We start from the raw sequence: 72,089 nt of genomic DNA on the forward strand, positions 1-72,089 counted from the left end.
CAATTTCAGAAAAAGAAAGTTGCTCCTCTAACAGCGAGGTATGCCACAGATAGTGAGAACACAGCTTCAGAACCTGACATGGGCACTAATGCTGCTAGACAACGCAGTGGAGGTTACAATAGTGTGGCAAGCACTGCATCCATATCTGAAGGCGACAGCAACTGACACATTTATTACTGTAAAAACTGCTGACACTAGAGTCGCTCCCCCTGACAGACTATATGACATAGTCCTTTTAATTGAAGGTGACATACAACGTACCATAAAAGGGATTTTTGGGGAAAATGTGCCCTCTACATATGACATTCTGTTAGCAGAGGCAGACTGACCCCCAGCTTTCGTTTTGGCCGCTCCCAGAGGGGAAGAGTTAATCCTCCCATCTATCGCGCACACAGTGCCAAAGGAGCAAGCTCAGAACTTTGCAGAAGAGTGGGCACAGGTGCTTGCTCCTGCTTTGTACCGTACTCAGGTTGGGTGGGATAAATTATCACCTAGCCATGAGATTCCGTTACGGTCTATGCCACAGCCACAACCCCAATATCCCATGCGCCGAAAAGCTTGATCTCACGTCGCGGAAAGCCTTGAACAATTGGAATATCAAGGTGTAATTGAAACATGTGTGTCACTGATGAATAATCCTCTTTTCAGTGTAACCAAACCTGATGGGTCGTACCACCTAGTTTTGGTTTATCGGCATTTGAACTCTCATTGTTGGACGTGCGCAGTACAAAACACCCACAGCTCTGCCCTTGTTGATAATCTCGTGAGAAAAACGTTTAAGACCACACTAGACATCTCCAATGGCTTTTATAGTCATAACCTGTCCTCTATTAGTAGTCAGTGGACAGCCTTTACTGCTGGCGGCAAAGAAAAACAGTTTAGAAGATTAGCCATGGGCTACAAAAACAGTCCAGGAGTCTTTGCTGCATGTGTAGTCTCTCTGTTAGAGAGCATTCACCCTGATGTGTACTCGTATGTTGATTATATTTATCTCACAGACGATGAATTGTGGCCGCATCTGAGTCGCGTTGACCGCATCATTGTCATGTTTGCGGACTTCGGTTACAAATTTAACTTTGCAAAATCACACATTGCAGTGTATACAGTGTTGTTTTTGGGCTATGAACTCAACAACGAAGGTCGGGGTTTAGCACCTCACTTCCTGGAGAAATGCGCATGTTTACATGCACCCACAACTCTGAAAAAACTACAATCTTTGCTGGGTTTTTTAAATTTCGGGCATACTTACATTCCCAATTAAGCCCAGTGTATGAAGCCGCTAGATGCCTTGGTACAGCCTACTTTTACCAAATCATGCTGGCTGCCAGAACATTCAGCTATATTGCACTCTTTGCAGGCTGATCTTCTTGCTTCTAAATACTTATTGACACGTGATAACCATACAAACCTCGTAATCAGAATTGTGCCTGGTGCAGTGGGTTTCACATACTTGAAATTTAATGAAGGGGACACGGTCCCTATTGCTTACAAGTCACACTTGTACACTTCGGCTAAAATTCGCTTTTCCACCGTCAAGAAGGTATTAACTGCAGTACAAATAACGATTCTGAAAGAGAGAGCGCCATCGCAAGGAGAAAGCATGTTGGTTGTCACACCGTATCCTGCCCTTGAGGCAGTGACGAAGGCCAGTGTACCAAATTCTAAAGCTTTGCATCCGCGTTGGATACAATGGGTCACTTCTTTGATGTCTCCGGATGTCATATTCATCTTTGATGCCTCACTGCAGACTCAGGAGTATTTGCAGTATGAATTTGTTCATTCAGCTCCTCTGTCCTTGCGCCCGCTTGAGGATTACCATTGTATCATTTACACTGACGGTTCGGCGCAACCGGCAACAGAATCTAAGCATGCTAATTCAGAGGCCTGCGCAATAGTGGCTGGTACCATTGTGAATGGAGAATTCAAGTCTGATGTTGTGCATATGCAGACATTGGGTGATTGTACCGCCCAGTTGGCAGAGCTACGTGCTCTGGTGCTTGCACTAGAGTTTGCTGATCCTTGAGTGACTACTCTTATTGTAAGTGACTCATACTACTGTGTTCAGTCTTTCAACGACAATTTATTCTTGTGGTCTCAAAATGAATATCGTGATTCCAAAAGGTAGTACAATCAAACATAAAATGCTTTGGGTTCGAGTCGCAGAACTTAAACAACGTCTGCCGCTCATGAGTGTAATTCATACTCTTGGTCACCAGCGCGTTGGGGTACACGTTATTGGCAACAGTTTAGCTGATGAAGCAGCAAGAACAGCAGTGGCAACATATCTGGTAGCAGCAGTTACAAGATCCAAAAGTAAGATTGATAATGACATCTTGGCAGCCATTGCTGCAACAGAGAAGGGTGATAATTACCCTCGAGATTTCCCTTCTAAATACTCTTATCATTTAAGTCCTGATAAAGTTCCCTATGTGAGAATTAATGACGTTGGTGACAGGTTGATTCCCAACGCGCACCGTAGACTTTATTTTGATAACAGCCGCTCACGAAGGTATGGCCTCAGCCCATGCAGGCATCTCAGCGACTGTCACTATCTTACTACAATGTTACTAGTGGCACGGATTATATAAACAGACTCGTGATTATGTCCTTACTTGTGACATTTGCCAGCAGATTAAACCTTCGACTGCTGCGCGTCCACCTCAAACACAGTTGTACATATCTAATAAACCACTTGGGTGTGTTTATTTGGATCACTGCGGTCCTTTCTCCTCTGATACCGCGTATAAGAACATCTTAGTTGCAGTGGATTCGTGCACACGTTTTCTATGGGTCTGGCCACAAAGGAGTGCTGATGCTTGAACTGTCATCAGGGATTTTGCATGTGGTACCCTCCATTCGGACTAGGGTCCGGCATTCGCCTCTAAGGCGTACAAGGATGCCTTGAGATCTTAGGGGGTCCAAGTCAACTTTTCGTCTCCATATCGGCCTGAGGGCAATTCTGTTGTGGAGCGAATGAACAGTGACTTAAAGCAATCCTTTACAGCTAGGCTTTTAGGTACTGCAGGAACTGGTTGGCCCATTTGTATAGCATTTAACGTGCACTTAATAATCTCCCTAGAAGGTCTCTGGGTGGGCGGGCCCCATACAAAATGCTCTTTGGCATAAAAATGTTTGTCCCGGACCTTGATGGTCTAGACATGGTGGCGTCGGCCGCACCCTTTGACGTAGATGATCACTCTGCTGTGTTACAGAATATACAAGAGGCTCGAGACAGTCTTGCAAAGGAACACTTGCCCTCCACAACTGATGCTACACTTCAGATTCCAGTAGCTGGCTGGCTACCTCGAGTTGGTGACCTGGTCCGTGAGAAGGTGGAGTTTGGCCATCTATTATCGTGCACCTGTTCCAGTGCTTGGCATACAGGGTACAAAAACAGTAATTTTACCTCCACTTCCTAGTCACAAGGATAACAGGTACATCTCCATTGACAATGTCAAACTACAACGAGTCGCCGATTCTTCTTAGTATAACTCCAGCGGTCTCTTGTCCAGCAATGCTGAGAAATTCTGTTTTGTCTCCGGCAAATACGAACAGGCCTGACATTGCCATCGCGATGCATACAGTTACTAATCCTTTATTGACTCCACCGGCTGGTGGTCCCCATGAAGATACTGAGTATGTCTATCCCACAGATGTGTCATTGCCTGGTGTGCAAACAAGTGCAGTTGACCAGTCACGTTATTCTTTTGACACTGACTCTACAACATCGAGTGCCAATCAAAAATTTCTATTATTGCTGTTTGGTTTAAAAGACATTTTTTAATTCCCCCTCGGACTTATATTTAGCTGGTGTTCATATTTATTTTTTTGTTCATGTCAATTGGATTTGTGGTTGTCTTTTTTCGTCTAGTGAATGGACATTATCTTACTGAAAGATCTGCAATTAGATTAATTGATGGAACTTTGGCACCCCACTCCTCATCACACATCATGAAGAGGGACCAGACTTTTGTTAATATTACTGCCTGGCCTGTGTTAGATGGGATTGTATGGGATGCTGTAAAATTTCAAATTCATGGCCCTACAGAGGTGATTAATGTCCCCAATGTACTTCCTGTTTCTATGGGGGATGTTGTGAAACAAAACATACGCTCTGACGATTGGGATTTGAAATATTATGCTGCTTTTGATGCTGAAGATTTGTACTCAGCGAATTATGGAGAGTTATTTTGCTACCAACACTATAGCAATCATTTCCTGCATAAAGCGATTACGTTTAGAAATGTCGTTAATTATACACAATGGGAACATTGTCCAGCTCCCATTGAAGACAGTTCCAAAACTCTAGTGAAAAAATGTACATATTTTACCGATATCAGTGTATCTAAACCTGAAATCTTTTATTTTAAAATGTCTGCAAAGTCAGCTTTCAAAGTTAGACTGACACATACTAAATTACTGTATTCGAAGTCCTTTATGGATGAATTAGCTATAGGGGGCTATGAGCTGTGGAAAGATATAATTGATCTTAAATCTGTTTGGGGTTCTAAAGCCTTGTAGGTGCAAGGCCCTGAGGCTTTGCATCGTGCGTGCCTTATCCCGAACCATATGTTATTTTTGAATTCTACTATTTTTCAGGCCTACTGCTTTGGATTGGCTACTTCTAAAAAGATGAATGCCCCTACTATTCCTGATCTGGGTGCTTATCCTTCCTGTGACAATCACACAGATCTGTCCATTGATGAATTGCAGTCACTAATTACTAATACATCCTTCAATATTTCCAACTTAGATCCCTACGGATGGTTAATATGGCAAAAAACTTCAGACTCATGTCAACATCATTTTCTGGGGCTAAGATCTGGCTACACACAGGTTAAGGTAGACCCCCGGTTTGAAACCTCCCATTCCACCTTGGCGTCAGTTAAGCTTCATTTGTCCAAATTAACTGACAATGTAGATTTTAATGATTTTGTTAAGGGCCCTGTGGTTGGCAGGTCCAAAAGATGGGTATATGCCACTTACAACAAAGTTTGGAAATTATCTAAAATTGAAGCTGCTTCTAGATTGAGAGCTATTGATCAAGCAAATTTGGAAAAAGTGCTTGCTGTCATTGATAATAGCATTAACACACTTTCTTCCAGAATTTACACGAGATAAATTGCTTCATCTGTTGTGGAAATTGTACAGGATGACATGTCTGTCCTATACCATGGTCAAAATCAAATGTGTTCTATAATGCAGTTTGCATGGACTTTACAAAGATTGAAGGCTGGGAAAGTTCCCTGGGACTACATGAATACATCATCTTTATTCCTGCCGTTTAATCTGACTGATAAACAACTGTTCATGTCCATGAAGGATGCAACATATTGAAAAGTTGGGACCTTTACCATTCTCTGTAGCCGAATCGAACTCAGCTGTGTGGCTTATCCATGGGTTAATCACACTACCTTTTCCATTGTTTAAGTTCAGTTTATGTATGAAACACTATGCCTTAGGCAGATATGAACGACTAGGTACAGCTTTTCTCCATGAAGTTTGGTCACTCCCATTTACATAAAGGTGCCTGAGAGAGGGTAAAGAGGTTTATTTAAAAGGAGAGGAGTGCACTTCCACACCTGATCACTCAGTAGTTTGAAGGAACATCCAATTGCATGGCGCTTGCAATGTGCACGCACCAAATTTAGCCTGCAGTTTGAACGGAAATCCTGTGCCAGCGATTACACCAACTTTCACGTTATTAGCTAACGGTGGCTATTTGCTTTTAAATAATGAGGCGTGTTGCGGGATGCTAACAGGGATTCTGTACATTGTAACTGTCTCCCAACGAGTAGTCTGTTGTAAGAATGTGCTTTTCCCACCCCGCATTGGAAGACTCGATGTATCCATCTGGCCTTCCATATCAACCTTGAAAGCAGAGTTCAACAAGATGAGCAGAATAAGGGCTCTGTTGTCTCAAAAAGAAGTCGCCCTAACTTCTTCTCGTGAAACATTTGTCCTTCACGTAGCTAACACCAGCATGCTCTTTTAAATACTGATCTCCCACTTCATTTCTGTGCTCTCATTCACACTATATTCAATGCCTCGTCAACAACTGGCTTGGCGCATTTTTTCAAAGTTGTGGGCTCCGGCCTTGTGAACTCGTTCCAAACAATATTTGGTGTGATACCGGCATTTTTTCATTCTATTTTTTCCAGCGTCTTCGGCTGGCTTCCGTTAATCCTCGCCTTGACTGCTGGTGTGCTGCTGTTGGTTTGTTTGCTCCGCAATGGCTGCACGATCTGGGTCACACGACTGCCTGCCACGGCTGCTCCTACTGCACAACCGGATGCTTGAATACTATGGAACACTACCTCTGGCCACTTTGACGGAATGACGACATCCCTTGGGGCCAATTGTAAAAGGAACTCAATGTCAGCGTGACATCCAAGGCTCAGAAATGACTCTTTCAATATGAAAACTATTCATTCCACATCATGAATAATCTGGCACTTTCATACAATTTTGCTGTAAATTACATCGCTGATAAAAAACGATTTAGGCTTAAGGAAGATCACTTTTCCTATTTTTCCCCCCCTTTTTTTATAAGCTACCTCGTGAAAATTGCTTGGTCTCTTTCACATTACAGTTTTTTGCCTCATGAAAACCATGCGGTATTCCCTCTCTCCTCTCCCATTTTTATCCAGCCAACCAACAGAGGCAATCCAAGAAGTGTTAATTTATGAACACTCCTAATGTGATTAAACATGTGGCTTTTTTGAAAAAGAACAAGCACTAGTTTTTTTTGCCAATAGACAACTCGAATGAACTTTATTGTTTCAAAAATTCTAACATTTTTCAGCCTCCTTCCTTAATTGTGAGAAAAGCGACATCCTCAATATTCGGTAGAGAATTTTTAGCTCCATTTGATTAGTTTAGTCCCGTTTCACCGTTTTTTTAGTACATTAGTGTGGATAACGGAGACATTCCAGGAAGTGAGTATACTTTGGGTAAAACACTCCCGAGATGGACAAAACAGCAGCCATCTTGTAAAAGAACGTGCACCAGCTCTTTCTTGTTTTGACACGCCGCTTCCGGCAACACGCTTTTGAAAACCTCAGTACCAAGCAGGTGCTAAACAGAGCAGCACGGCGGTAGGCTGAGGTGAGGAGAAACCTTCCAAAATGTAAGTACGACCAGCCTAAGTCTTTAAAGAAGGCACCGAATGAGACTCCCCCCTCTTTTTCAACAAACGCTACAATAACATGACATTATCGTCAATTACTGATTTCTAAATGCTTTCCACCTCACCCACAGTGATTGGTATAAGGCGCCCCCCCTTCCCCGATGCGAGCTTAAGAAGTAGGATAATCATTCCAAACAAAGTATGGATTCAATTTCTGTTACGTAAATGTATTACAAGTAACGAGTTGTTTTTCCTTACTATATGATTATTAACATCACATTACCACTGGCCTTTGTAGTATAGCAAAGGTGTTGGCATGTCTATATACCCACTCGTATATGCTACCACATTGCGAGAAGACCGAACATTTACAAAGCGGTCGATTCAGATGGCGATCATCATGCGCGTACAATAACGATGAGCTCCCATGAAAGTATGTGTATGAACGTGTGTGTTGGCAATTTTTAAACTAAAAAGCGAGTATATTTCGCACATTGCGAACTCGTCTCTCACAAATTTGTTGGCCTAATAAACCCAGCATTTAGCTACAGAAAAATATATCACGCTCTTTTTCAAAGGAATCAGTAGAAATACAAATGTGTGAGTGCATGTGCTGGTTTTTTGATCAATAAGCCAGTCAATTCCGTACAATGCGGACTATTTGGTTATGGCAACAGAAAAATATATCACCCTTTTTTTCCAGCCAATATACTTCCACAGTATGGAGATGTGTTTACATGAACGACCCTCGGGTTGTTTTATTTTCATTTATGCTTTTATCTTTTCAGATACCAAAGAAGCGCTATTTCTAATTAACAAAGGTCAATGTACCTTTCATCGCCTTCCACAATTTTTGAAGGTCTTGAATTCAAGCAAATAGGCATACAATTCAATTATTTTTCGAGTGCAGTAGGGACATATTTAGGTCCTGATGAGTAAAGCAGTGGGGACTGCTTATGAAACATGTTGACCTAGTAGGGAGTATTTAATTGATATACACCCCCTAAGTAACCCCATTTTTAACATTCTCAGCTAGGGAATTGAATAAAAATTTGTTTTTTCCACTAGCCAGAGGATTTTTTATTTTTGTATTCACTCACTAACCCTACCACACTCACTATTACTTAACACATAGCCTACACATAGTTAATTCCTTCACCTAACAGTGCTCCCACATATTTATTGGTCGTAGCACGCCCCACCCCGTAGAGGGACGGGAAGACCCCTATGATGAAGCATGACACCATGGGATTCATAGTGTGTGAGGGGTATTTTAAAAACACTTAGTGCTTTTCATGACATTTCATGAGGCACTGCTTTATTATTCACAATTCAAAAAGTAATAAAATATATAAAAATAATTTCTATATCACTATAGGGTAGAACCACATTGTTTATAAAAAGCTTGACAGGAGGAAGGTTCTACCGATAATCCTCTTTACTCCCTCTCTTTGTTAATTTTCTTCTCCACTTTGAGCGTAGCCTATGGATTGTCCTTCCAGTTCTCATACTTTACTGGCATGCAACCTGTTTTCCATTGCCTAGATTGTTCATTTGAATGGGCTCTGGATTTGTGCCTGTCAAACACGGTGTCTCCTGCCCCGGATTATGATCGATTGATGAGTCCCTTAGTGGCTCATGAGTTGGACTGTTCTGGTATCGGGATTATGGCCTGTGCAGATGCGTACGGAATCCTAGGAAATTTGGATATATATGCAGCAGCCCATGACTTTCTGGCGCGAAGTTATCTCGAAGAACATGCAAGTTCTCCTCTGATGGTGCTAGAGGCTCCGATTATCAAAGAAAATTTATGCTCATTTACTTTATTAGATTGGATGGCTGAATCATTTACTGAAGATTACAATGACTTACTCTTGAAGGCTGTTGCAACATACTGTGCCTATACGTTGATGGATTAAATTGGCAGTTGTCCATCTTCCACACGTCCTAACTCAATTTTTTTTTACCTTTTATTTTTTTACTCCTGAATGGGCTGTATACCGCCCCTGATTGATCTTTTTGTTTTTTCATTTTTTCCTCACAGAAACTTTCGAACCTTTCACTACCAATTATCCGGATTGGCAAATTATGAACTTGGTTCGGACTCATTCGAACTTGAACTCTGCATTCCTACATTGCTTACCTATTTTGTTCGTGGTCCGATCAAGGGAGGGTGTAGTGAAGACAGGGTTTTGACACATTGCCATGTTAGCATAAGTGTTTTAGATGTTAACGCCATCTTGCCACTTTGCTGCTTTTGCACACAACACTACAGGTAGCTGTTATTATAAGTAAAACTGCTTGCTTGCTTTTTCTTCACATGAGAACGGTCTGTTTTTCACATCCCTAGACTTGCACTGCAACCTTAGTCTGAACACTGTGTGCAGAAACTGTCAAGGTCAAATAACAATGTATGCTGTTGAATTCAGGTTGATCGGCCCACGCTCTAGACTAGGCCTGGGCGAAAATTAAGTTCCGTTCGCGGAAATTGCGATAATTTGACATTTTCACGTTCCGCGGAGAGCGCGAAAATGTCAAAAATTCCGGTTTCCGCAGCTTGGCGATAATTTGTTTCTTGCTCGCGCTGTAAAATAATACATTCTCGCGCGCACGCGATCGCCTTACCTGAATCCCTGCGTTCGCCGACAAGTTTTCTTGATCCAGTCGCGTTCTCCATGAGATGTTGAATTGTTTTTAGCCATTTGCGCTGTCTCGCGACAGTTCGCGCCCGCAGTGACGTCATGCGTCGCGCGATCACGTCTTTCTTCTCACGATCATGCACCGCGAGACAACTCAAAACAAGATGGCCACGCCCGCAAGCAACCACTTGGGTAAGTTGGCGACCCGCAACCATGCAGAAAATCTCGCGAACATGCCGGTAAAAAACTTCCGCATCTTCGCGATATTTCTGCTTGTTTGCGATAATTTTAAACATTTTCGTGATAATTTGCAAAAGTTAATGTCGCAAATTCCGCCCACCCCTACTCTAGACACAAAAAGCACACAGCTGTAAATATCTAAAATTTGGGTGCCTTTAATATTGCATTGCATGCATGATGCTGGCACGCTTGTTGAAAACCTTTCCAGACACAGAGAGCAGGGCGGATCCTGTGATGTGATTCACCTAAGCTGATCTTGGAGGTATGGGGTTCCTCATTCAAACCCAGAGACCTTCTATTATTATTATAAAACGAGCTTATTAGCCAGGGGAGGGTGGTACACAAGGTATTATAAGACCTGTTTCCACTATCATTATAATATGATATCTCCTTTTGTTTTTTATGGAATTGTAGCAATGCTGATGGTTTTATTTCTAATCATTTATTTGCTTATGTTAGCCAAAATACTGCATCTTAGAGCACGTAGTTAAAAATAAACATTTTTAAACTTTTCCGTGTCTCTGATTACTCACGTTGTGGACTGATATGAGAATAACAACGAAAAGGTGTTCTTGATTCCCACCATTCCTGAGAGTATTCTAAGTCGCTTGTTCTGGGTTGTCTAATCATTGGAAGCTTCGCTATAGTACAGAGAACGAATGAGACACTGATGCTAGTCGGATAGGGGTTCTATGTACTGTGGTGAGTTTTATGGTACACCACAATTCACTGAGGTCCTGGTTTCCTGCGCATAGTTCTGTGCATGAGCAGAATCCCCGCAACACTGGCCAAGTTGGATACCAACCTTTGTGAGGGGAAATACTGATGCACAAGATTTCTCACAGGAGAAGTCATTCTGGTTTAAAGGAAATCTATTATGGAGAGGTGCTTGGCCAGTAATAAATCCCACAATCCTGTCAGGTCAAACACACAGTTTCAATAATTTAAACCTGGGCTCAAACCCTCATAGCTATGACACAGAGCAGACAGGCGTAACTTAGGAAAAAGTGTGAAGTAATCAGCCACACTAAAACAGTCAAAAATTCAAACCAAAACAAGCAAAATCCCACAACCAATTTCAAAAAATGTACTGCTAGCATAATGACAAAAACTCAGTCACTGGAACCAGAGAAATGAATTTTTTAAGTTTTTAGGCAAAAAAGCACAAAGTAAAAGTGAATCGACAATAAAAAGTCACTGGACGCAATTAAGCAGAGCTAAGTGCTAAATCAGGTTGAGTGCGATGGAGTGAATCTCAAATATACCAAGTAAGTCATCCGAGTCAAGGTTTTTACCATTTGACTAAATCTTTTCATTGGCATTCAAAATGCTATAATGCAACATTCAAGGCTGTGTTCAAGGCTGCATCCAACGAAGTCTCCTCGAAGTTGGATAGTCACTCGACAAGTCTCTTATGAAACAGCTGGTTTGCAGGAACAGCTCTGATCAGCAAAATTTGAATTTTGCAACTGTTAAAGTCCTCTTGTCAGTCTCATACTGATCACCGGATCAAGATTTCTACTTTCTGACTTAGGGAGTGATTGAAAGTATGGCTGTCTTTACTCAGTTCGACTCTGCTGGACAGAAGACTGCCATATTTAGAAATAAGCACGGATTCGGCAGTGATCTCTATGCCTTGAGTTGAACAGCCACAAAAGCAGTTCCTCAGTAGCCACTGTAAGTTTGGTGTGCTACCTCATGAAATTGACAGCTGTGCACCAACATTTTTTGTTTTACAGAATCAAAGTCCCAAAGTGGGCGCTGGTTATTGAAAAATAAAATGACCCTCACACCCTGGAGTTATTTTTCTTCTGTTTGGGTCTTCCAGATTTTTACAGACAGTGACAGAAAGAAAAACAATAGACTAGCCATCTGCACTAAATAGGGTAGGGGGTCTGATGTCCCTACTCCAATGGTCCAAACACAAAGAGCTTGAAGACAATGCCCAAAAACGTCCTTAGTGTGACATATGAATCACACACAAGTGCTTGAGTGAGACTCACAAACCAATGCCAAAGCTCACATGCAAGGCACCAAAGGTATCCTATCTAAGAATCAAAGAAGAAATTTGAGGGGTTGCCTCACCCACAACTCCTCATGGCGTTCTTCATCATCAGCAGCCCACCACACTGAGGTACGTCAGTGCCGCTTTGGTGCACTCACCCATAAAGGGAGTTGTTAGATATTATGTTTTACAGGACTAAAAGCAGGGGTCAATTTGGGTTTAAAGATATCTAAGAGTATACCCAAAGCTGGCATTGACCTACATTGATGTAGGGGGCCGTCGAAGAGGAAGCATGCCAAGAGAAGTTATGATTGAGGGGTGAACTCTCCGAATATTAATCAAATGGAGTTTTTCGACACTACCTCACTGAGATTAGCTACTAAAACACATATGCAAATTTGATGGGTAGGACACGCACTGCATACTAGACATTGTTTTAGATCATTCCTACCTACTGTTACAAAATACTTCAGCTGCTGGAATAGCCTAAGCATTTACGAGATGGACACTGGACTGGAGAGTCATAGATATATGGCAGAATGGTCACACAGGGGAGAGAGAATATTCTTCTACTCACTGCCAAATTATTTACATGTCCACCTGAATAGAGTTATAGTATCGCAGGAAGCTTCCTTTCTGGTTGTGATTATTCAGTCAGACTACTTAGGCCACCCCATGTCAGATTGTAATCCCTTCCTGGTACAAATACATTCATTAACACTAGTGCCTCCCATACCTAGGTGGGGGCTGTAAGGCGCAATGATGGAGGACTCGATAGTTCATGGCAGAATAGGGAAGGTTATTAGTAATTATTTCAAAGATAATCAAGACACATACCTATCACCAGTTGAATGGGAGGCGTTGAAGACAGTTGTAAAGATGGTGGATAGGAGAGACAATAAAAAGTTGCAAATCACTAGAGAAATAATAACTATGGGGTGGATGTCTCATTGAGACAATTAGAAAAAACAGTAATAACTGACCCCATCTAAAGGGGCACACTGGCATCTCAAACAGAATATCATTCAGAATTAGTCAATGGACTGAGGGGCGGATTTTGATCATGGCAGATGGCCCGTTATTCCGCCAAGGCGAAGGCGTAAAATACTGCATAGTCTTGGTGGAGGGACTACCCACCAAATTTATAAATGAGTGCCATCACGGCGATTCCTGTCAATGCATTTTGCAGTTTGAAGGGCGGAACCCTGTACCATACAGTCTACTTTTACAAAATGTGTTCCCCTCATTATGGGAGTCCTTAGTTATGGCGAGAGAGCATGTTGGCATTTTTCACTGCCCTTTACTGCCAAGGTTTTCCTAGTGGTGGTGAGCAGTAAAAACCGACCTATAATTCTGCCCATCTAAATTAGGTAGGCAGAATCACAGGTCAGCATTTGATGGCTCTTAGGGCCGACGGATGGGATTAATCACGGTGGAGACAGAGTTGTCTCCATCATGATTAACTCTATGGACTGCCCGCTTATAAATTTGGCTTGGGGACCACATTCCTGGTGATACAGATACTCCATGGCTGTTGAAACAGAGTATCCTCACCGCCAATAATTAAATCAGACCCTGGCATGCTTAAATTGCACTGAATACCTCGCTAGGCTACACAAAGAGAGGCAGAAGGTGGAGAGACTCTTGGACTGGCTCACAAAGCAGAAAATGATAAATACTATTATTACTCAGATCATAGACTCAAATGGAAACATACAAAGCTCTAAAGCTGAAATCAATACAGATTTGCTTGAAAAGCACAGGACACAATACAGGCGCATCAGGAAGCACATGAGTCAGTAATCAGGGACTGCCTATGGCAGTGCACCTTGCAAATTCTCAGAAAAATCTAGGGCACAGTTGGGTATCACTATAATGAACCTGAGGTAAGGTAGCAATTAAGTTAATGGCAATGGGAAAATGTCTGGGAAGAGATGGGCTCCCAACAGAGTTCTATCCTTCCTACTCAGACATACTCATGCCGCACCAACCAAAAATAATTACCATTGCCAAGGAGACCAGGGCTTTACCATTAATCACACAAATCCACAGACCAATAGTTCATACAAGTTTGGGGAGCCTCAGTCATTCAAATCAGCTAATAAGAATTCCATCAACTGAGGGGCTAATTCTAATTGGTATAAATGCTGCATGCTAAATTTCTGAAACACCGTCGTTATAACTATTCTATATGTTCAGGGCATTCTGAATGGCTGCCAAGCAGTCAACCAGGCACCTCACACAAGGAAGCGAGAGAATCTTTTTAGGAATGAATACTTTCTATGGGCCACCCCTCAATGCACCCCTGGCCCTTATTTAGCCACAACTGTCTGCCAGTGTTTTCACCCAACCAGTGTGAAATGCCTGCTTTTTTTACTAAGAGCAGCATTCATTATATGTAGCTTGTTATTTTGAGACAGAAGAACATGTAACATATATAACAGTGTTTGTACGACTTTGCTTTTTCAGCGGGTTTATCCCCAGACTTTTTGGCCTCCTGTTTCTGACCTCTTTTTGTTGATGTTCTGACTCTGGGCACTTTACCACTGCTGATCAGTGCTAAAGTGCTTATGTTCTCCATGTAAATTGTGTTTATGGATTGGTGTTTCCATGATTGGATTATTTTATTTACTACTCAGTCCCTAGTACAGTGCACTGTGTGTGCCCAGGGCCTGTAAATCAAATGCTGCTAGTGGGCCTGCAGGACTGATTGTGCCACCCACACAAGCAGCCTTTCAAAGGGTTCTCAGACCTGCCACCGCTGTGTCTGCATGCAGTTTTTACTACCATGTCGAATTGGCAAGTGCACCCTCTTGCCAGGCCCTAACCTTCCCTTTTCCTACATGTAAGACACCCCTCGGGTAGGCCCAAGGTACCCCTATGGCAGGGTGCAGTGTATGTGAAAGGTAGGACATGTACTGGTGTTTGCAACATGTCCTGATACTGAAATACAGAGTATTTCGTTTTTCACTATTGAAAGGCTATATGTCCCATAGAATAGAATGGGAGATATTTTGTAACAGCTTACAGGTATAACTCCCATTGGGACAAGATAGAAAGATGGAGTTTAAGCGAATAAAAAAATGCATCTATTAGTATAGGTGATTTTTATATTGTGTGTTTGAAAACACCACTTTTAGAAAGTGGCTATTTTCCTGCTTACCAATTCTGACTGCCTCTACTGGTTTGTGGATTGACTGTCTGGTTTTAGAGTGACAGGGGCTGGGGATATGCATTCACTGTAGACAGCCACTGGGGGGCTGAGGTGTGTACTGCATTTCCTCGATGAGTCAGGGCTGAGCTGAATAGACCTGGGCTGCATTTAGAGTAATAGGAGGAGATTTTCTTGCACTTGAATAGGTGGTGTCTGCCCTATACAATGCTGTCTCCACCTCCTGCCGGGATGCTGAGCCAGAGAGGACAGAACTAGTTTTGACTGAGCACAGAGCCTCTCTGCCACAAGAGAACAAAGAGAAATGGAACATAAATATTGGGGCCCAGAACTTTAGATTACTTCTGGACTCAAGAGGAAAGTCTGCCAAAGGGAAGAGCTGGGAAAGCTGAAGGAGAAGTACTGCCCCTTTACTGTGTACTGTGTGGGGTTGGCCTGCAGTGGCTGTTTCTGCCAAGGAGAGGACCAAGACTTAGCTGTGTGCTGTGTCCTGCTTGAAGAATATCTCCAAGGGCTTGGTGTAGAGCTTGCCTCCTATTTTTTGAAGTCTCATGGATACAAAGACTTCATTTCCTCTGTCCTCCTGCACCTTTAACTACTTTTTGAGCAACTACAGAGGGAAATTGCAACACCGGCACAGGCGACTAACGCTGCTACCTGCAACAAATCCGTGGGCCCTGCTCGTGAAGTGCATGACGCACTGCCCGACTTGCACCGCAGCCCCTACACCTGCTGATGTGGCACCGTACCGACTCTGATGCCGTCACCGAGGCAGGGCACCACTCATGATGCACACGACGCACCGTTCCCGACCTACCCGACACCGGTGCTTTATCACCGTGGATCCGATACCTGACATGGGTGATCTCCTGAATCTACCAATCCCGCATTGTCGTAAGGAGCTGGTGCCTCGATGCCACCATGATGTCACCTCCCCAGCAATAGTAAGGAACTGAAGCCTCATCTCCCCTGCATTGCAGTAAGGAACCAACGCCTCACCTCCCCTGTGGTCGTATGGAAATGACACCACCCGGCGCCAGCAAATCATCACTTCCCCAATCCCTTGCACTGTCTTTGTTTTCATTGTTTTTTAAGGTACTGTTCATTGGGGTCCATGTTACTCCAGGGACCGACGCCTCGCACCTTGAGGTCGGCACCGTACTTTGGGATTTTCACCTGTCATGACGTCCTAATAGCCTCAGGTGGAACTATTTGCTGCTACAAGCTTTACTTTTGTGAATAACCTATTTTTGGTGGTACCTTGGTGTATGTATGGTGGATTTTTGTCATTTTGGTCTTGTTTTGTTAAGATAAAGATTTCCTATTTTTCTAAACTGGTGTGGTGTCCATTTGTAGTGTTTTCACTGTTTTACTGTATGTGTGCACAAATATGTTACACACTGCCTCTGAGATAAGCCTGCCTGCTTGTGCCAAGCTGTCAAGGGGGTGAGCAGGGATTGTCTAAGGGCGTAACTCCTTTACCCAGAATAGAAGCAAGGGTCATTACTTGGACAAAGGTGCAAACCATTGCCAACTAGAGACCCCATTTCTAACAGTGTTACAGAGTGTGCTCATGCACATGTGTATAGGTGATGTCATCTATGTGTATTCCAAATAAGAGCCCTAAGCTGGAGCACTCTCCACCACCATGCACATAACACTGTAAGAGAGGAAGCCCAGACTGCCATCTGTGTCCACTGAGGGCCAGATTTACTAAGAAGTCACAGCTGTATAGAACTACACAGTGCTTTTATCTTTTTGTACTTTCAGCCGTGCTGTGCAGCAGCTGCACTGTTATACAACATGATTAAAAACATTGACAAAGCCAATACCTCCCATAGGCAAAATGTGCTGGCTTTGCCAGTGCTTGTTACATCGTGTCTGGTGACTGTGCCAGTAAAGCAACCCTTCTCCGTGATTACAACAAGTACTATGAGCACCTTTCCTTCTAAGGAATGTATGTGCTTCTACTGGAATGCTCTCCATTTGGCTGTGCATGAAAATTGTTCTAGTTCCAATTGTTTAATACACTACATAATATGTGCAATTTGATATGTGTCCTAACTAATTTCACTAGAGAAGTGCTATGGAACCTTGGTCAGTTAGCTGCTGCTATTACGCACACACTCTGTTGCTGTTGCCATTGATTTATGTGAGGTTTCTCACATCTCACACTAGTGCACCTGTGAATACATGGTGGAAGTGGCTACCTTTGAAGTGGTGTGCAGGTAGAGGAGTAGTAGAGCTCTGCATTCCCTGTTGACACTAGGAGGGTTAATGGGTGGTAGGTACCCATTTCAAGTAGGGGATCTACAGCAAAAAAACACAAGGTGATGGAAAGAATGCTTGAATTATTCTGACTGATGCTGGCCCTCCAATCTAGGTTTACATCAAAAAGCAAGGAATTTAGGGGTAATTTTTTTTTATCTAAATTGCTTTTCGCTGACTATGTACATCAGGTGATATCCTCTTGTTTTTTCACATTAAAAGTCTTAAAGAAGATCTTTTATTTTCTTCCCTTAGAGCTGCGGAAAACTGTGATTTTAGCCTTGGTAATCTCAAGGCTATATTATTGCAATGCTCTGTATGTAGGCTCTCAGCAGCGCCTACTAAACAAACTGCAAACTCTCCAAAATGCGACATCCTAAGTGCTGATGAATCTTCCTAAATTCAGCTCAATCTCACAGACCATGTTTGATCTGCATTGGTTACCAATTAGGGAGTGGATCAAGCTTAGGGCCCCAAACAAGATTGGGACCCTCTAGTTCCAGTAGACTTTTAAATGGTATGTACCTAATCATAATCCGCGATCTACCATGGCAAGCAAGGTAGTTGCCCCCAGAATAAAAAAGACACACTGGGGAGGAAGACGTTTCTCCCAAACTACATGTAAATGGTAGAAAACACCGCCTGACCATCTCAGGTTGCAGCCCAAAATGTTGAAATTCAAAGATCAAATAAAAACTTTTCCTCTGCTGCTAAACATGTCTTAGTTTCCCTTCTCTCCAGTAAATTGTACAGACACTGGCGCCAAGATGCCAATCTGTTTGGTGTTGGCGCACAGTACAAAAATATTAACATAACATTAACATAACCGGCAATCTCTCCGGTCCATGTTCCAGACCATTGTTTCTCACCAACAGTGCCATTCTAGACAGAGACTCACCTTATGTAAACCAGTCTTGGCCCTTCTCCAGAAGACAAAATAAAGCACCAACTGCAGGCCAGGTCGCCTTCTGATGGAACCACAACCAACCACAGATCAGTGTCCACTTAATCAAGACCCATTGGTGGGTACAGGTTGCGTTCTATGGCACAGTGAGTCCAGGATCCATGTCGGGGTATACTTGTTGCACTTATGATGTCTACTGCAAAAAACAAGTAGTTGGAAAGAATATTTGAATTAATCTAAATCACCTGCGATCTTCGGGAGGCATTTCAATTAGATTTTAGTCCACCATTTTTCTAGTTCAGGCTGGACAGTTCCTATTGGAACAGTACCAAGGCTGATTTACCAATGGCTGTATCTAATCTGAGGACACAAGTTTGGCAAAAGAAAATGATGGACAGGGATGCAGTCCTGAGTTTACTAGTGGCTGAGATTCATTCAAGCACTCAATCCATCACTTTTTTGTATTTTTTCATAATGATGCTCTAAATGTGAAGGGTTGCCCAAATATGGGTCCTGTGCTCACTGTGTAGCTTGAAACAAGCTGCACCCGAGCGGGGAGGCCCAATTTAGCCGAAACCAATCATGGGATGCTCCTGTTCCAGTTCAGAGTGGATCTAGCAAGGCAGTTTGGGCTGGGCTGTTTCTTTAGCAGCAGGACCAAGGCTGATTTGCCTATGGCTGGGTCTAATCTGATGTGTGATGGTGGGCGAAAATATGATGGAGGAGATGTTGCTCACATAATATCAGTGGCTGGAATTAATTCAAGCATTCCACCCAGCACTTATTTGTATTTTTCTTTCAAGTTTTGTCACGTTTCTGTGAATGAGGGGAGAGACACCGATGTATCTAGAATACCACAGGAGATGCTGAATATTATTTTATATGTGCTAAATTATGATGGGATACAGTTTGAAGTTTTGTGATATGACAGAGGATTTTGGATTCATAATAAAATAAATAAAGTAGCTCAATGTGGAGTTGTGGGCATGTGTGGAGTCTGTGCAGAAAGGTAATGCTGAAGTGACATGGCAATTCCTTTACATCCAACTGGTTTATGAGATACACACCCTCTCACTATCATGAGAGGGCGTTCCCTCATTTGCATGGGAGTGTGGTCCCATGCAAATGAGGGGATCACTTTACTTCGGTCCCCACACTATATTATGGATGCAAATGCAGAGGTAGATATGCCTTCACGAGGTGCACTGAAAGGGGAGAGAGAGGCTCCTATGTACCACCCCCAGAGCTCCCCCTGCAAGCGGGTGCAGTTACTTACCGCACCTGTCTGCAAGGAGATCTCTCTACCCTCTTCACAGTGCAGATGGCATGCCGCCTTCACTGTGAAACACCGAGCAGCATTACAGCAATTGCTCCATATTTCACTTGAATGCGCTGCCCCAAGGGAAAGCACGAGTTTGCGGCTGTCCTGGGCGCAATGCATTCTTTCTAACAGGGCGCACTGTCAGTGTTTGCTCCTGGCACGCCTTTTGAAAGGTACACCATGGAACAAAGAGGAAATGTTGACGTAAACATAATACGCCCACTGGGAGTTATTTTCTGATTCTATTTTTCGGTTTAAAACAATTCTTGCACAGCAATGGAGCTGTTTGTATGAAGTAATGTGGATTCTGGACTGACAGTGTTGCTTTACATGCAGGTGAACATGAACTTTGGTCTGAGTGTGGTGCATAACATGTCTCCACAATGTCTTCTTTACCACTGACGTGGCAGTGTTGCCTTACATTACACAGGAAATGTTGAAACTGGCATGTCATTGTACACTTTTCCTACTGAGCTCCTGATATAATCTAGGCACCAGTAACCTAATGGTTATCTGTCAGCATTTATTTGACGAAGGAGGTTGCTGAGTGCACTTGATAGGTCTCGCCTGACCAAGCGCATGCGCTGGTCTGGCGAGACTTTTTGTGAGGGCTCAAAAAAGTGCTACCATGGCCAGCCTAGAGCTACAGTGCATGTGCGCGGGCCCGCGCTTCACTTTCGCGGTCACACGGCCGCTTTGATGTTTAATCGCGATCACTTTCACTTTCACGGCCGCTTTGATGTTCTCTGTGAGCCAGTTCTTTTTTTTCCTATTTATTACTTCTATGTAGTAATGGTGGCACCCGTGCTTTAGCTTAAACATCTTAGGCTAAAGTCGGGTGCTGAGATTGCTTCAAAAGTAAAGAAATAGACAAATCTTTACTCTTGAAGCAATCTCGGCACCCGACTTTAGCTTAAGATGTTTAAGCTAAAGCACGGGTGCCGCCATTACTACAGAGCAGTAATAAACAGAAACAAGCATTGGCATAGCCAATAGGTCTCGCTTTTGGAACCTTATAAGTATTTAGTTATGCAACTATTGCACGGCTAAATACTTATAAGGTCCCAAAAGTGAGACCTATCGGCTATGCCAATGCTTGTTGATCTTATTTTCTAGTTCCTGTTGGAGAGGTGTAACTCGCCTGAACCCCACTCACTGAGTGAGAAAGTCAGAGATGGTTTGAATTTTTTTGGCCAGGTCTCTTTTGGGGTTGCCACACCCAAGAGCAGCGGGCACAGTATCATCAGGAACACTGCGGTGTTCTTTAACTTGCAGTGGGACAGCACCCACTGTTTTCAGTGTGGATGCAGATCTGGATCCCAGAAACGATTTACTGACCAGCAAGAACACCAACATCAATGTGTCTATGTTATTTTTTCTTTTACGAAGGACCCAGAAAAACGTGTTCAGTCCACATATACACAGCAGCGCTACAGGCAATTTTTCACTGGGGCATTAAAAAAACACATGATGCGCAGTATTTACAAGAATACGGCTCACCTTGTGCTGGTACCAAAAAAGCTGCCTAGCGCCAACACAGACTCCCTTGTGCCATAGTGCATGGGTGTTTCTGTGGTCAGGCACACACAACTTTCATTGCTTTTTGAGACTGCCCCATATTTACAAGAAATAGTACATTTGAAGCACGCCAAAAACTGATGCCAGTGGAAGGGTGGTATTAGAAAGGCACAACAAGGAGAAATACATTGATTTCTCTTCGTTTTTTGCTCTTTCCATGTGTCCTGCATTCAGCAGCACACAAAGAAGGAACAAATCACCATAAAAGATTGTTTATGTGCAGGAAGATGTCCCCTTTTTGCACATTAACAATGGACACCTTCCTGCACATAAACAATCAACCCTTCAACGCAGGCACCCGTGCACTCTAGTTCAAGGGTGCCTGCGCTAGCGCTAGGCAGCTTTTTCAGTGCAAGTGCAAGGGAAAAAGACAGGGATGCACCATATTTTTGCTAATACGGCACAGCGCTGCGTGTTTTAAATGATGCAGCTGAATTGCTTGCAGCGCTGTGCTGCGTCATTTGTTTGTACCTATGCCCCATAGAAAGAGCAAAAACAAGGAGAAATAATAACATTGGTTCTCTTCGCACCAATCTAACACCTGATATTCAGTGGCATTCGTTTTTTCATGCTGCCTCAGATTTACAGATCCTTGTAAATCTGGGGCAGTGTCAAAAAGCAATGTGTGTGGCAGTGGTACGCCCACAAGAACTCCCATTGCCCTCCCCTTTCATGCAGATTCCACCGTAAAAGGGGACGATTTTAGGAACTCCCGTTGTCCGCCCCTTTAACGCAGATACCACTGTGAAAGGGGACGATTTTACAAAGAGGCGTTCAGCCACGCAAAGTGGCTTAACCCCTTCAGTGCGGCGCGGATTTCCGCGCCACGCTGAAGGTTCCGTGCGCGGGCGGGGCCATGACGGAACGGTTCCGTCATGCGCACAGCGCAACCGACGTGCATGACGGAACCGTTCCGTCATGCGCGTCGAAGGGGTTAACACTGCTTTGTAAATATGGAGCAGGGCACAGCACCACTGAAACATCGGAAAAAGTGTTGTTCCGGTGGTGCAATGCCCTTGTAAATATGCCCCAAAGGAGGGGAAAAGCACAACTGTGAATTTTTAGCATCCTGAGATGTCTATCTTTAGGGTGGCACCACCTTTAGATTATATTTCACTCCGCTTTGCCTTGGACACTCTCAAGCGAAAAGCCAGCATTGGTCAGTGAGAATTTCCACACCTCTAGTTATAACTTTATGCTGCGTGCAGAGCTGCAGAGACCGAGTGTTGTCCTCAATCAGCGGACTCCGTCCTGTCTATCTGCACACGTTTTTTTTCCATTCTTCGTAGTGTTATTGCTGCTGTACTTTTTAGGTCTGGGCTCGAAGGCTGCATTTGCGCAGTCTCGCTCCGAGATTTAATGACTTAGAGAAGAGGGGCTTGAACCTGCCCCTCTTCTCTCCTCTTCTCCATTGGCTGGCCTCTTAAATGCTGGCCAGCCATTGGAGAAGAGGTTTGTCTCGCAAAACAAGCCCCGTCCTTTTTGGATTCAGGGGCGTTTTTTTTCAATACTTTTCGCTGGGTGTGTTTTTCTCTTCTCCAGCCAATGGCAAGAGGAGAGAAAAAGAAAAACACGCCCCCGAATCCAAAAACGCCACTGCGTTTCTCCGAGGTGAAGCAGAAATGCCGGCGGTGGTGTCTTCCGGTGCCCTCAGCTTGTAAACAGACTCTGTGTCACTTTCCCTTGCTCGGACATCACAGGGACTCCCCCGCTGCGGGCTCTGCTAATAGACTCCTTCCTGCTCTGTATCCACTTCTGCAAGCCCGGGGAGGGAGGAAGGGGGCCTCTCTCCACTCCGGTGCAACAAGCCACCTTCCCTCTACACTGAGCCCCTATAGCCTGTTTTGTCAGCTTTGTTTGGAGTTGCTGTTTTACGCATGTTTTTAGTATATAGCAAACGTCCTCCATTGTGGCGGCCTGTGTCTGCGTTTTGTTTACCTCCACATTTTTTTTAATAAAAGAATCCACAAAAGGTAGGCCATGTGAGCTGTGGCGGAGTCAGTTATGTGTGGCCCGACGCCAGCCTGCCTTTAAGAGCGCTATTGTGTGAAGTCTCCGGTTTCCCCTGCATACCCCAGATTGCATCTGCTCTGGTACACTGCGTGTAGTGTACCCAGTTCCCCTTCTGTCGCTTTCTTGCCTTCGTTTCCACCCCGTGTGCATCTGTCCAATATGCCAGGTCTGCATAATTAGGCGATCACACGTGGGCGTTGGTTGTCATGTTCACCCGAATTGCTAATTTCAGGCAGGATACAGTGCGCGCCCTTTCCACCAGCTCGTGCGGCTTCTGTGGCAAACAGGAAGTACTCGGAGGCCTTCTCTTGAGTCCCAGCCAGCAAAACATTCTTCTGAAATGAATGGCTCTGAGAGCTATTCATCAGAGCGCTGTGGGAAAACTTCACGTGAGAGGCCTGCACAACCTGAGTGAGCAGAGGGCCCCAGGGCGAGGGGAGCTGCGAGGGCGCGTGGCCAAGAGCGTGCAGGGATAGCGTGCCTGTGCACAGCAGGTCTTCCGGTAGCAAAGGTGGGTTCAGCACAGATGCTTCTGAGAGGAATGTTGCAAACTGTGTATCTTGTAGAGCGATGGAAGGCGAGCACCATATGTTCAGGGCCACAGCAATTATGCGGCCCTGGCGTTTTTTGCATAATTATGGACCTGTCGCTTTTGCCACGTAATCCGATTCTGCATAATCTGCAGATTTTAACAAAAAAATATGTTTCTAGGTTAAGCGGTTCAACAGTTACTAAAAACGCAGCAACATGTGTTGCAACACAGTACAGGGCACTGTGCAAATGTTTAATTACTGCTCACCTTTCTGTAGTTTATTGCTGTTTGGGTGTTAAACTGTTACTAAATAGGTGCAACCCATGAACAGTCTTAACAACTGTTCAAATGGCAAAATAATGGAGCAATACTATCACAAAATGCTGATTTGTGCTTGGCTTTTCTTGGCACATAATTTAGTCAACCATGCCGCATAATTTGTCTCTGCCCTGCTGCATAATTCCAGTGGCCCTGCATATGGTACACATATAGTATGTGTGCGGCCACCCCTGCACTTACAAATATGTTTTTACACCTACGGCCTCATTCTGGGAGCCGCTTTCAGCTAGGGTGCAAAAGATGTTTGCACTAGATTGGAAATCATAGGTTTGACACCGAATGGCCTATGAACAGTTTTTTTCCCCCCCGCATACATTCGGTCTTGCAACACCTGCTGGAAGATACGCAGTGAAAAGAGTGCAGTAGCTGGAACATAAAATGTCTATTTGTAAAGCGCACGCTCACCCAGTAGGGTATCTTGGCGCTGAATAACAGTTGTTCATTGTTACCCAAACCAATGCGAGCTCTGTATCCACTTCTGCAAGCCCCGGGAGGGAGGAAGAGGGCCTCTCTCCACTCCGGTGCAACAAGCCACCTTCCCTCTACACTGAGCGCCTATAGCCTGTTTTGTCAGCTTTGTTTGGAGTTGCTGTTTTACGCATGTTTTTAGTATATAGCAAAGGTCCTCCATTGTGGCGGCCTGTGTCTGCGTTTTGTTTCCCTCCACAGGGGCTGAGTGGATTTACAAAGGCGGCAGCAGCAGCACGTGGAGTTTATGGTCTAAAACGGGCTGTTCCTAAAGTAAGGGCAGTGTTTGGAATGTGTTTGCCCAGTGCCGTCTGCTGCTCTCAGAAGCGGTGCCTGGAACTTACAATGATGAAAGGCCGCCCTGCTTAAGTATAAATATTTTTTTGCCTGTAAAGAGTTAAATGACGCTCTCACCACCCTTGCTTGCTGATGTACATTTTTCCTACTTTTTGGAGGCGTGGATTGCATAGGAATTGGGGTGAGGGTATCTAATTAACAAAACCCCCCTGCTCGCACACTCAGGGGCCTACTGGAAGTGTTAAAACAAATATAATGTTGCAACCAATCTAGGGTCTTCAGGGAGCTGGCTGGTTTGGCTACACATTTCAGTCATTTCCTTCCCTCGGTGTCTTTACTTCTTGGCATATCTGCTAACAAGTAATCAACGTTGTGGCCTTGTTGTAAAGCGCCGCGTAAGCCTCTCATGCGCCTCTTGGCCCCAGAAACGGTTAACGGAGAAATGTATACCAGGAGTATGTATACCGGTGTAGAAACAGGCGGGTCTCGAGGGTCTTCCGAAAAAGTCAGATTTCATCCATGCGCTTTAACGGACGGGGCGCCTGAATAGCGCCAAGAGGAGGGGTACCGCTTAAACCACGCCAGGCTGGCTTGAATTGGACACATTCTTGCAGACTTCGCCCACACCCCGGCCCGTGTCTTGAGAGGGCCCTGAGGCCTGTCCTGTGTTTTTCTTTTTAGATTTGGCAGACGAGTGCAGGACGGGGGGGGGGCTTGTTTCACCGGGCACGGGACACTTGCAGGAAGACCCCTCTGCCCAGGGTCCCTTATTCGAGCTCCGCAGAGTGGGCTGGACCTAGGGTAAGTGGTAAGGGCCCGAGTGCATTTCAGACTCCGTGGGGGAGGTGGTTGCTTTGGAGTGGAGGGTGAAGGCCTGGTCATTGGGGACGGGGAGACAACTATATTGTCTTAGCTGAGACTGCTTGCTTAGAAGGTGGCCCTCCCTGCTGCGTGCAGTATCTCTCTTCATTTCTGTCGTCACTGCCCCGCCTCTACAACCGTGATCTGCCCTCTTGTCTCTCTCACCCTCTTTGGTTATTTTTCGAGGTCCTTGCTCTCTCTTTATTCCCCTTTCTCTCCCCACTCCTTTTTTTCCTCTCTGTTGCCCCCCGCAGTCTTTCTTTTCTCTCCCCTTTCTCGCCACTCATCCCCTTTTTTTTTTTTTTTTGTAAAAACATTTTTTTATTGTTTTCTCAACAACACAACCCCCCAGGGCCCCTGAGGGTACCAACAGGTCACAAGAGAGTATCATATGAGACCGACTACACAATTAAACAACGACATAAATACTCTTCCCGTGTGGGCCCCCCCTCCCCTCCCATCCCCCCCTCCACCCTTGTCAGTGTGCCCCCTACCTCTAGTCTTCCGATGGTAAGCCCTACTCCCGTAACATATGATTGGCAGGGGTGGTCTGTCCCAGTTCTACCAACTTAAGTGCGTTCCAGGTGCCCTCCCTGGCATGGGTCACCGTCCATCATCCCCAGTGTGTTCTGGCATCTCCCCCTCGTCTATGGCATCGCACAGTAGTCCCTGTAGCTCAACCACCAATGCCTCCCACGCTCTGGCTGTTGCTAGTGCCTTTTCGTCGTCCGCTCTATGCGCTAATTGCAAACGAAGTGTACCCTCACTGCCTGCCCATTTTGCAAAATTCTCCCTCCACCTCAGAAAGCTAGGTCCCGCCCTTGACTTCCAATGCATGGTGAGCTCTCTCTTAGCCATGATCAACCCTAAATCGCAATACTTACTAGTAGCCTTCTTGCGACGGGTATGGGGAAACCAAAGCAACAAACAGGCGCCCATCTCGGCGTCGATGGTACGATCTGTCACTTGATTCATGCAGTCTATGACGTCCTCCCAATAGCTGCCCAGCGACGTGCAAGACCAAAACATGTGGCGAAAGTCAGCCTTGTCCACCCCACACCGTGGGCACTGTGCTAGGACGCCCCCAAAGTACTGCAGTATCTTGACGGGCGTCAAGTATGCCCTGTGTAGCGTGAAGAATTGCACCAGTTGAAACCGGGCGTTACGCGTGCCCTTCCAGGCCCGCCGCACCAGCTTTGGCCATGTCAATTCGGGGATGGGCCTCCCAAGGTCATCTTCCCATTTATCTTTCAGCGCCACTAGGGGCTGCAAACGTTCTGTCGACAGCTGTCGGTATAAGCAGGTGATAGCTTTGACCGTACCCGCTGCCATGACTACATATTGGCAGCCCGCGGCGACCGGTGGTTCCGATAGCCCCGCATTCCATTGCTTTTGGAGGCCCGCCACAAGAGCGGCATGAAGCAAATAATCCCCCCTCGGGATCCCATAGGCGTCCTGCAGCTCCTGGAAGGGCAGCAGCACCCCCTCCATGTATAGATCACCCACCATTTGGATGCCAAGGTCTTCCCAGATGGCTAACCCCGACCAATCACCCCCGTGCGGCAGAGCCGTGCACATACCTTGGGGAATCTCTGGGGCATAAGGGCGGATAATATCAGCCTTCCTTTGGCAGCGATTCCAACACAGCCGGAGCGTGCGTTCCTCCAGAGTGAGCCGGGCTAAATCCATCCGCTGCTGGAGAACTATAAAGGAGATCACATGGCGAGGGATTAATCTTCCCTGCGGGCCCTCTGGGCCTCTAAACTCCCTGGCCACCGCCTGCGTAAAGCCATTGTAGTTGGGCTGCCAAATAATACCATTCAAAGTCAGGGACCGCCAGGCCTCCCTCTGCTCTAGGCCGCCGCAGTGTGGTCAGTGCCACCCGTCGTCTGCCCGCGCCCCAGATAAAGCCCGTGGACAGTGCCCGAAGCCTCCCAAAGAACGACGCCGGTATCCATATGGGCAGTGTGCGAAAAAAATACAGGAGGCGCGGCAGCGCCACCATCTTCAGCAGCGCTACCCGTACAGCACTCGAGAGTGGGAGCGTGCTCTAGAAATTGATACTACCGATCAAGCCCCTGATTGCCCTGCCCACGTTCCCCTCTAACAGATCTCGCCATTCATCCCCTTACTCTCTTCACCATGCTTTTCTTTGCCTCCTTCTGCTTTATTTATCTCTTTCCTCCCTCTCTGTGCCACACGGGCCTCTGCCTCCTAGAAAGGGCCCTGCTTGACACACGGTTCTTCCGGTTGCAACACACAAAACCTTCCCCTTTCAGTGGCAAAGACTTCCGTTTTGTTCCTGAAGCAGAGGTCTTGGGGGAGGGAGTGTTTGGGGGGGGGGGGGGGGGGCGGTGTCTCCAATCTGTATTATGTCGCTTTTATTTTTTTCAAGCTCTTCGAGCCAGCGGGGTGCGGAGACGCCGGCATCCTAAAAACGGGCCCTGAAATGATAGCTTTAGAATAATGTCATGAGCAATGCCAATAGCTCTAACTTTAACAACGCCGAGACCGTTGCATTGTAAATGCTTGTTTCACTTCGTTACAGGTGCAGACAGACCTCTTCCAACCACCAGAGGTCCCTTGGAGCCCACTGTGGGACAGGCCATGCCTGTTTCTGATGCTACCGCAGCCAGGAATGCTCGAAGGAGCCGCTGTCTGTCTGGAAGCTTGCAGTGCTGTGCCAGGATATTGTACTGCAGCTCTGGATAGAATGGAATCTCCTGCCGGCTCTATGTGGACGAGACGGCAGTCTGTGCTGGGAGGGGCACCAGGAAGAAGACGCCTGTCACAGACAGCAGACACCAGGCTCCAAGCGCAAATGGACATCAGCTTGCAGGATGTGAAGTGCTCACCAGAGAATCTCCTGGGTATGTGTATATAGATACACGTATGTTTATCAGTTACAGATTACACTGCATGCCAACATAGAAACACGGAACATGCCAACATACAAACATGGTGCATGCCAACATACAAACACAGTGCATGTCGGTTGAAAGGAGGAGTAGAAGTATTTATTATAGCCAGGGTGAAGAAATCTCAGCGAGTTTGGCAATAACTCCTGCTAACAGACTCCAAGCACAGTTCACTTTGCACAAAGTGCTATAAATGCACCACATAATGTACCAGAAAACAAAGCACCTGGTTCACAAAAATTTAGTAACTTTTCACTCACATAAGTAATTGTACAGCCTGTTGTAGATATAACACGTTTTGCAGTTCGCATATATTGCAGGTTATTTGCCCTGAAAGCTGCACCAGCCACAGGTTTCCATGTGTATGTTTTGTCTCAAGGGCATGTGACGTTTTTACAGGTTGCTCTTTTACTAATGTGGAAATGCATGTACAGGACAATTCCGGACCGTGCAAAGCAGCCCTGTTGTAAATTGTTTTACTTTTCTTTTTTTTACACGCAGACAAACATTGGGGATGTTCATTTGACCTTTCCGCCCTGGAAGGGCATTTACTCCAGTTCTTTGCTGTAGCAAATCTAAAACTATTTCCAAGGTAGGAAAGGATCGGAGAGATTTGTTAATCCCACAAACTCACAAGACAATTCAAGCCTATATCCTCCCATGTGCCTCCCCTTGGATAGGGTTTACTATGTTGAGTACAGCTCCGACATCGGTAAGGAATTTACACCTTCTAGTTATCCTTTTGTCGATACCTGACAGGCATAAGTCCAGACATTTTTTGCCATAAATATATATCAAATGCCAAGTATGATTTTGTGAACCGAGCCTAAAATGTTTTCAGGACAAATTCAATTCTTACAATATTGTCACAGATACAATTACATTTTACATATAGTTCTAAATCTAAAGTATGGTACATTTCAATAAAACATTATACCTGGAGGCTCATTTTGAGTCTGCCGGAATGGTGTACCACCTCGTATTGGTGGGTCACGTGCACTGCCTAAGTCATGGTTTCCCCACAGTCAGTGGTGGGGAAACCCCTCATCTGACAGTCTGTTTGCTACTGGGCCCGCAGGTTGTAATAGCAGTCATCTCGCCCTTTTTCCATGCCCGGGACAATCACTGGATATCCACGCCTGGGATAACCATGCAAGCCATGGTAATTCGAGACATGGAAATTAAACAATGACCCCAAAATGCAAGGAGGAAACTCTGCACATCAGGACTATTGATTTTTTGTTTTTTCAAAATAAACTCCTGCTTTGGTAGTTTGTTTCTGAAAAAAAACTTTGTTGAGTAGGAGCAAAAACACAAAGGGCTTCTTTTGGGAAACTTTTTGCATCAAATTCATTCTACTAGTTTTCAAAGTCTTTTAGGATCACAACCTATGAATATTGCATGGCACAGTGATATGCATTTTGAGTATGTACCCAGGTGCAGGTTATCTATGTAAGTGCAAGTATGTTGAAGAATACGTAAATATTTTGCAGAAGGGCAGGTTTTTCACAAAATATCTGTTCAAGAAATCCACCAGAATGTTTACATAAATCTTCAATGTATCCAGTTTTAAGATGCTCTAAATACTATGGGGCAGATTTATGTTGGGCTTGCGCCACTTTAATACCGCCGTTGCGTCACTTATGTGACGCTGCGGCGGTTTGTTTTTTACGCAAAATTTATATTGTGACGCATCTACGGATATGCGTCACGTAATCCAAGATGCGACGGAATTAATTTGAGTCAGAAACGGCTGCGTCGCGTCACTTTTAATATATGCAAGGTAGGCGTTCCCAACCAAAAAGCAACGTATTACTGACGCAGGCATATTTATGTCATTTCCCTGCGTCGACGCATCTACGTTATGCGTCACGCAAATGCGTGAATGCGTCAGAAAACCTGCGCCCCATAAACCCACGCGCAAATAACGACGCAAGTTCACCAGAACTTGATTTAAAGTGCCACATAGCAATTTGGAAGCATATCAAGCAAAATGGACCTGCTAATCCTCCAGCTGGGAGTTGCACAAAGACCACCACCACCAATCCCACTACCGCAGCCTCCACCATTACCACAAAGGCAGCGCAGGAGAAAGGAGCGCATCTTCCGTCCAAGGACCACCCTCATTGGACTCCGGGACGAACAAGTCATCAAACTGTATCGGATCAGGAAAGCGTCCATACTAAATCTGTTGCGGCAGATCTCACCACAGCTACAGGCACCAACTGAAAGGGGTAACAACATCCCACCCCTGACAAAGCTACTGGCGGTATTGCACATGTTGGCCTCTGGATCGTTCCAAACAACAGCTGTACAAGTGGCTGGAGTGTCGCAGTCATCTTACTCCGGCTTCCTCCCTACGGTCCTGGATGCCATTCTCCAGCTCTCCCCACAGTATATACATTTTCCCAACACACAGCAGCTGCAGATGGACATCAAAGAAGGATTCTATGCTATTGCTGGATTCCCTCATGTGCTTGGAGCAATGGACTGCACGCATGTACAGCTCGTACCACCTGCAGCTACGGAACACCTTTACCGCAACCGAAAACACACACACTCAATCAATGTCCAGGCCATTGTGGACCATCGGGGACAATTTCTCAATGTCCTGGCGAAATACCCTGGCAGTGTGCATGACGCCTACATTTTCAGAAACAGCATAATCAATCAACGTTTTGAAAATGGGCAATATGGCAACGGACTTCTTGTAGGTAAGCACCAATAAATGTATATCAAAATATATGATGCAACAGCTGCTTCTACAATGCCACATTACATCCACATGACATGCCCGTAGGTCCAAATGATGCAAAGCATCAATGTGGAAATGCATTGCCACATATACACTATAACCACACTACATATTGGACAAACCTGCAGACCCAAATAGCAGCATAACGTAAAGGGCCAAGGGACACCTGATAGGAATGCATGGAAATATCACACATCAAAATTTGTTGATCACCAAGTCACACTGACAACATATGCACACATGGGGCCTCATTAATGAGGCCCCTAGCACCATCGGAACGCAACTTTTTGTGACGTTCCGTGGCGCAGAAGCCAGCGTGATATTAATCAGGCAGCACTGAGCCACTTTTTTCGGCTTAATGTTGCATCATAAATATCAGTCCCTTCAACGCAGTGTTCCGCGTAAAAGGGGCGTCCAATGGGTGTTGCTGGGGACGTTACCAGCAACATCCATGCCCTTTTGACACTGCCTCTGATAATCGAGAAATCGGAAATCTGAGGCAGCGCCAAAAGCCTACGCCTCCCCAGGGGAGGCAGAAGGGAGGCGCAACGGGGAGAAATATCTTGATACTGGGATAGGATAATGCACGTATTAAATATAATTACTGAACGCCCCTCCTGGGACACAGCAGAAGCTTGCCCATTGTCACTGCTGCCGCTCCCCCTGAAGGCAAAACAGTTGCGTCGCTTTGCCAATCTGCCATTAATGCTGGCAAAGCGCCTGAAAACCCAGCGGTGGAAGTCTTGAGCCCTGCCGCGGGTGGAGGTGTGGGGGGAGGAGGTATTGAGGGGGTCAGTGGTGGAGTGAGAAGCGTTGCACCGTGAAGAGAGTCGAGGGCTGCGAAAGTGTCCCATATCTCTAGAATGGGCACATCTGACTGAGCTATTTAAGGGTGAGGTGGAGGAATGTGATGAGGCTGCGGGGCACAGTCCACGGAGGACCCCAGCGTGAAACAGGGTGTATGCCAACGGTTGAGTCTGGTAGTAGCTGGAGCCAGTCCAGTGGGGCTGAGGGTTGTAATCTCCTGTCTGACTGAGGCCATATCCTGGTGGGTGATGATACAATCCTTCCCCCCCTCTGTTATGCCTGTCCGGAACCATCACAGTCCCCACTCTGGCCGATGTATTCGGCCTCTATCCTTCCCCGACTCCGCACTTGAAGTCTGGGTCCGCCCACTCCCATTCCCCTCCCGAGGTCAAGGATCTGTGACCCTCAGACTGAAAATCGTGGCAAGTGTTGGGTTAATTGGGAGGGTTGGGGTGGGTAGGGAGTTGGAGGGTTGTTTGGGAGGCAGAGCCCCCATAGATATCGAATCTTGAATATTGGGAACGTAGCGCAGGGGCATGGTTGGATACAAAGTAATGTGCTTGACTGAGGTACTATCAAGCTCTCGTATGTTTTATTTGGTCGGCATTGCCAACTATGTGCACGACGTGTAAGGTTGCCTCGGATATATATGCTATATCGTTAGTTCATATGTAAAAGTATTGTGTTTCATGCATACTGTACTTCAATGGTCCTGTATATGCAAAAACAGATTAATAATTTGTTTAAAAAAAAAAAACACGGGGAGAAATTTCTTTATTTCTCCTCGTTTGTGCTTTTTCTATGTGTGCTGCCTTCTGCAGCACAGATAGAAAGTGAAAAAACCTCATGTGATTATTGTTGAACATAAAGGTTACCATTCCTGTACAACAATATTCATCCCCGCAACGCAGCCACCCTAGCACCATGGTGCAGAGGTGCCTGCGTTGGCGCAGGCAGCCCATTGTGCGCCTGCGCAGGGAAAAAGGACAGGAATTCGCCTCATGTTATAGATACGGCGCATCCCTGCCCTTTTAAATTGCCGTAGGGAAGCGCTGCAGGAAGGCCTGCTGCGCTTCCCTATGGCAAAACCTCATGAATGTGCCCCATGGCATCTAACTCAAATTAACCATTGAAAGGTGCAGTACGAAATGCATGTAAATAGCTAAGTAATACTATTAGAATGTGCAACAATGTGTATACACGTGCACATAGCAATTACACACCGTAAGCATGTATTGGTGCACCATCTGATAAACTGACCTGTTCAGGGGCCACATTGCTCAGGTAGGTCAGCAAAGGGAAGGAGCACGCCATCCTTAGACCAATCCACAATATCAGTCATACCCTTTGTCTGCCAAACAGACAGTCGCCCCTGGTCCCACAGTGAACTAATACCTCACACATGGATACTGCGATGTCACGTGCATATGGGACATCAAGGTTTGGCCCTGTCAAGCCCCCCATCCAACCACGGCATGCTGTTTTGAGTACCCCTGGGAGGATGCCTGTTGGAATATGAAGGTACAGCACAATTTGCCAGAGTCCTTGAAGGGCAGGGCCCTCTGCCCCTGTTTCACAGTGTCCGGCAAACAATCACCCATGTTCTGCATGAGCCCTGTACAATTGTCTGCTACATGATATGAGTTGCAAAAAGCAACTGCCCATCCCCCCGCGTAGCGTGCACACATCAGAGCAGTCAAGGCCACACACCGTCTACCCACCACACACAGGAACACCATAAACATGGACTTGAGTAGTTTCAAAGTTTGCGAAGGTAGACATAGGACACATGCCATGTATACTGATGTCAGCCTAAAGTAACACGTATCTATTACCTCCCAATTACAGCTGATCAAGGATATGGAGTCCAGAGTTGGGTCATGACACCATTTGGAAATCCAAGCACTGACCAACAGAAGGCATACAACCATGCCCATTGCCGGACAAGGAACATTATTGAACGCAGCTTCGGAATCCTGAAGTCAAGGTTCCGTTGCCTTGACGTATCAGGTGGAAGACTACTTTATTCACCAGAAACTGTTTGCAAAATAATACTTACATGTGCGATACTCCACAACATATGTGTCAAAACTAATGTGCCCTGGGAGGAGGAGGACCAGCAGCCTGGACAGGTGGATGATGATGAACATGTGCAACCCCAAGTGCAAGACATCCACCACACAGCAGCAGGGATACGACGTCGATCACACATAGTGACTCAATTTTTCTCATGATGTAGAAAATTGAAGTCAGTAAAATGTACAATAAAGAACATTACACAATTTCAAGTTGCATCCTCAACTTTGTGTCCATTAACGTTCAAGTTCAATTCATAGATATATACATGTGCAGATGTACATCAAACTGCTGCTGCATGGCAGTGGAAGGACCTTGGTTGTGACAAGCTGTGGCACTGCCATAGCACAGGAAAGCAACATCCTATCAAAAACATGTTTCATAGTCGTGTGCAACATTCTTTTGCATGAATAGATGGCATGCAGTGAATCATGCACACTTGCACCCTGAGTAAGCTATGTGTGTGTGGTGGTCCTGACAAGCATAGCTGCTGAAAGTGGCCACAAATATCACGCATGGAAAAACTTGTGCAAAAGCTCCTTGGGATGCTGATGTCTCACATATGGACATGTGAAAAGTGATGCAGCATTTCCGCCGTGGATAAGAAAAATACATACATGTCTGAGCAGAGTCACAGCTCAAGCAATGACATGCAGGCACTGGCAACAATGTGTGATGTAATGTCAGTCAGCTGCTGTGCAAGTTGGAAGTACCACTCACCGATCAATCCTTATTCACTCCGAATATACACACATATCATCTTACAGAAGGAAACGTTGGTGAGAAGAAGCCACACAAGTCAACATGCAATAAGGCAACATGTCGACACAGGTGACACACATGTACTATATGTGAAACATCCCTCGAACAACAACATGGGTTACAATGACAAGCCCCCTGTGCCACCAGAACATCACTTTGTCTGACGGACTGGTGGTGCATGGGGACCATCCACATGTACAGGGAGCGGGAAACCCACCCTGTGTGACTTCACATCTCCTTCAAAATACATAGGGGCAGATTTACAAGAAAGTGACGCATCTGTAGAGATGTGTCACTTTCCCTGCACCTACTTGCCAAATCCTTGCCTCACCATGGATGCACGGCGAACCATGGCGCAAGGATTGACAGATGCGTCAGAAATGCTGACGCATCTGTTGACGGAAAAATCACGTATTGCTGGAGTCGTGTCGCAAGCACGACGCAACTCCAGCAATGCCCAGGGCGCCATATGCCTAACATGCTGCATCAATACTAACGCCTGCTTCAAGCAGGCGCAGGGTGTTGACGCAGCATGGATGTAAAAGTGACTCATTGAAATCTTGTAGATTTCACTGGGTCACTCATACGGGGCTTCCTGCGACAGAACGCCCACCCTGTACACATTAAACCTGACGCAGGTGTAATGTTGTGCAGGGCTTCACAACGTGACGCATCTCCCTAGATGCGTCACGTTGTTAATGGGCAGCAACTTTTACGCAGCCGCTGCGTCACAAAAGTGATGCAAGGACGGTGCAAAAGTGACGCAAGGGGCTTGTAATTCTGCCCCAAACACTTTACACACAGCACTTAGCGGAGATTATGAGTGCCATGTACGTTGCGGTGGTAGTTGACACACAACACACATGGAACAAGATACATATCCAGATTGACCAAATGAGTGAAAGCATGGAGATGCAACTGAATACTAAACCACCCTGGAGGTGGCGTAATCATTTGCAAAAAAGGAGACATTCCGTGCAAGATTACGGACTTCCTGTGCATCTCTGTCAATCAACAGGGATGCACCAGAAGCATCGAGCCATCTGCCCACCCGTGCGCAAACACAGATGTGCCGCATGTACAATGTGGTGCACCGTTGCGCATGGATGTGCAGATGCGTGTCGCATCCCCCTGTGCAAATGCGGTGCATTGCTGGAGTAGCGTTGCAAATGAAACGTAGGTCCAGCAAGTATGATCTTGGCCCTATCTCAAACATGCTGCATTAATACTTATACATGCTTCAAGAAGGCGCAGGCTTTTGATGTTGCATGGACGTCAAAGTGACTGAGTGTAATATTGTACATGTCACTCAGCCACTTGTCTGAGGCGTTCCTGCACTGGAAGGCCACCCCCCCCCCCCCCGCCAGGATCACCAACATCTTGCGCAGGGCTCAACAACGTGACACATCTCACTAGATGTGTCACATTGTAAATAGCCAAAAGCATGGCACTGTCTTCGCCCCGCCACTGCATCACAAAAGTGATGTAACGGTGCGCTAATATGGCGTAATGGGATTGTACTTTTACCACTTTGTATGTACGCCGTGCCTTATCCCGCTCCATATCTGTGCTGCAGTCCACAACACTAATTTCAAGGGGATAATGCATGCACACAGATAATATCTGGTGACGTACGCATCCATGCACCAGGCTCCAAGGGTCCTGGCCCACTGCATGCCTCAAGTTGTTGCACCAGTGCAGGGTGAAGCATGGATATGCAACATATTTCTGTGAATACGTGGCACACCTGCGCATTCAGGAGTGCAAAATGCAAATGCTGCTACGATGCTACAGTTCCTGGTAGTTCTGCCCTCACACATACACATCTATACAGTGGCAAGTCATGATTGAGTCACTCACACAATAGAAGAGTGTTGCATCTCAATGTAAAGTGTCGCAAGTAGCAAAGCGTGGATAATTTTTACATTCTGCAGCTATTACAATATGAAAAGTGATGCTTTTACACGTAAAGTATCGCTTCTACAGGAAAGTCTCGCAAATACATACAAACGAGTAGCATCCCAATAATGCGCGACGTACTGTGACTTACGTCACGCTTCGTAAATATTAATTCATGATGCAACACGCAAAACAAATAAGCGTCACGCATGCATACCTGAGCCTAAATGCAATAAGTGACAATCTACGCATCAACGGAAGCGTGACGCAAAACGTAAAAACGTGTCGCATCGAAGCAGGAAATGATGCAATGATTCCAGAACCTCCCAAACCAGGAAGTGCACAGTTACTTTCACTTTCCCTTACTTGCTTTTGGTGTGTGCTTGCTGGTGGAGTTGTTTGGAGTCTGTGGTGTCCTGATTTGCCTTTCAAAGTGTCTTTTGTCTGTCCCCTGTGTCTTTTGAGGTGTGTTTTTATGTCTTTAGTGATTTGTGAGTCTTGTGTGTGTCTGTAACATTAGTATTGTGGGGTGTTTGTCGATTGGGGTAGTTAGTTTTAAGGCTTTATATAGGGGTGGGTTATTTTATTGTACATATTAGGTCAATCTTAAATAAGTTTCCTTTTTCAAATTTATTAAGTTTCCTTTACGTCATCCTAAATCATGTCGGGAAGGTCTCGAAATTTGACCGATCGACAGTTTGGCGGGATGATATGGCTAATATTCCACTACCTGCCCCGGATGATCAGCATGGGGGGCAGGGTCAGTCAGGGGTATGACACAGCAGGGCGCAAGCGCCGGTGGACCACTGTGCAGCAACATCTGGGGCGTCTATTCCAGATCCAGCGGACAACCCACCAGATAAAGCACCGCTGGCAGGACGTCATCAGCAGGGAGGCTGACCTGCTCGATCATCTTGGCCTGGAAGTTGGTGGTCCAGTTGGTAAGTCAATGTTTCTTGTCACTCATATATTCTCTTCAGAGGTGCTAAACTATGCCATATCTCCCTCTGCACAAATCGTATGACCAATCAATTGGCGTTGCAATGGTCTGTATGGATGTACATATGAGCGCATGCAATACAAAAGACTGTTCTGTGGCCACAGACACATATGTTGGAAACCATGGGGCAGATGTATGAGGGACTTGTGCCCCTTTGATGCCGCCGTAGCGTCACTTTTGTGACGCAGCGGTGGTGTAAACCCTGCGCCAGTTTGCGCCATATTCACATCGTGACGCATCAATGGAGATGTGTCACGCTGTAAAGCTCTGCGCTACATTAAACCTGCGTCATGTTTAATGTAGCGCAGGGTGGGTGTAATGGCGGAAATAACCCTCGGAAAAGTCAAATCTATAATATGTGACTGACTCACTTTTCCGACAATGAGGCATCAAAACCCTGCACCTGCTTGAAGCAGGCGTAAGGCTTGACAGACCATGTTAGGGCTGGGCTGGTTGGAACAGTGCTGGAGTTGCGTTGCGCTTGCAACACAACTTAAGCACTGCGGCAACCTTACGCCATCGAATGCGTCACGCATCTGTTTATTCCTGCGCCATGATGCGCTGCATTGAAAATGCTGCGCATCATGGGTGGCGCAAGGGTAAACTTGTGTGACCCATCTCTCCTGGCGCATCCTTGCTGATTTGCAGGGATGCGCCAGGAAACATCAATCGGCCCAAATATACATGATGTTGACATTGAAATTTTCTCTATTCACACAGACACATGCACCAGTTAAATAAATTGATTTTTCATAGTCATGCTGTGAACAAGGGGGAGGATGATTTGGATACAAAGGGGCAGATTCATGACGTCTGGCGCATCTCTGCTAATCAGCAGAGATGCACCAGAGGAGTTGCCACGCATCTGCCCACTTGTGCGCCACCATTGATGCGCCGCATTCATGATGCGGCGCACCGTGGCACTCGGATGGGCAGATGCGTGATGCATCTGCCGTCGTATGGATGGTGCATTGCTGGAGTTGCTGTGCAACCGCGACGCAGCTCCAGCAAGGCTCTGGGTGCCCCTATCCCTAAAATTCTGCGTCAATCCTTACGCCTGCTTCAAGCAGGCGCAGGGATGTGACGCAGCATGGCTGGAAAAGTGACTGAGTGAAATCTTGTCTATTTCACTCAGCCACTTTTAGGAGGCGTTCCTGCGCCGGAACGGCCACACCTGCCCTGGAACGCCTACATGTGGCGCAGGGCTTTACAACGTGACGCATCTCCCAGATGCGTCACGTTGTAAATACCCCGCACCATGGCGCAGGATTTGCGCCGCTGCTGCGTCACAAAAGTGACGCAACGGTGGCGTTAATGAGGCGCAAGTCAAACATAAATCAGCCCCATGATGTGTAATCACGGTGCCAAGCCCTGTGCTGGTACACAAACTGCCGTCATGTGCAGGTGCAGGCAGACTTGCTAACATGTACATGGCTGCCTGCGTCGTGGGGCAGTAGTGTCTGTTCATGAAGGGACACCTTCATGCACCCTGTAGGAAACCGGGGTCTCCAGTCCCTAAGGGCGGTAACGTGACACGAGCGGCTGGGCACCCAAAGGCCTGTGTGTAAAGCAACCATACAACACGCACCTCGCATGGAATGGGGAACACACACAATAAGATACGCCACACTGTAAAGGTTCATGCAAATAATTCAAGTTTATCCAAGTAGTTCGAGATAAATGCAGTTCATGTGATATAAATGCAATTCATGAGATGTAAATGAAGTTCATGCGATATAAATGCAATTCATGAGATGTAAATGCAGTTCCTCAGATATCAATGCAAGCTTCACTTAGATTAGCAGTGGATTCACCCGCCCCATATTCACCAGCACGTCATGCACCAGTAGGTTTCTAAAGGCTCTAGGCCACCCTAGTGTATCTCACTTCTCAGGGTAGGGTTTGGGGACTGTAGCGCCACTCCTAGGGCGTGCAGGGACCCAGGGCAGAACTCGTGGGCACACCGCTACTTTGGTTATCTGTAGCACCTCAGTGGCGATTCCCGCGCTTTACGCGCTGAGCGGTGAATACCTCAGAACAGCGCCGATTTCCACAGAGTGCCACTCGTGATTAACTGGCAATGACTACTTCAGAACGGGGCATCTAGACCAGAGCGCTGCTCGTAGTTGCCAACAGGGAACACTTTGGAACGGAGCATTTAACACAGAGCGCTGCTCGTAATCAATAGCCATGCATTTGTCATAACTGAGCATTTGAAACAGAGCCCTATCATCATCATTTGCAAGGAATACTTCAGACTGGAGCATTTAAAACCAAGCGCCATTCGGAATCATTAGCAAGGAATACTTCAGAATGGAACATGAATAACAGAGTGCAACTCGTAAGCAATGACATACAGCACTTCAGAACGGAACATGAAGAGCATAGTGCTACTCGTAAGCAGTAACAGTGAATCTCTACACACGGAGCTAGTAGCAGGGAGCGCACCGGACTTGCGGAGCAAGTCTCTCGGGCTCCGGTGCAGTTTGTAGGGCACCACGCTTCAGTACAGTCACGGGGGGCACAAGGAAAGGATCCCTTGGCGGGGTCTCTCAGTCGTGGTGACCAGGGGGACTCCCACGGAGAGGAAACCCGGGCTCAGGGTGTGTTGCGGCTCCCAAACATCAGGGGGCGCACCGGCGTCAATCACAGCATCCGGGCTCACCTTGCTCTTGACGTTGGATGGCGTCCGCTCCATTGGCGATGTGGGCAATGGTCCTCGGCCTGGCCCACCTTCTTGCACAGCTGCGACGGCAGCAACGGGTCCCCGGGCTACTCCACGGGCCTCGTGACACTGAAGGGCACTACTTCCGGCCTTCCGCCCGCTGCGGTGAGCGCGCTTGCTTCCACGCCACAGGGGGGGGGGGCTGAAATTAAGGAGGGGAGCTCCGCGCTCAGCGGAGCACGCTGCCGAGGGACCCAGGCCAGGTCAGGGAGCGCAGGGGTCACAGCGCTAGTACCTGGTCGATCCCCGGTGGTTCTTCAATCTGCTTTGCATAGGGTTTCGGGGGTCAGTCAGGACACGCAGTCTCAGCATTCAGTTACTGTTCTCAGGTGTTAGATGAAGTCTTGTTGGCGCAGATGGCTCTGGCGCCCTTAAGGGGGTTCTGTTACAGGGGGGTAGGGATGGAGTTAACGACTAGGTCCTTCCTAGTCAGGCTGGGCAGAGGTTCTTTTGGTCCTACTACTGCTGTGCAAGATCAGAGGGTTTCACAGGGTCCCTCACTCACTTAAGAGTCAGCACCTAAATCCTGTCACTCTCAGAGGCATAAGTCCCAGGCTAGGCCCAACCGCCTACACTCCTGCGTGGATTCTCCAGCTCTGCTGTACCCCACTGGCCAACTCACCACAAAAAGTACCCTTCCTCACTTAAGTAGCCCTAGGTCAGGTGACCTCTAGCCAAGGCGGCTAAAGTAAAACACCACCTCCCTCCTAGAAGGTTCCAGCACATTCCAGGAGCTTCCCCATTCTACCCATGGGACAAAAGGCGGGCTGGTGTCGCAACATTGTTGTGGGGTCCCAGCCAGCTCCTGGCAGCTAGGGTGCTACTATGAAAGACCACTCTGCAGTAGCAGGGGTCTGTGGCAGCCATCTTGGGAGAAGGGAGCACCTGCACCTTAACACTGATTGGCAATGAAAAGGCGCCCGGAGACCTACTCCAACACAAAAAATATGGTGGACAACAATTAGGCAGATCACAAATAGAAGGGGGGACCACCCTAGGGCTGACAGGTCCAACACACCCCAAGGTCACTAATGTCATGATTCTCTCCTCCAATGTGTGTAATCAAATGCAGCATGCATTGAGCAATGACAAATGAAATGATTAAATAGTCCCTTTTTCGAGACACAGTAGGCCAGCCTTAGGGTGGAGTGCCATCCAGATGGTTTCCCAGTTAATTGCCACTCTGTAAGTCTGGCCATGCATCAGTGGCTATGGGTGTTGTGTGTGAACATCCACATCTAACAACATGCAACATAGCAAGCCCTTTAAAAACGTAGTGCAAATTTTGCATATTCACAAGTGCATGGTAAAACACGCTTGCTGGATTTGCAGTTCATTGTCAATGTTAAGCATGAATCAGCACCACCAGGATGTAGAATATAGTGAAGTACTGTTGGAACAAGGAATATTTAAAATGTCAATGTTGTATTCCATTGCTTGGAATTTCAAACAGTGTGGTGCAGACAAAGGTCTGGGGTTGCATCATTCCTGCACTATCTTGTATTTCAGTCCATACCCTGTGCATATGTCACCATATACATGACTCTGGTTGCGTATGTAAGCATGCGGCATCAATAGATGAATCAAGCAGGCATCATCATCAGGATTAGCCTACTCACATGTGAGGGTCGCAATCCAGCTGCAGTTGCAGAGTCTGTTACATACATTTGAAAAGGAGAGGTGCACGGTGTGGTCTGCGCAGGATGTTTGTTGTCAGCTCATTGCATGTGGGTCGTAAGCATGCGCTAGTCCACTTAAGGTGCATAAGCTCACTATTACACACCCAGCTTCATTGTAAACGCTGAATGCTGGAGTGACGTGTGTGCCAGATTGGTAGGAGAGGTTGGTGACAGGGGTACATTTGTGATCATCAAAGGATGAGTATCATGGTAGATGCGCTGTCTGTGGTGCTCAATGTTGTCAAAGATGAGATGGAGGGGTAGCAGGTTTTGCATGAAGATATATGTTTACATTGACCTGTGTCTGAAAATGTCAATGATCCTGGAGGCACATGACATCTGTGTGGAAATATGAGCAGCGCTTGTTGTAGTGATCCTGTGAGGGGGACATGTCCGCATGCACAATGCTAGCTCTGCCAATGTAACTCGTGAAGTGCATTCTTAGTGTAGCATTTCTGGAGTTGCTGAGGATTGATTGGGTGAGTCATTTGCCCTTGTAAAATCTTGATGTGTGTGTGGATTGTTGAGATGGTGTCCTTGCTTTGGATCCTTATCAAGGGGATTTATAGTGTCTTAGCGTCCCCGTCCTTCATCGTTGCAAAATGGTGTCTGCATGTGTCTCACTAATGATGTGGTCTGTATGCGATCCGTGTTGACTTCCTGTGCTGCTGTGTGTCTGTGTTGGAGACTGTAGCAAAATCATCTAGACATTACGATAACCATCTGTGTGGTCCATTGAGAACCAAGCTTGTGTAGTGCAAGGTGTTGTTGGCATTTTGGTTTGTGGCTCATTATAGTTGTTAGTTGTCAAGAATCTGTAATTTCTGTGTGGGGTGCTAATTGTTTCATATGGATGCAGCTGTATGGTGGACAGGAGGTGTACGTCAGAACGGTCAGGCCATTGGGGTATGTGGTCTTGGTGTGGTGGATGTGTTGATGTTGCCACCGTCCTTGTGGCTGTGCCTTGTGGCCAGTTGCTACTGTGTGATGTCTACAAGCTTGTCAATGAATTTTGCTAACCTGTTGGCACGTCTGTAGTCAAGATGTGAGTTGAGCTATGTCACAAGTCTGTGGAACATGTATGCGAATGCATGTTGGGCAATGATGTATGTGATGTGGGTTGTGTACACACCTCAGGGGCATGTAGGTATTTGGACGAGGTTCCCACAGGGGTGTTGTCCTTGTTCTGACCTGGATCTGTGCACTTAGTCGTTTGATGTTGAGCGTGCTATGGCTTGTGCTTCACTTTGTGATGTAGATGTACCTATTGAGTGCAATGGCATGTGCACACACCAGACAGTTGTTGTAGACTAATCATTAAATGGGATGATTGATTGGTGAGTCATCTGCTAACTTGGGATGGAAAGGTAGCGTTTACCATGATTCCTGTGAGTAACGCTCCATCTGTTGCTAGTCTTTTTGCGGATGATACAGATCTCCATGGCTAGTCTTCAAAGGGTGGACACTTTGATGGCGATGCATGTCATGATCCAGAGTTGGTGTAGTTTTGTGTGTACGTAGTGTGCGTGTACTTGGTGGTGTACGCCAGGGTGCATTGTAGTCTGGATTACTGTCCATGGGTGTTGCTGGCTGTGTAATTTGCGTAGCGTGTAGATTTGCCACTGGTACAGTCCATACAAAGTGATCCAAGTTTGAGCTGATGGATTGTGTAGAGGCATGTCCAATGATTGAGTTTGGGCTTGTTGCTGGGTAAAGATGGCTTTGGCTGATGGTCCGATACTGTGCATCTGCAGTGTGTACATGCATCAAACTACATGTTTGCTTGAATGTATCATGGATGTACACCTTGAATGCTGTATACGTCATGGTGGATGCACTTCAGGTGAATCAGCATCCCGAACGGAGTGTGAAGCAGGCAGCCAAATGTAACCCTAGTCATGTGTGAGCCACTATGCAACAGTCATCTGCAAGATCATATCAGTGTGCAATCAGTGAACATGATAGAGCTTAACATGCTGTGGGAATGTTGAGAGTCGAAGAAGCGTTGTCAGTGTCTGTGGCTAATGAATGCTTACACATGTGCGTGTGCATAAACACGTTTTTGAAACAGCAATCCGTACAGCAGTCAGCAACAGTGTCTGCATAAGGGCATGTGTGTTGAATCTGTAGATGCATGTGCGAAATCACAGGGATGGCACACATGTGTGAACATTGATGTGGAAGCAATCCAGTGTTTCCACTGTCCATGTGTGTTAGGAACAATATGGCTGCACTCAATGTAAAAGGAGTGACACGTCCTGTTATTTCCATGCATGTGTCACGCTAAATAATGTTTTGGTTTAAATTGACATGTACATATGATGTGATTCTATACCAATTTGTACTTCTGTTACTCTTCTTGTAGGTGGCCCACGGCCATATACACAGGGGGAGGTCGACAGCTTTGAAGACCCAAATGCCACCAGTGAGTATCCATGTTCATATAATTTGTTGTGTATCAAGTGCGAGGATGGAAGCAAAACTGTGTATGAGTGCAACTATGGTACAATCACAACTTCCTGCTGCAGTCCGGACTTATCTTTTGCATCCTAATTCCAAACTACATGATGTAACATGTTGTGACCGTTGTACTACGTGTGGACATGTGTGGACAGATCAGAAGCCACAACACTGTCTGACACTCCTTGCCACTATCCACAAGGCAAAATGGAGTGGCCATTGCCACTGGGACTGGAGTAGCCAAAGCCAAGTTAATGAAACAGCATCTGAATGACATTTGAACCTTCACGTCCGTGAACAATTTGGAGAAGTTCAAGTATATTGTAGTGACAGTTTAATGTCATCCTTGCTTTAATTAGCCAATGTATCATGCTATGGAAACATTGTCAGTGCAATTACCATCAACATCCCTAGCCCCAAAACATTTGTATATGGATGAGCCATAGGAATGGCAGTCAGACTTATTAATTAATCAATCAATCATTACTTTTGTAAATTGCTCTACTCACACGTGAGGGTCTCAATGCGCGGGGGGAGGTGTGCTGCTATTGTTCGAACAGCCTGTTCTTGAGTGCCCTCATGAAGGCAAGGAGGACCAGGCTCAGCTGTAGGAGGGTGTTCCAGGTCTTTGCGGCATGTTGGCAGTACAAACTCCTGCCGCTGGTAGGTCTTTGGATGTGGGGGACAGTGGCAAGGGCAAGGTCACTGAAAGAGCACTGGCAATTCTGGTAGTAGACGGTGATTATCCTGTTGAGGTATGTTTGACCGGTGTGGGGGAGTGCTCTGTGTGCATGGGTGAGAAGCTTGCAGGCGATCCTCTTGTTGACGGTGAGCCAATACAGGGATCCCAGATGGGGTGTGATGTGGCTGTGGCAAGAGGAGTTGTGCACAAGGTGTGCAGAAGCGTTCTGTATGTGTTGCGGACGTTTACGGAGTTTGGCAGTGGCTCCCACATTGTCTGCATGTCAATGGTGCAGCCTGATGCAGACGAGGCCAAGGGTGAAGCTTCTACTGGTTGCAGTGGGGATCCACTTGTACATCTTGCTGAGCATGCGGAAGGTGTTGTAGCTGGCGGATGAGACGACGTTGACCTGCCTGGTCATGGTGAGTGTTGATTCGAGGTTGACCCCCAGGTTGCTTGCATGGTTGGTGTCTGCCGGTGCTGCTCTCAGTGTAGTTGTCCACCAGGAGTTGTCCCTGGCTGAGGGGGTGGATCCCAAGAAGAGGACCCCCGTCTTGGGTGAGTTTGGCTTCAGTCATTTGTTCGTCATCCACTCGTCAACGGCAGTCATTCCTTTGAGGATGTTGGTTTTGGTGTTGAGGTTGTCCTTGGTGAGGGAAAGGATCAGCTGTGTGTTGTCAGCGTAGGAGATGATGTGGAGGTGGTGCAGTTGTGCAACGTGTGCAAGCGTGCCCATGGAGATGATGAACAATGTTGTGCAGAGGGATGATCTTTGTGTTCTGCCGCTGATGATCTTTGAGGCTTGGGAGCAGAATGAGGGTAGGCGGAGGCTCTGGCTGCTGCCAGAGAGGAAGGAGGTGGTCCACTCCAGAGCCTTGCTTTGGATTCCTGCGTGTTTGAGGCATGTGCGTAGGGTGCGTTGACAGACATTGTTGAAGGCGGCTGAGAGCTCATGGCGGATGTGTGGCGCACTTTCATCATTGTACATCAGGGGCCAGATGCCATTGGTGTTGGCAATGAGGCCATTGTCAATACTGGGATTCCTGCAGATGTCGGAGTGTGACAGGTCCAGGATGGTGTACTCCTCGAGGTAGCCGGTCAGTTGTTTGTTTGCAATCTTGTGCATGCCCTTTAGCAGGAATGGGAGCAGGGAAATTGTCTGGAAGTTCTTGAGGCCTCTTGCATCCACCTTGGATTCCTGGAGTGAGGCGTTGATCTCGGCGTGCATCAAAATTTGCTGGGAAGCTCGCACTCTCTAAGGAGATGTTGATGGCCTTGAGGAGATGGGTTGCAATGGTGGGGCTAGCTTTGCTGCACATGTGGTGCGCAAATGTGTCAGACGGTGAGATGGAGTGGATGGTGTACCTCATTTTGATGTTGTCCTTCACATTGCTCCAGGTGAGCAGGGGGGTCAGTGTGGATGGTGGCCGGGGTGTCTGAGGTGTTGGTGCCTGTCAAGGTGTACGGGTTGTGGTAGCTGTTGTGGATGTCTGCAATATTGCAATGGAAGAGTGTGGCAAGGGTGTATCACAGGTCTTGCAGTTGTGGGATGTCATTGGTGTTGGAGCCAGGGTTGGAGGGTACCTTAATGATGTTGAATATCTCATTGTTATTGGTGGCGCTGTTGTCTATGCAGTCCTTGGTGGTGGCCCTTGTAGCAGTTCAGATGAGGTGATGGTGTCTGAGGATGCCGTTCTTGTGGCCCACATACTGTCTGGTGTCTGTTTGGGGTGCAATGTTTTATGTACTTTCTGGCATGTGTGTATGGAGGGCCGTATGTCCACAGTGAACCAGGCAGCCTTCTTGCCAATGTGTCTGTTGGAGGGTTCTGTGATCGGGGTGACAGTGTTGTGGCAGTCATTGATCAATTGCCTGCATTTGCATGTTGCGCAGTCAGTGTAGTTTGGGTTGGCGTGTGGGCACTGGGCAAGGGTGTTGTCAAGCTGTTCATTGTTGTCTTTGATCTGGCTGCTGCATGTGATGTGTTGAATGTGTTGGGGTGTGGTGATTTGTCTTGAAGGTGTAGTGGATGCACCAATGGCCAGTCCAGTTTGGTGGTGTGGCTGAAAGGGACATGGGAGGTAGCCGAGGATCTTGGTCAAGCGTGCGTCTGGCGGAGTGGGTGTGCGTTTTGACGAGCTGACTGAGTCCGAGGTTGACTACCAGGGTGGAGGAGTTGTTGTGTTTGTGGTTCTTGAGGTGGAGGTTCAGGTGTACCAGGAGGATGTAGTCATGCGTGCAGAACCAATTGGCAATGGTGTCACAGAATTGAGGCCAGGGTCCAGGGGTTCTGTAGACGAGGGTTCCTCTGAGAATGGGGTTGTGGTATGTGTGGCTCTTCAAGTGCATGAGTTTGGCGGTGCTGAGGGTGTGGTCATTGATGTGTGAGGCCCAGAGGGTTTTGTGGTTGACCATGACAATGCCAAGCCCACCTCCTACTCCATTGTTGCGGTCCCTGCCAGTGTTCTTGTAGCCGTCCAGAATGGCTATGGCAACGTCGGGCATGGAGGAGGCCCTCAGACATGTCTCCCCCAGGAAGGCAACATCCGTGGAAGATGTACGGATTGTGTCCACGAGTTGGATGGGGTGTTTGCGTACTGTGTATAGCATATGGTGTATTTGAATGCGTTTCGCCTTGTGCTGGGTCAATGAAAAGGTCAATTTGTAATGTATGGAAAGTTCCTGTGGATATGCCTTGCAAGCTGCACATCAATATGTCTGTGAGTCATGTATTTGGCATTCAATCTGTCGGTCATCACATTTCTCATGTGGTTCCATTGTGCTCGTGGACCCACCCACCTTGGATAGGTATGCAATATTCCTACAACGGAGTATAGATGACACTATGTACCATATGCACAGAATAAGAGCAAAGCTATGTGTCAAGTATGCATGTCTTCCATAATGTAGTGAAAAGGCTTATTCAATCCAATCATTTTCCAGGATGATGTCAATATATGTGTACCAAAGCGGGTGTAGTGTCCATGCATTGACTTTTCCTACGTGTAACACAACAGATGGGAGCCCATGCGTGGTTAGTCCTCATGGAATTCCACACGGAATATTTCAAGCCTAGGGTGGCTTTTAGAAATTTGTAGTCCACAGCCATTTGTTTGTGGGACAGGAATCAGCCTCCTATTTGATTATTTTGCTGACAGCCTCATCTCATGTCTAGACGTATCACAGACCCACTTTCACAATTAATGTTGGTACAGGACTTACAATGTGTGTCCCACAGATGATTGGATGTGTATGGCACAATCAATGAGATGGCCGATGGCCAGGATGACCCGGCCCAGCATGGTTGCATTGGCAGTTAATGCATGGACTGCAGGTGAGCATTTCTGCAGTCCACACACTTCAACAGCTAGTCATGTGTCCTTCTGATGTGACCCTTGGAACTGTAGTACTTGATTGTCCCTTTTTTCCCATGGAACAGATAAGGGATGATGTTGACATTGCTGTGACGTGCTTTAGTGCACAGGGTAGGTGACACTACGAACGTATTTCAACACACAAGTGTGGCACATCCTGTCTGATAATGTTATATTCACATTCATGACAACATAAGACTTATGTCATGATGCTGTGACGCATCCTTGATCCTTTGTCATGATGACTGAGTTGCTGCAAGATATGGTAGATTTGTTACTGTGTTTTGGAGATTGGACAATACCCACAAAAACCATGGGCTACATGTAAGTGCTTGTAGCATGTATGCTCTGAACGCCAAGCTGACGTTAATTGCACCCTGCTAGTACTACATGGCATGCTGCATGCCATCCAATTTTAGTATTGTTATGAATTATGAGTCTCCTTGGTGTGTAGACAGCAAGCACATCTCTGTGTTCCAATATGCAATTGCCACTTCAGTGCATTCCTCTGTTGGAGTGTGAAATGAACGGGCTAGTGGTAAATATGCAAGGGAAGGAGTTCTTCTTCCATGACAAACTGTGACACTGTCAGAACCTAGCGTCCATTGCAGATTCATGTCCACATGACTCCATGCCTGATACAAGGCGAGCCAGATGTCATTTTTGTGGGGAAATGATCACATGTCGTGATGCCTGTTGACTGGTTCTTAAATTCATATGGCTCATCATTAATTAGTTACTATGTCAAGTGTGCCAAGGATTACCATGCAACCATGACATTCAGTTGACTGCACAGTATGTGCCGAGCTAAATCAGTACATATGTATTGGTGTGTGTGGGCAACAAATGGAAAAGATGATTTGCCCAAATGTGTTTTACATTACACCTGACAGCATGCATTTCCTATGATTTAATGTCCGGCATGTTCTGGTGAACTGACACATGTCCACCCTTTCATACAGATAACATGAATGCAGAGGATGAGCGGGCTTTCCGCATAAGGAAGGCCCGATATCTACACATCCTCTCCGTGGCAAAGGGCTTCCGCTGGACCTCCCGCCAGTATGAGAAGCAGCGGGCTACCGACACGTGGACCACCGACCCCGCCTCAAGGGATGGCATGCAGCCACAACAGCATCCTCCCACTCCCGTGGCCCCATCGACCTCATCAGCCGCTGTTGTCCCCAGTGGAGCAGCCTCTGGATCGTCTGCTCCACAGGCCATACCGGACCAGGCAATGGACACCCTGATGTCCAGACTTGATTCCATGGACAGGAAAATTGAGAAGTTGGAGGAGAAATTGGACACGGTCCACCAGAGACTGGAATATTTGATTAGCCAAATCTAAGGGCTAATGGAAATATGGTTTACAGTTATTGTGTTTGTTAATATTATTATTTTGTAAGTATCATTTTGTTAGTGATTGTAGAATATGTAGGCATAGTTAGTTGAGATAGGTTTTTAGATGTAGATGTAGTTTTAAGATTTTTATCATAGGGGTTTTTTAAATACTTTTAGGGGTGGGGGGTAATGTTATGTGTGTTAATGTTTATGGAAAAAAAAAAAAATTGAAAAAAAATATATATATTTGTTTTAGTATGGTGTTATGGTTAGTAAATGTGTAGTTTAAGTATGTGTATGTCTATTGTGCATTGATGTCTTAAGGGGGGGTGGGGGGATGATGTCTACTTGTCTGCGTGATCATAGTTTAGGTTAGGTTAATAGAGTTAAGTTCGTTAGTGTAAGATTAGTTAGTTTAGATAGGTTTTGGTTTTTAGATTAGTTGTTTAGATAAGTTAGTGTGTTCTGTAATGTAAATATTGATCACCATTCTTATTTTATAAACCTTTCTTAACATACATTGGACTATATTCTATGTCATTCCGCATTTCATATGTGGTATGTGTGAGTTGTTGGGCACATGGACTGTGACCACCGGTTCCTGTTTGAGTGCATCATATTAGTACATTCAGGTCGGTTTGTGCTACATGTCTGACTAGATGTACATGTTCATGGAACACCTGTGCTTTGCTTTTGTTGGTAGCCAATATTGGTCTGACACATACATACGTTTTGGATTCTAATCATGAGTTTTCTGCCAACCTCTGCCTGAACATTTAGCAATATTCTGTCTCTGCTGGGTACCATGTTGACATATGTATGTGAAATTCAGCTTTTATCTGACACAGATGTACGGAATGTACTCACCACACATCTGATCCCTCCGTGTTGTAATAGCTACACCATGTTCATGTGCAAGTGGTCATTGTGTTACAAGTGGCTAGCTCATATGACTGTACAACACACTGTCTGTATACAGACGTATTTACGACTTATGGATGTTGTATGAAGTAACGTGGTTAAAATTTCTGGCCATTTAGTTGGGGCAGGACAACAATATTGTTAGACACAACGTCATCAATGGTGATGTGCTGTCTCGAAATCATAGTTTGCAGCCAGGAAGTGTGTTTTTGTGACACACTGGCAGAGCTTTTCTCAGCCCCATTTTGACAGAGATTCAACCATCCACTGTGTGGAGACTTGCTTAAGTTTTGTACTGTGTAGACGTCTCATGTTGCACACACCTTCCCCAGCAAAGGTCCCTCCCCGCACTTGTAGGAAACACAACAGGTGGCCGGTGACAGTAGGAGTCCCGGATGTAAGTGAAGAGGTGAATCTTGAAAACCTCACAACAGCCCAGAGTATACTCCATGATGTTAATGTGTGTAGTGAATAAGTTCAAGACTTGAGCTGCTATTGTGAAGGAGTTGCACACTAAAGCTCACACCCTCCTTACCCATGCGACAACCACTAGCTGTTGACCTTTTGCTCTGATTTTGCAAGTGGTGGTGTATTGTGACAGCATGTGGGGCAAGATGCCAGGAGGGGATGATTTGAATATGTTATACGCAAATCTGAGAGCCTTGTACTCAGTACTCTGGCTGACGCAAGCCAATGATGGCAAGAACTGGGGCTGACATTGGAGCTGGTTCTATGGGGATCTATTTGAGTCCTGGCAGCTGTGTTTGTGACCCTGGCCAGTCTCACAATCTCAGAATTGTTGGTCCCCAGCTACAGAAAGGTGCAGTAATAGGTTTTGTTGGAAAATAGATTCATGGACAATAACCTGAGTGATGTATGGCTTGACAACAATGACTACCAACAGCAGTCTGAACCCCCTTAATATACCAAGGCACATTCCTGCCACTTTGTTAGTCTAAGCCTGAAGGATGCCAGCCGAGTCTCCACTGACACACATGTCTTTCAGCACCTGCTTATGTGTGAGTGCACACACAAATTTAGAAGGCCACCAGCATTCACTCCACAGCTTATGATCTTTCATCACCAGCAACACCTCTGACTTGCTGGCATGGAGCTAGAGGCACTTTGCAGTCATCCACCCTGCAACATCTGCTGATTTAATCACGAAATTGGGTACATCTTGCACACAGTTATTGCAAAGTATAACTTGCAAGTGCATATCATCGGCATGTGCCACTACTGTGAACTCTCACCACATGGACAGCGCAGGTGACAGTTGGAGGACTGCATCAAGATGTGTTGGGGTCAGAGCTGACCCCTGTGGCACACCCTCTTCATTAGTGTGAGGCATGGAGATGATAGGGGGATTCTTAACATGGAAGCTCCTCTCCAAAGGTGAACCAGTCCATTGCAATGGCCACTTTGTCTGCCTACTCGAACCTTAGCAGTGAGATCTGTTTGGACACCCTGTCAAAAGCAGCACAAAGTTCACATGGGACCAGGGTCAAAATACGTACCTCATCCAATCCTGCAGTTTACACTCCATACTTTTGTAGATGAGCTGTATTTGTGAAAGTTGTGTACCATGTGGGTTACTGTTGGTGTTCACAACTCTAAACAGTGTAAGGAGACAGCATTCAAGCGTTCCAAGGATTCCTATTCCTGCTAATGCATCTGCATGCTATGCCTCACTATGTGTGGCAGTTAGTGGCACATTGATGACCATGCTTTGACAGAATCCAAGTTTTTGTGATGTTGAATTTTTGCTGCAGTGTACAGCATGCAGTCATTTCAGATGTAAGCCTTCAGGGATAAATTGTGTGTGTAGAGGTGTACATTCATGCCCAAAATATTCTCCCACCATGACGCAGGCATGCTGCTAGGGTGCATACACCGGAACATGGCAGAGGGCTCAGCACCAGCACAGGGGAGAGCACAGGATTGCAGATGGTACTTTGACTATGTGTGGGGTTTCTGTGTTAGGGAGGGGACTGTGGTGATGCGGTGCAGCACATTGATGAGTGACATTCAATAATTGCTACATGTGACAGTATGTCTTTTCCCATCTAATTACTCATGCTTACAAACCTTGAGCTTGTACTTATGCACTATTCTACGTGTGTCTGGATTAGCAATCATACATTAAACACACTGGTAATGTTGAGTGGTACCAACCGGACACAAGGGCCCATTGTCCTTGACAATCAAGTGTGGAAACAACAGTAGTTGACATGTTTGAGGGTGTTGTGAACAAGATATCTTATTTTTGAATTTGGTTTTATTTTCATACATTGTTATAGTCACAATGTTTCTTAATTCAGATTTTGTAATACAAAAACATGTTGTATGACACAGTTTTTATATTTATCTGGAGACTCTTGTGTGGCGGACATTGTTCTCATAGCAGTGAATGGTTGGTGGTTGTCATCCGACAACTGTGAGTTACAGTAATTTATTGGGATGTCTTCCTCTGTACATGTGTTGCAAATTCATCCTCGGAGTCTTCAGTGTGTGTGTTGGTTTCTGGGTTTAGTGCAGGGCATGTTGTCCCACTGCTACCACCAGCTGTGGCAGTGGATGTGTGTGGGAACACATGTTCAGGTGACATAAATCTCACCGTTAGAGCATTCAGCATCAGTTGCTGATTTTTAATCACCGTCAGCAACTCTGCATGAAATGCTGTAAGTGTTGACATGTATTGTTCCTGACGTTGGTGCATCTCTCTCATTTGGTTATCAATACTTTGGAGGTGCTGGGCTACATCCCTGGTGGCACTTTGTGTTGTTATTTGCACATGCCTCTGGCTCATAATGTTCGAAATGTTTGCCAGCGATTGTGCAATCCCCGGTGTTTGGTTTGAGCTGCCTTGCTCAGGGCTGATGTTCACCAACTCTGGATTTAGGCTTTGTAGGATTGCTTGCAGTGTGCCACCCATGCTCAACACACCAACGTGTACCTCATTGAGGAGGTCACGCTGTAGAGAGACAGCAGTTTGTTGAAATTCACGCTGGGTGTCCTCCCACTCTGTGCTTATGTTTGTGGGTGCAGGATCTGGTGGGGCTGGGTTTTCCACTTGATCCTCAAGCCCACGGTTGTCAGGCTCTGGAGGTGGTGTAGGTGAGCGCAGAGTTTCAATGGGCTCCTCAAGTGTGCCATTGTCTATGGAGAGAGGGTTGTCTTCAATGTCGTCCAACTGATTGCTGTCATCCACCTGTTGTGATGTGGAAGCAGCATTATCTGTAAAAGTAAGATGCAAATCTGTTAGTGGTGTTTGCATGTTGTATTGTCTAGCTGTTTTGTGTGAGGCATCACATGTGTCTTTTCCAAGGTGATCTTTGTGGCACATTCTAGCGATCTCTGTCCTTAGGCACACATATTCTTCATACTCAGAGCCACTTGAATGGACTAAGCACCACTTATCATTACATTAGTCTGGCTGTTGATCGATATGCATTGATGCTGACCTGTGTACTTACACCACAATTGTAAACTTACTATTAGTGGTAGCTGACATTTCATGCCAACACTGCAAGTGTAAATTTGTATGTGATTCAAGTGTGTTGTCCTCCTTTCAAAACACAAACAAATGAGATGTGTCCCTGCACATTCCTGTTACATTACGGACCATGTGTGCCATCTACGACACACACTAGTTAGCATGAGTTGTGTTTGTGTCAGCCTATCACCCACTAAGGACACACTGTTCCTCCAGCTCTTACAATACAGTGTGACGTGGCAAGATTTGCTGTTGTCCTCAATAAAGACTGCCAGGAATCCTGCAACGATATCATTACTAATCACACCATTGGCAAGCAATGAGTGTAGTTGTAAAAAGATTATAGGCAAATGCTAAATATATTCAGCGAGAATTAATCTTGCATCAACTGTGTGTAACTTGGCCTGTGAGTCAACCTACAATGTGGGATATTAAGCTCACATTGGTTATAATGCTACATGTATTAGCCTGTGCCCAGTACCTCACAGGGCATCAAATCTGCAAGGTTCCCCGGTGAGACGGTGGCCTGATATATGCTGTCCACTAGTTGAACTGTGCAGCTTGTAGCATTCCGAAAGACACCTTCTGATGATAGTATGAAGAAAGCCTTTGTTGAGAGCTATCCTAGTGGTAGGTATGGAGAGAAGACTTAATGGGAATTTCAGAAGGACTGTGCAGCAGGATTTTTTAACCAGTGTATGATGTCTGGAATTTCCACATGGAAGGAATAACGCACCAGGGATATGTTTCTAATATATGTATTTAGGTTTACGCACACCCCTCTAGTCTATTTATGGGCCTAGAGTTGAAAATACTTAAGTTGCAGGATAACAATCACCAGCGAGATCAGTATTACACGTTTTGGCCCTAGGGGAGTTCCAATACATATACCAATACATTGATATTTCAATCACACCTGCACTAGACACAACCTGTATAATCTCTGGGAGCCCAAGGGACCACCCAACAGAGTGACATATGGGACACATGGGGACTGTATGCAGTGTGAGACCACAACCACAGGTTCACATAATCTTCAATGTGCAATGTCGTGTTTGTAAATTTGAAGATTAGGGGGTCTTCTGGTCAAGTCCGGGACAAAGCCTTTTTGAGTTCAGATATTCTGGGACTCGCACACACATGGCCACCAGGGTACTTGAGTTTGCCCACCCAGGGAATCAGGGTGCACAGGTGTCTTTTGGTGTTGGCTTGTTGCATCCATTTCAATGTGAGGCTGCTAAGTACTTCATCTGCCGTGAAGAGGAGACATGTCTTGCGAGATCCAAACCTGGTTCTATGATGTAAGGAACCAGAAAGCATAGTGGACAGAGTGTTGGTCACTTGCCCGTGACCTAGGACAAGATGGAACACTGACCACTTATGTGTTGTGCTTCATGTGAGTTGATGTGTGTCTTGACTCTTCATCCGCGATGTCCTTGAGGCATTGAAGAAGTCCACGTGCGCAATTCGAGATGTGCCCCGAAGTCTGTTGGTTGCTGCATTTTTTGTGGCGAGTGAGAACCCAACAAGCCTTGTCACCGGCAACTCAATGGAATTTAGAGGAGGGACTGCAGTGCAGACCTGCAAGATCTGAGGGACTCACCCAGCAAGGGTAAGTCAGGGCACATCTGGGGCAACCAGGAAAGGCCAAGTAGAAGAGGAATTGCCTTTGTGGCCACCTGCTAACCAACAGGCTAGTGTTTGCAAAGGTGCATGGAGCAGGCGCACTTTCAGCTGGCACACAGGTCCCTCGTGGAGTGGAGGCCAGCAACTTTTGTTGCAGGTGGTGCTCACGGCTGGGGCTAGTGGGAGCCCAAACCACATCTTCGAGGAGGATCAGGAAGTTGCTGTTGCTGCAAAAGATGACGGGGTCCAGGGGTCACTGCTTCACATCACCCACGGGCCTCAGCTTTGCTGTGGACTCAGGGTAGCCTTGGGGAAGTCTGGAATTCCACCTCTGGTGATGCACTGACTTTTGCATCTGGCAGGAGCTTCAGCAAAGCAGACAGTTATTTTGTTTTTGGGGTGGCAGACGAGCTGGGGAGTCACTCCTTGACCACAAGGGGTCTTTATTCTGAATTCTAGTTGTGATAGAAATTCCAAGGTACAGGAGATATATGGAACCTATTTTCATCAAGGGTAATCTCAAGTCCTAGTGACAGGATTCCTATACTTATAGTGGTTTTAGGGGATGGACTTACTGTAATGACCCACCTATATGTGGTGTTTGAGTGAGGGGTGGTTACAACATGTCCTGTTTCATGCAAGTGCAGGGGCAGTTAAACCCTGCAAGCGTTCAAAAGTGGCCTATGCACATGGTCAGCAAACGTGCACCCACACCAGGACTTCAATGCACCCGAGAGTGGTCCCGCTCAGATACAATACACACCTGCCTGTCTGGCGATGTGGACACTCCTCCCCTCAAAATGAAGCTATTGTCCAGCCATCCCCTGCAGGACTTTTGGTCAGCAGGAGTAGGGCAGACCCGTGTCTGTGTCTGGGAATTACTTTTTATGATGCCAGGGCTCAGGGAAGTCCGACCAGGTTTACCCAGTGTGACCATGTCTCTCCCTCTCGAATGGTGGAATGCTACCCCCACAGACAGTACTTGAGGGGGAGAAGAATTCCAATGCGGTTGACAACACCCAACATGTTTCGAGGCACACATTCCAAAGTTGGCATTTACCACAAGGTAATAATGCACTTAAGTGTATATGGTATGGCTGTATCACATGACAGCCGTACGGATGTATTCCCACAAGCTGCATGAAGGCTCATCTCACACTTGGGCACCCTCTCACATTACACCACGCACTCTACCTTCAGGATTGTCAAGTCCTGCCATAGGAGTGGCGTATAGGTTTATATGCGTCAGTCAAATAGTAGTTATATAGGTAGACTATACCACAAGGAGAGGTGCAAGCACACCCTTAGCCAGACTGCAGTAGCCTACATGTGTGGCCATTTGTCAATGGTTCCCAGGGGTGGGATCATACATGCTTCAGACCTTGGTATGCCTGTGAGGTACCTATGCCCTAGGTACATAGTATTGCATATCGTGGGGGCGAGAGGACGCAGCTAGGCATTGGTCCTGATTATCAGGGACACAGCCAGACTAAGGTTGGGGAGAGAGTGTGACACCAGCAAAAAGTGGGGGTACCCATGTGAACCAGATCCTACTCTCACACACCCCGCCAAATGCCTTGCAAATGCAGGAAGCAAGGGAAACTGCTTAAGTATGAGGATACACCACTGAGTACATGCAGTTGGATGGGCACGACCATTGTGCATCACATCTAATTGGGCAATCGTACTACACAATGGCATACAAACCCATGTAGGCAACAATGGCTTCATGGCTCATGGTGCCATTGCTGGCCTGCTATTAGTGAGTCAACATGGGCTACGGAGGTGCTGTCTATTTGGTGGGCTCTGTTGTTGGTAATTGAGGCATTGGTGGTCACCTGTACCTGTTGTTGGAGCCAGCATGGTTGCATGGTGGCATGCTTCAGACTTGTGTGTGAAGACACCCTGTAACCCCATGCATTTGTGAATGTTACCTGTTCTCAGGGGTAACTACCGATGGTGTGAGACATTGCATACCATGGCCCAACAGTGCACTGAGCTACACAAGGTATATTGGCAATGGTGTTCAACGCATATCTGCACCCTAGGCCACAGGATGGGTCGATGGCCCGACGCTGTGGAGGGTTTTGACCCTGAGCTGAATCTCACGTATGAATCATTGGCACTCAAGTTACAAACATGAGGGATGCATGTAGCATCCCCGTCATTGTGTCCTTGGCCAGCTGTCTTTGCAGGACATGCTCAACCCAGGCCTGGGTAAGTCCACCTAGCAGAGGATCCTGCTGTCTGATTAACCGACATTATCAATGTGCATCAGGTATCACCACTGTGTGGATGTCCAAGGGAGTGCAGGGTGTGATGTGTAGTGTAGGATGGCCATGACATGGTAGTGAGCAGGGGTAATGCCTGTGGGTGCAGGAAACCCAATGGGGGAATATCCTTTATGGATATTGAGATTTTGGTCCATGATTTTGAGTGGTGCTAAACAGTGAAGCAACTACCATGATGGTCAAATATCTAAGTACTGTTGCTACATTTCCTTTCTGTGTGTGAGGGAGATTGGGTCTGCTTGAGTCAGATTTCGGCCCATGACTCAGTAGTATGCCTAATGAAGTGCACAATGTCTGGTCATTTGTCCTCTCAGTCTGGCACAGACATTCATGTGCACTTCCATGTTCACAATGCAGACAGCATTAAAGCTTGCATTGAGTACATGGCCACCCATCAAGCCCCTGTCAGAACGCACTGTCCCTGCGCGCATGATCAATCACAAGACCACATTGCAGCCCTGTGATTGACTTAGGTGAGGGAGCAAGGCTGGTTCCTGTCCCTTGAGGCAGACTCATAGTCCCAGGTGCACAGTTTACACATGGCCAGGCCTTGTCACGCATTTTCATTTGTGATGTGATGTAAGGCACACACTTACAACCACCCCCACATCCATGCCCCCTCCAGTGTATTTTCTGCATTAGTTCTCTAGACAGCTGTCCAGTGCCCCCTACATAATTTGTTAGTGCCAGATGCTGTGCAGCCCTGTGCATCATGCAGACCTGTTATGAACTTACACAAGATGTCTTTTGTTGCATGGCATACTATTCATTTCTTACAGTTATGATGCATACCAATGGGTCTCATGTTACAACTGTGTATTGAGAGCTGGCTAGGATAGCGTTGTGAATTACTGTATCTACTGAAGTGATTGCAACCCTCAAAGGGACACTTGTTACACATGACGCAAGGTAACTGTGATCCATCTCAGACCCACCCCACTAACAGTAGATAGCACATTTGGTGCATACAATACACTATTGTTATGGATTGCCCCCGACAGACACAATTTTGTCATGAATAGCCCCAATATGTCGGCCTGTGGTATATTTGTCGCCACAAATAATACAATGTGTAACAATTAATTTCTTGCCCCCAAGTGGCACCCTATGTCTATTTTCTGTCCACCATAGCCCCATATTTTCAATTGGACCCCACACTCGACGCACAGATAGCAATGTTTGACCCCAGAAAACACACGATTTACAATTTTACTGGCCAGTGACGGCATCCTGTTTAGCTTGTGACCACATAGAGAAGCGACTATTGTCACTTTTTTCTCTCAACATGAATCACAATATTGATAATTCTTTCTCAAGAATACTATGCTTACATTGCTATGTCAGGAAGGAAATATTTACATATGCTTTGATGGATGGAACTCCCATTTGTTGCATCACAATGCACTGATTTCACATGTCATGTGAAGGCAAATGCAAGGCTGTGGTTACTTGGTATTGACATTGAAATGTGATGACTGTGTTGTAATGTACATCTAGCATGAGGGAGGGTAGCTATGGCTAAAATCATATGCAGTCATTTGGCCCAGGACCACACACACCAGCTCGGACAATTCCTCATCTACACTCCTCTGCTGGAACATGGCCACCCACCTCGACATCCACCCTGTACGCAACCACCCCTGCCATCTTGCATTACAATATGCTTATCTTGGCCCCTGCACAAGTGTAATCTCAGGACGGACCTTGTTATACATCAGGACACCAGTGCCGTGTGCCACCCAGCAAAACACCACTACACACAACCAGATCACATACATCCTCAAAACACTGCTGGCAGTACACATGCCCACTACAGAGATGTCAGCCAACCTTGCTGTTGACTCTTCATATGTCACCTGCTTCACATACACATACACCAACGTTCATTGTGGACCTGTAATCACCATCAACATAATTGACAGCTACTTCATTCCCACAGGGTCCACCACATCCATCAAAGATGAGGCATTGCCATATCCTACAAGGAAGGTGAACACTTACAATGGACATGCACTTAAATGACCCAGCATTAACCATGGTGCTAATCACGTTAACACGGCCAGACCCGGCAAGGCCACATTCACTTTGCCCCCTTCATTTGCAGGCCACCCGGGACATGTGCACCCTTTCAACAATGCCATTGTAGACGTCCTTGCACACCAGGCTCCCCCCCACACTTTCCTACTTCAGGAACTCTGGTTCCACATGCACAACACCCGTGACCAGGACACCATTGGCTACTTGGTGAAATAGCTGCCATCAGACTGAGAGAGCTATTGCCAACACCAAGCAACATTGCTCAAGACGTTGACAGGCACATCTCCTCCACAGTAGACGTATTGAACTTCAGCCACACCACCATATTGACGTGGACCAACCCTCATTGTGTGTGTCACTTGTTCAACATGCCCAGCATACAGCACCACCATCATTGATACACATCCCAAAGGTGTTGTGGCCATCTATTCGGTTATCATGGACTCCCTGGGCCACAGCACTACGCCTACACTTTCACTGTATGACCCCGCTGCACACGTCCTCCACCCACAGTTCAAAACCTGCCCACACCTCAAGGCCATACAGGCAAGATGTAGCACATGTTTGCACCTTTTTGGCTACATAACGCAAGTATGCATATGCATGACCTTGTGCACATCTTTTATGTACTCCTTGCACTGCAAGATCTTCACTTTGGATATTCATAAAGGTGAGATGCCGGTGGTGCAAGTCCCTACATAAATGATGTCCAGTATGTGTGCTCAATCAGATATGGACATGGTGGTGCATTTCTGACATTAGAAATGTGTGATTGACATATGTGTGGGACTGACATTGTGGAGGTTTGTACTTGTGGAGTAATATGTGGTCAACAATATGCAGACGTCAGACTACGGCACGGTGAAATTTCTATCTGCTATGCCCAACATGACCCCTTCATTACTATTGTGAATTTTTTGTTACTTACCAGTTGTCTGCTGTTCTGTTTCTCTTGCGGCACTGTCCTGTCCAGAGATTCCACTCACTATCTCCTCTGGGATGACTCGTGCCACCCGCTCCTCCAAGTCATCAAGTGACTCCTGATGTGCTGGGCTGCCTCCTCCGGTTTGTAGTGCGGCCTTGCGGTTTGCAGCAAGTTTTTCTTTGGTGCGCCGCTTGTAATCATGCCACCTTTTTTTGCAGTCCAGCACGGTCCGCTTCGCCTGTCCCACACAGTTGATTTTTGTGACTATTCGCTGCCAGATTGCCTCTTTTTTTGAAATGGGCAGCTTGGAGTTGACAAACAGCTGGTGCTGGTGGTTGGTGACCTCCGTCACCAGGATTTCGTTCTCTTCATTGCTGAAGTTTGACTTCCGCTTGCGTTTGGCCACTGGTTCAGCCTGGCCATCAGGACTTCTGCTGCCAGGGTTTGCGTGTTGGTCCTGGGTGCTGGTGTCACCTTCAGCTTCCATTTTTGGCTCCTCTGTTCTGAGTTATGTGTTTCAGCAGATTTGCGTCGCTTTCCGGGTCGATTATTCTCGCTTCACGCAGTGTGCGTCCACGCAGTCTCTTCAGAATGGCGTTGCGTGTCGTAAGGCATCCTTGCGTGACTTTTCACGTGGTTGCGTCGGATTGACTTGCGGCACCTTTGCGACACCTGCGTCATTTTTTCTGACGCAGGTTACCACGTTGCGCCACGCTCCGACGCCTTGTTGATATGGCGCATGTCTTTTGACTTGCGTTGTCGCAGTGGTGCCGCAAGTTTTTTGACGCATCGCTGCGGTGCGGCAGCGATGCGTCACTCTTCATAAATCTGCCCCTATCTGTTATTCCACTACATATGCAGAAAACAGTAAATTTAAGAACATTTTATCAAACTATTTATGATATCGATTGTGTGAAATTGGGGTAGTAGTTGTGGGAGGTCGGTACCCACCTCCACCCATACCAACAATCCTTGCTAGTGTGAATTAGTAAAGTCACTAAATAAAGCTGTTATGTTACTAGTATTTATTTAGCGCATGGTCGACGGTGTCAAAGGCCGCTGATAGCTTGAGGAGGACCAACGCCTAAGTGATGCCTCTATTGGCTTCCTCTCGCAAGTCATCCACAACTGAAAGGAAGACCACTTCAGTGGAGTAGGCTGACCGAAAGACTGCCTGATGGGAGTCATGGAAGTTAGATTTGTCTAGAAAGTAACAAAAGTATCTAGCAACAATTGCCTCTGAAACCTTTGCTTAATAAGGTACCAAAGAAGTAGGGTGGTAATTGTTCAGCGCAAGTGGGTCTTCACAGGCTTTCTATTGGAGCAGGGCCACTATAGCCTCCTTAAAGGGACTAGGTACCGTGCCTTGACTAAGGGATTGGTTAAGAAGGGAGATGACTGAGTCAGGAACGATTGCGAAAACAGTGTTTAAGACCCTCGGAGGACAGGGGTCATTTTGGGATCCCGACTTGACTTTAGTCAGCTGGTCCACAAGGCAATCCTTGCTGAGAGTGCGAAATTCAGTTAATGTGATCTGGTTTCTGTCTTTGATGGGTGTTGCATTGGGTTTGGGGCTAGGAGGTATGCTGTTGTTTATTCTCTTGATCTTATTAATAAAGAAGGAATGCAGGGTGTTGCTTAGGTTCTGTGTAGGTAGGATGTGTGCTGTCACTCTGTCAGGATTTGATGGTTCCGAAACAATGTTGAAGATTTCCTTTGATTTGTTCATGGAATTTAAGATTTAATTCAAGAAGAAGGTGGATTGAGCTTGCATAATTAGTTGTTTATATTCTTTGAGATGTAGTAAAGAGGCTTTCTTTTTGTCAGGTGGGTAATTATTCCAACATTTACGTTCAGCACAATGGAGTTTGAGTTTGGTAATTTGTAGGTCTTCAGAGAACCATTTAAATGCATGATGGTGCCTGGCCTGTTTGGTTCTCCAGAGGGGGAATTGAGAATTGCTGGCTACTGTACGTCAGTTGATGATTTATCCTCATTCCGGTATATACTATTGTTTATGTTAAGTGGGGCGATTGCTAATGAGTCACAGAAGGAGTTGAGATCTAGTCGGGACCAGTTTCTGGAAAGGATTCCGGGACATTGGGTCCAAGCCAATTAGTGAAACATTAATTATATAGTCAATCAATCAGGGATTTGTGAAGCGCGCTACTCACCAGCAAGGGTCTCAAGGTGCTGGGGGGGTCAAGTCTTGAGGCTCTTCGGGAAGGTGTGCAGGGTGGGGGAACGTCTGATGTTCAGCAGGAGTTTGTCCAGGTTTTTCCGGTTATGCAGCAGTAGGCTTTTCCACCCGTTCTGGTTTTGCTGATGTGCAGGGGTTCGGCAAGGGTGAGGTGGGTGGTGCAGAGGTTTCTCTTGGGTGCGTGGAAGGATGCTCTTTCGTTGAGATATTGGGGTCTGGTGTTGTGAAGGGATTTGTACATGTGAGTGAGTAGCTTGAAGGTTACTGTCTTCTTGACGCAGAGCCAGTGGAGGTCTCATAGGTGCTGGGTGATGTGTTCATGTCATGGGATGCCGAGGACGAGCCTGGTAGTGGTGTTCTGGACGGTCTGGAGTTTCCGGAGCAGGGATTTTTTGATTCCGGCATAGAGGGCGTTTCCGTAGTCCAGTCTGCATGTTATGAGTGCGTGGTTGACGGTCTTTCTGGTTTTGGGGGGATCGACTTGAAGGTTTTGCGAAGGATGCAGATGGTATTGAAGCATTTGGAGGAGACGGCATTGATATGTCGGGTAATGGTGAGGGAGGAGTTGAGAATGATGCTGAGGTTCCAGGGGTGGTCCGTGGGGGTGGAAGGGTTGCCGAGGGCAGTGGGCCACCAGTTGTTGACCCATGCAGAGGGGGTGGGTCCGAGGATGAGGACTTCTGTCTTCCCCGAGTTGAGCTTCTGACAGTTGCTGCTCATCCAGGATGTAACATCTTTAATTTTTTCCTGGAAGCTGAGTCTGGTGGTGTCGGGTTGTCTCATGAAGGAGAGGATGAGCTGGGTGACATCTGCGTAGGATAATATGCTGAGTCCATGCTGTCTGACGATGGCAACGAGGGGGGCCATGTAGATGTGAAGAGCGTGGGGCTGAGTGACGATCCTTGGTGTACTCTGCAGTTTATCTCTGTGGGTTCAGAGAGGAAAGGCGGGAGTCTGACTCTATGGGTTTGGCCGGTTTGGAAGGAGCGGGTCCAGTTGAGGGTAGTTCCTGTATGCTGGCGTCATGGAGTCTGGCGGTGAGAGTGCAGTGGGAGACGGTGTCGAAGGCTGCAGAGAGGTCTAGTAAGAAGAGGGCCGCCATGTGGCATAGTATTTATTGGGGGATGAAGTCTCCTTGGCTATTGAGGGTTTTTGGGGGCCAAGTATCGATCTTGTTACCTTCAGCAAGTGCCACACAGTCAGTTTGCTAAGAGGTTTTCAGAGGCCACACACCCTTTCTGCACCACTCTGCAAACAAGTCTCCTGGCATAATACTGGTTGGGAAGTAAAGTTGTCTTGTATTTGAAAGGACCTTGGGGACCAAGAAGCCCTCCTGGTTTTTTCCATAAGTCCTACTTAGCAGGATTTCTGAGAGTGACTAAGTGACTGAGTCCATACATCTCTGCGAGGGTCTGTGACTGAGTGTGTTAGTGACTGTATGGGTGTATGAATGGATATATGATTATCTGAGTGTATCTGTGAGTGGGTGTATAAGTGTCTCAGTAGGTCTGTAAGGACATACGTAAGTGCATGAGTGGGTCTGTAAGTGGGAATGTTAGTCTCTGAGTGGGCCTGTGCCCGCCGGCGTGACTCTTTGAGTGAACCTATAAGTGGGTGCATGAGTATCTGAGTGGGTCTATGAGTTGGTGCATGAGTGCCCAGGTGGGTCTGTGAGTAGGTTTAAGAGACTCTAAGTGGGTATGTGACTGTACACATGAGTCTATAACTGGGTCTCTTAGTAGGTGCATGAGCCTCTGAGGAGGTATGCACATGAGTGCATCACTCTCTGAGTGAGTCTGTAAGTGGGCCCATGAGTACCTGAAAGGGTATGTGAGTTGGTGCATGAGTATCTGAGTGGTTATGTGATTGAATGTATAATTGTATGAGTGGATATGTGAATGGGTGTATAAGTGTCTGAGTGAGTTTGTGAGTGCATACATGAGTGTGTGACAGTGTGTGACAGTGACAAGCGAGTGTGTACAAATATATCTTTTTTATATATATTTTTGACAATATCCGCGATGACATCCCAATAGTCACGATGTCCCCGCAAAGGTACATGGGGGCCGCAATGGTGGTCATGTCATCATCGCGAATATCACGTGCGATTAAAAAAATCAATTTTGGACACATAACTTGTGTCACTAACACACCCATTTCTCAAACATGGGGTCAGAGTATCTCCACCCTTACCCGTTATGTGGGCTTTCACACAATTTTCAGCCACGGGAACCGTTCCTGGATGATAAAATGGTGGCTGCAACTTTCTGTTCAGGTTGCATCCAGCCACTCAGAGCATTTCCATTGACAGGTGCATTCGCGATTCATCGTAAAATCATCGCAAAAAATCCACGATATAGCTATAATATTTGGCTTAAATTTATCAGAAGCTACTGCACGGATTTGCACCAATTTTCAAAAATCACAATCTGCGTAACAACATCTATGTTTATGCCAAATTTGGTGACATTCCGTCCAGCGGTTCAGGCTGTAGGTTCGACAACACGTTTCTATGGGAATTCACATTACAAAAGCGCCCTTTTTTCAAACCCTATTTCTCGGTCCCCATTGAACGGATCATTCCCAAAATTTCCATGATAACAAGAACCTGCCTTGACACTTTTTGGGGAACATTTTAAGGATGTTATAGTAAGGCTGACATTTCACTCATACAAACCCAGAAAAATTCAGCAGTTATAGTTACATGAGCTAACTATAAGTCACAGCCCCACAATTATGACCTCACATATTACATCACTTATGACATGGTCAGTGACATCACTGATAACATCACTGATGACATCTCAAATGACATCACTGATGGCATCATCCAGTGATTGGGAGTATTTTCTAAAAGTTACTGAGTGTTAAACATATATACTAAGGTAACGCACTGTGGAAGTGCCTGTATGGGTGAGTAAGTGGGTGTTTAAGTGATGTATAGAAGAATGACTGGGTATATAATAGACTGTATACAATAGATAGTGGGTGTGTAAGTTTTGGTACAGGTGAGCGAGTGGGTGTGGCTGTGTGAGATCTGTGTAGTTGGCTGAGTTGGTGTATCAGTGGTTGTAAATGGTGAATGAGAGGGTAAATGAGTGGCTGAATGGGTGTTTGAGCAGATACTTAAGTGTCTGTATGGGCGAGTGACAGGGTACATGAGTGGCTGTCTCAGTGCATCAATGGGTGTGTAAGTGGGTGTATGGGTGAATGAGCGGGTGTATGAGTAGATGTATGTGGGAGTGAATGGGTGTTTGAGTGGTTGTATGGGTAAGTGAGTATGAGAGCGGTTGTATATGAAAGTATGTGGTTCTCTAGGTCACTGTGTAGGTGAGTGAGTGTATGTATTAGTATATGTATAAGTAACTGAGTGGCTGTGTGAGTTATTGTATGGGTGACTTAGTGGCTGTGTAAGTGACTATAGGTGAGTGAGTAGATGTGTGAGTGGTGTAGGATTTGTGGGTGTGTGAATGGGCATAAGAGAGGGTGTTTGAGTGGTTCTGTGAATGATGTCATCAGTGATGTTAATTGAGATGTCTTCAGTGATGTCATCAGTGATGTTACTTACTATGTCATGAGTGATGTAATATGTGAGGTCATAAGCAATGCATTGCAGGGGTGTACATTATAGTTAGCTCAGGTAACTAGAACTGCTGAATTGTTATAGTTTTGTTTGAGTGAAATCTGAGCCTAATTATAACAACCCTGTAACCTCTGTTTTTTTCAGTGAATTTCCATTGTTTTTTAAATTCTATTTCTTAACTATAATGTCCCTGTAACTTTCAGCTTTTTAAGTGAATTTCTAAGATTTTTTAAATTCTATTTCCTAACAATAAAGTCCCTGTAACCTTTGTTTTTTAAAGTGAATTTCTAATTGTTTTTAACTAGTAGTCACATTTGCAGAGTGGTGTAGAAAAGGGTGGGCCTCTGACCAGTTCTCAGCAATCTCGCTATTTGGGACTTACGAGAGGTAACAGGAAGGGCTATTGGCCCCCAAGGAGCCTCAGCATTCAAGAACAGTTAATTACCCAACTAGTTGTGCACCAGGAGGTGCACTTGCAGAGTGGTGGAGAAAGGGGGTGAGGCCTAGGACCAGCTCTCAGTGATCCTGCTGTGTAGGATTCACTGGAAGTAAAAGGAGGGTTTTTTGGCCCCCAAGGACCCTCAGCATCGAAGGAGACTTCATCCCCCAACCAGTAGTGCACCAGGAGGTGTGTTTGCAGAGTGTTGGAGAAAGGGGGTGTGGCCTCCAACTACTTCTCAGTAATCAAACTGTGTGAAACTTACTGGAGGTAACAGGAGTGGTTGTTAGCCCCGAAGGACCCTCAGCAGCCAAGGGGCTTTAATACCCCAACCAGTTGTGCGCCAGGAGGCCAGAGTGGTTGATAAAGGAGGCATGGCCTCTGGGGACTTCCCCGGGGGCTGGCCTTGTTTTTTTATTTTTTAGTTATTAGGGAAAGAGGGCCATGCTGCTTCCCTTCCCCTGGGCGATTTTGGGCCTGGGGACCTCATACCCTGGGGCCCAGCCGTGGGACGGGGAGCCTCAATGCCCTTGCGGTCCCTGCTGGCTCCCCACCTCCTGCAGGAGCCTGTATTGCTTTCATACATAGAGAGCTGTTAAACATGCAGCTACCTGTGTCTGAAAGAAATTCTGCTCCACTTCTAGCCCGTGAGAGCGTTTTGTCAGCTCTCACTTGCTGGAAGCGGAGCATTTGCTGTGACTTGGCGGTAGTGGTAAAGCTCCCACCAAGCCAAAGCAAAGAGATATATCCTGGGGTTGGGCACCCTGGGACATAGCAGGAGCCGGCCTTGGGGGGAGTGGGGGTCCCCAGGGCTTTCTATGGCTCCAGGGGGGCCACATGGCCCTCTCCTTTCTTATTTGCAGGGTCTGCCCCTGGGAGGTGGCCATTCCCAGAGCTGAGAATGGCCTGGCAGGGGTGTTGAGCGGCCCCCTTCTATTTTTTTTAAAGAAGTTGGCCCTAAGGATGTGGTATTCCCCAGGGGTACCTGAGGCCCTCTTTACAAATTTAATATGGTCTTGTGGAAGTGGTGGTCCGTGGGGCGGTCCAGAAAGCCCTCCAATAACAGTGCAGAAGCCCTGGGACGATGGTGATCCATGAGGCATTCCGTGCAACCCCCTTCTTTATTTACAAATGCCCTGGGACCAGCCCACCCGGGGGCTGATAACTAAAGAAGTACGGAAGCCTACAATTTAGTTTTTATACTTTTTGGACGAAGTCGCTGATCTAGCCTGGCCCCCACCAAACAGTTTTTAATAAACACTTTATTTTTGCCTGCCAAAGTCCCTCTAGAAACCTCCCCCCCCAATAGCTCTAGGGGGTCAGGGTAATCCTACCCTGCCCCCCTTTTCTTTTCTTTACGCTTTTTCTGTGACTCGGACCAAGCTGGCGGCAAACACTTCCTAGTTTGAAGTGTTGGCAGCCAATCAACTCTCAGCATGGAGGGTTCGTGGAGCCTATAACTCCCTGTATATACACATTTTGATTTTTCTTAATATATCAAAGACTACTGAACTGATTTACACCAAATTACAAAATGGGCTCTTTCTGGACCAACAGCTACCTTTCTGCCTCATTTGGTGTAATAGTTTCAGTAGTTTGGGCTGTAGTTGTATCTAAAATCTCAATGGGAATTGACATGAGGAAAACATGTTTTGGGACCCCTATTTTCTCCGCACCGCTTGACGGGTCACCATGAAACTTTCAAAACAGCAGAAGAAATGAGCGTTGTAACATTTTTCAAACTTTTGTGAGGATTTGTCAAACAACACCAAAGTCATTGGCAAAACTAAAAGAGCTCTTCCTATTGAAATTAGGTCCTAACTAAAACTTCCTACTGGTGACCATCAGCAGGTTTTATATCCATAAAATTATCCAAAACTCACATTACCACTACCCAGCCTTCACCCTAAATGTACCCTTTCAGCTCTTTATCACTACCAAACTGTGAGAAATTAGGTTACTGGTTGAATATGGTAAAGCCCTACTCATGCAGCACCCACTCTCCTTGCCAAAGTGAAGTAGAAGCAAACCACAAATTAACCTTTGTTCAACCCTCTGGTTACCTGGTACAGAGCAGTCAGGCTTAACTTAGAGGCAATGTGTGAAGTATTTATGCAGCTCTTCAAATAAGTACTAAAGTAAAAATGCTACACAAAAAATATCCCACACCAATTTGAAACAATAGTGCACAATGTAATAAATAAATCAAGATCAAAATTACCAAAATTCAATCAGGAAAACCGGAGATATACTATTTTAATGATTTAAGTGAAAATAGCTGGTTGTGCGAGGCTGGGAGAAAGTCACAAGTTTAGACTGACCGTGATGGAGCACTGGAGAGATGCAGGGATCAGGTTCATCCCACTGAAAAGTAACTTCCTCAGTCCAGGAAAAAGAGTTCTATTCACAAAGAGGGCCACAAGGAGTAGGGAAGCAACGTTGATGGTGCTGCATGTAGAACGAAGAGAAGTCCTGGCATTGTGGAAGGTCATCGCTGTAGCACCAAGAACCTGTGAGGTCGGAGCTCTGCTGTGGTGCTCCTCGTGGTCGATGCTGCAGCATGAAGGGGTGATTTGACGGACCTTCGCTTTGGTGGGCTCTGGCGGTTTGGTTGCAAAAGGGCTCATTTGTGGTAGCGAAGATCCAATAAGCTTCATTTCAGCTCTGCTGAGACCACACTAAGGGTTCAGGACCTCATGATACACCACTTGGGGGTCAGGTGCTTAATCCATCTGGATCTGGGTGCTGATTCAGCTGGTGATGAGCCTGTTATGTCCCTGTGGCTTCGACCAGGAGACCAGCAGTCCAGCCCTTGGGTTCACTTCTGGAGTCCTGGGTTCAGGTGCATATCCAATCCTTCTGACTCAGACAGGAGGGCAGCAGGTCAGCCATCCAGCATGGCAGCGTTACAACAAGGCAGTAGTTCGCATGGCAGCAGTCCAGCACAGTGACAGTTATTTCGAAAGTGCAACATTCCTTCTTCCTGGCAGAGTCTTCATAGGTCCAGAAGTGTACTGAAGAGTTGGTGTCTGAGGTACAATATTTATACCATAGCCTCTTTTGAAGGGGGGGAAATGTCTAGAGGTTTCTCTTTGAAGTGCACATGATTCCTGCCTCCTCCTACCCTGGCTCCACACTAAATACAGGGGTATGCAGCTCTTTTTGGGAAGGCAAGACACAGTCTGTTGAAGTGTAAGTAGGGCTCTGCCCAGTCCCGCCCTCCCATCCTGCCAGTGATGGCCCATCTGGGCACAAATAGGCTCTCTTTTGTGTGTGCCTGTCGAGGAGGAATACATCATGCCCAACTAACAACTACATCTAGTCATGTAACTCAGAGACAGGCTGCAGGCACTAAATGTCTAAGCAGGAAAATGCCAACTTGTTAAAAGTAAAAGACACACAATTGATGGACGGAATGCAGAACCAATCAATACATTCACCCCCAGTCAAGAGATCTGGGTTAAATCCATCATTCTTTTGCTCACCATGCCACCATAGTTTAGACCTGGCAATATGCGACTCAGTCATGGGCCAGTGCCTCATGGGAACAGTCCAGACCAAACTGCCAAGCCAGGTCCTCCCTGGACCTGAAACAAGCATCCTAGGACCTGTTTTGGGGTTTCACCCCTTTTCAACCAGGATGGCTTGAATCCAGTGGCACAGTGAGCCTGGGACCCATGTCTGGACATACCCGGCACACTTTGAGCCAATCAATACATTCACCCCCAGTCAAGAGATCTGGGTTAAATCCTTCATTCTTTTGCTCACCATGCCACCCCAGTTTAGACCTGTCCATATGCAAATCAGTCTTGGCCCTGTGCCTCATGGGAACAGTCCAGCCCGAACTGCCAAGCCAGGTCCTCCCTGGACCTGAAACAAGCATCCTAGGACCAGTTTCAGGGTTTCACCCCTCTTCAGCTAGGATAGCTGGAATCCAGTGGTACAGTGATCCCGGGACCCATGTCTGGGCATTCCCGGCACACTTAGGGCGAGAAAACAAAAGACACACAATTGATGGCCGGAATGCAGGGCCAATCAATACATTCACCCCCAGTCAAGAGATCTGGGTTAAATCCTTCTTTCTTTTGCTCACCATGCCACCCCAGTTTAGACCTGTCCATATGCAAATCAGTCTTGGCCCTGTGCCTCATGGGAACAGTCCAGCCCGAACTGCCAAGCCAGGTCCTCCCTGGACCGGAAACAAGCATCCTAGGACCGGTTTCAGGGTTTCACCCCTCTTCAGCCAGGATAGCTTGAATCTAGTGGCACAGTGAGCCCGGAACCCACGTCTGGGCATACCCAGCGCACTTAGGGCGAGAAAGAAAAA

General features: G+C 46.4%; 1 protein-coding gene and 1 long non-coding RNA gene across 2 annotated transcripts; both read left to right on the forward strand.

Moving 5' to 3' along the window:
• Nucleotides 1-28,167: 28,167 nt before the first annotated feature.
• Nucleotides 28,168-34,530, forward strand: LOC146809763 (uncharacterized). The gene is made up of 2 exons (XR_014965586.1): nucleotides 28,168-28,636; nucleotides 34,095-34,530. It is a non-coding gene; the product is annotated as an uncharacterized LOC146809763 (long non-coding RNA).
• A 3,135-nt stretch (nucleotides 34,531-37,665) lies between these two features.
• Nucleotides 37,666-50,458, forward strand: LOC146809764 (uncharacterized). Its single transcript, XM_085614382.1, has 3 exons — nucleotides 37,666-37,924; nucleotides 44,753-44,812; nucleotides 49,866-50,458. Exons 1-3 carry the CDS (start codon nucleotides 37,690-37,692, stop codon nucleotides 50,249-50,251), a joined length of 681 nt encoding a protein of 226 aa, XP_085470508.1. The 5' UTR covers nucleotides 37,666-37,689; the 3' UTR covers nucleotides 50,252-50,458.
• The last annotated feature ends 21,631 nt before the right edge of the window (nucleotides 50,459-72,089 follow it).

Source organism: Triturus cristatus, chromosome 7 (assembly GCF_964204655.1).
Source record: "Triturus cristatus chromosome 7, aTriCri1.1, whole genome shotgun sequence".
NCBI lineage: Eukaryota > Metazoa > Chordata > Amphibia > Caudata > Salamandridae > Triturus > Triturus cristatus.

Coding starts and splice junctions, on each gene's coding strand:
- LOC146809764 (XM_085614382.1), top strand. CDS start 37,690: ATGATATGGCTAATATTCCACTACCTGCCCCGGATGATCAGCATGGGG. Junction 37,925..44,752: donor GGAAGTTGGTGGTCCAGTTG/GTAAGTCAATGT, acceptor CTCTTCTTGTAG/GTGGCCCACGGCCATATACA. Junction 44,813..49,865: donor TGAAGACCCAAATGCCACCA/GTGAGTATCCAT, acceptor CCTTTCATACAG/ATAACATGAATGCAGAGGAT.